The 62,594-nt window shown below is 48.9% G+C and overlaps 1 protein-coding gene across 1 annotated transcript; it reads right to left on the bottom strand.

Annotated features, from left to right (window-relative positions):
- Window positions 1-4,448: 4,448 nt before the first annotated feature.
- On the bottom strand, window positions 4,449-61,756 carry HTR4 (5-hydroxytryptamine receptor 4). Its single transcript, XM_058815147.1, has 6 exons — window positions 61,749-61,756; window positions 37,020-37,145; window positions 35,322-35,522; window positions 26,822-26,975; window positions 25,229-26,013; window positions 4,449-4,536 (listed from the first exon to the last, which is right to left on the bottom strand). The coding sequence occupies exons 1-6, from the start codon at window positions 61,754-61,756 to the stop codon at window positions 4,449-4,451; spliced, it is 1,362 nt and encodes a 453-aa protein (XP_058671130.1).
- Between the last annotated feature and the right edge of the window lie 838 nt (window positions 61,757-62,594).

Below are 62,594 nucleotides of genomic sequence, written 5' to 3'. Positions count from 1 at the left end.
CTGGAAGGGGATGCAGAGATCCCAGCTGGGGGAGGCTCAGGTGCCTGGAAATGTCATCCAAATAGTACAGAAGGTAAACAGGGAAAGGCCAGGGTGTGTTTGGGCACAGCACAGAGGCACAGCCTCCTGCTCACTGTGCTGGGGCTGCTTTTCCCTCTCCTTGAGGAGAGCAGAACCAGTGCTTGGGTTTCAGAAAGGGAAGGATTTTGGAAGTGTTTTTGTTTGAAGAGAAGCTGTAAGGGGTTGATGGAGGCAGGAACGATGCCCCTGCTCTCTCTCCAGGCTGCTCAGGGTGTGAGGATCCCCTTGCCCAGGATTTCCACTTTTAGTTCCCAGTTAAGCAATTCCAACTTAACCTCTTGTCAGGGTGGGACAGGGACACCTTGGCCCTGTGTGCCCTGCATGTGACAACAGGGCAGCCAAAGCCAGGGCCTGGAGAGCTCCCTTCAGCTCCTCAGCACTCCCTGGGGGTTGGCAGGAGATAAACTGGGGGTTTATTCAGGAAGGTTTGTACAAAAACTGAAGAACTAAAAGCTTTGGTATATTTTTATTGAGTCTGTGTTATTAATCCCCTGCAGATTTCTTGCCTTTTGGCCTGGGAGTGCTCAGAGGTGGCTCAGGAGCTCAAATGTGGAGGAAAAGGGGATCCTGGACTGGGGAAGGGTTCCCAGCTGCAGGTACAGAATGGAAATGCTCTCCCTGCCTTCAGCACTCTGAGCTGGGTGGGAATGACTCAGTGCCTGTGTGGGCTGCCTGCTCCCAAAGCAGCTCCTGGCTGGAGCTGCTCCTGCTTCTCCTCTGTGCTGGGAACGAGCTGGACACGATCTGGGCCCCATTGGTTCTGGGCACGTTATTAAGTCAGGCTGACACAAAGAGCCTTAAATACCTTCAGATTCTCCCTCCTCTTGCTGAGCAGGGCCAGCTGGGAGTGAACTCCACCCTAAAGCCACGATCTTGGGTGAGATGAGCTTTAGGCTGGAGATATCTGCAGTAATCCCTAAACTGAGAGTATTTGGAAATGTAAAAGCAGCATTTATGCAGCTAATGCAGCATTGCTGATTGTTCCCAGAGCTCTGGAGCCCAGCAGGGGACAGGAGGAGCAGATGAGGTACAATCAAAGCCATTTTCAGTAAGAGGCAAGGTGAGTGTTGTTTACCTGTCAGCTCTGCAGGTTTTCAGTGACACATTCCCAATGTCCATCCTCCATGAAGTGTCCTTTGGTGGAAGAGACACTCCTGGAGGAGCAGAGTTTGCCAAAAAAGTGTCTCTGGAGCAGGGAATCCCCTGCTCCATATCCAGGGGACCCTTGGCTTCCATTTCTCACATGAATCCCTTTGGATGGCTCTGATCCCATCAGCAGCTCCACGGGGACCTGGGAATCCTCCAGGTAAGGGACCAGGACAAGGTGGGGGCTCCTGGACTGCAAATAAATCATTATTGGGAATGAACAAATTCCTGTGAGCAGGGGGACAGTCAGGAGCAGGGCAGGGACTGTCCCCTGTGCTGGCCCAGTTCTGGGTCCTTGGGCAGGAGGGACCTGCAGGGGCTGGAGTGTGTCCAGGGAAGGAGATAGAGCTGGGAAGGGTTTGGAGCCACAGGAGAGGCTGAGGGAGCTGGAAAGGGGCTCAGCCTGGAGAAAAGGAGGCTGAGGAGGGCCCTTCTTGCTCTGCACAGCTCCCTGGGCAGTTCCATTGCCTGAGCCCCCTTTCCATGGGGAAATTCCTGCTGTGCCCACCCTGAGCCTGCCCTGAGCCCCCTTTCCATGGGGAAATTCCTGCTGTGCCCACCCTGAGCCTGCCCTGAGCCCCCTTTCCATGGGGAAATTCCTGCTGTGCCCACCCTGAGCCTGCCCCTGCAGATTCCCCTCCCTGCTCCAGCCCCTGGAGCCTCCTGAGGGGCAGCAGGGAGGTGGCTCCTGCTCCCAGCCTGGAGTGCCAGCAGCACCAGAAATGAGCCCAAGCTGGAGTTCACTGCCACATCCAGAGAGGAGTTTTTATTTGTAGGAACAGCCACTGCAGCACAGACACTGAGCACAGGCAAGGACTGGCACCACCAGCCACGATGGGCAAAGCTGAACGGGGAGGCCACAGGAGCAGCCAGGGGATGCAGAGTGGGGCTTTCCATGAGACCCTCCCTGTCCAGGGAGTTCTCCACTGCTGGTGGCACTGCTGGGTCACAGAAGCTGTGCTGGCATTGTTGGCTGAGTGAGCAGCAGCTGCCAGGTGAGCCCAGGGAGGGATCGGAGGTGTCCTGGTGTCCATCCTGGACAGGGACATTTGGTGTTTGGAATTTCATCCAGTTGGAAGGGGGGAGCCTTTCCCCAGTGAGAGCTTTTGACCATTTTGGCTGGTGAGCCACTGCTCCCATTGATAGAGCCTTGGGAATGTTGCCCCTGGGGAAACTGGGAGTTTATTTTAAATTAAAAAAGAGATATTTCCCTAATGCACATAAAACAAAGGAGGAAACAATGCCTGAAGGACAAAGCAGAACCAAAGAACCCCTCCCTGTGCTGCTGGTTCCATCTCACTCCAGGAAATTTCACACCAAGATTTGATGCCCCTCAATGGGGACAGAGAAAATCTTTTTTTCAGGATTTCTTTGAGAAATTTGATACTTGAGGGGAAACCAAGCCAAGCTGTTCTGCAGCCTCATGTGCCCAAAGCCCAACAAACCCCTGTGGGCACTTCCACAGATCACAGCACTGAAGCAGCCCTGGATGGTTTTTTCCAAATTTTCAATAATAGCTTTTTTCTATCCACAGTTCTGGTGTCAAGAGTAAAATTAAATTAAGTTTTTTGGAAATAAAACCCTGTAAAAACAGGTCATTGCCAACCAGGTCCCAGAGATGAACCAGGAGCACCTTCCACCACAAACACCAATAATTTGTGTCTTTCCAGCAGTCAGCAATTTTCTACCTCAGCATTCCAGCTGGGGCTGTTTCTGCCCAGTGTCCTTCTGAATCCTACAGGAAAAGGGTGTGAAGCTTTATCAGTGACTTTGCTGTGGAAGAAATATTTAAAGAAGTCAGACACCATGGCCAGGAAGCCACTTGTTCTTCTCATGCACAACATTTCTCCTACTGAGCAACATTTTTGTTTGTTCTGAGCGGGATTTGTCTGTTTGCAGTAAATACCTGTCACATAGCAACAGAAATATTACTAAATAATAATACATAACATGTTAAGCTCCTTGGTCTAGAAGCTTTTAATGAAAAAACCACATGTTCCTGATAAAAAATAATAAATAATGTCAGCTTTTCTTTGTACATTAAAAATATCTGTACATGGTTCCACGATATGACAAAGTACAATTGTATTTTCTAGGCTCAGGGTGGCATCTTGGGGTAGATCTTCACCTAAAAAGGGTCGAGGCTCGCGCTCTTGATCCTGCATGAAAATCCTTTTCCCAAATTTGTGGAGTTCAGAGCCTTGCCCGCCCTTTCCATGCAAAGGGGGAAGCAGCCCACGAGGAACGTGGCAACACCAACATGCAGGAAGCAGCTGAGGACTGAGATCTTGGCAAATGTGAGACTGGAAAATCTGGAACACTCCTTGCCTCGACTGGAAGAGACCAGCAACAGATAGAAAAATAAAGGTGGCAAAGGTAAGTAGAAGTCTCTCCTCCAAGTGTAGCTAGAAAAGGATTTAGGTGGTTTGTTTCCAAGATGGCACTTAGTGATCCATTGGCTCTGGCTCCTGGCCAAGCTTCTGCTGCCTCAGAACGCCCAAAGTTTGCTCAGGGAGGGATGGGGACAGCTCTGGGCTCCAGGACACGTCCCATGCCCAGGGAATGGCAGAGCAGGGCCGTGGCTCTGAGCTGGGCTGGTCCCACTCGGCTCCTGGGCTCCTCCCTGGCCAGGAAACTCCACCAGGGCAGGGCAGAGCTCTGCAGGCTCGGGGAGCAGCAGCCGGGGCTGGAACCAAAGGGCAGCAAACATTTCCTCTTGTTCTCCTGGAGAAAACGTGGGGCTGCTCGTCCCCTGGCAGTGCCCAGGCCCAGGCAGAGCCAGCAGGGATGGGGCAGCTCGGTGCCACCCCACAGCTGTGGCCTGCAGGGTGGGGTGGGCTGAGCAGGGGGCAGCTGGAGAGGAAAGGAGCAGCAGGAAAGGAGCAGCAGGAAAGGAGCAGCAGGAAAGGAGCAGCAGGAAAGGAGCAGCAGGAGTCTCTGCACGGGCTGGTTTGGAGCTGTTTTGGCCCTGGCTTTGCCAGGAATGCCTCACTCCTGGAGCAGGGCTCTGGCACAGCTCCAGCTGCTCCTGCAGGGACAGGGACAGGGACAGCAGTCCTGACCCTCCCCGTGCTCCCACCCAGCTCCCACAGCTGGACATTCCTGGGAATTCACTGCAGGAAGCACCAGGACAATGCAGATGGATGGATTTTCAAGTGCTGCTGTCTGTGAATCCTTGGGATATCCTAAAATGCCTCTGTTCCTCCTCTTCTGGGCCAGGACTAGAAACAGGACTCTTGGGATTCGGGGTCAGGGTGGATGGGAAGCTTCTCTTGTTCCTGGTGGTGCCCGTTGTGTAACACCTTGTACCTGGCAGGGGAACACAAACCGTGGTCAGTGCCAGCTCAGAGGCCAAACTGATGGAAAATGAGATCAAGCAAACCCCAAAGTGTATTTAGGAGAGTGATTGTTCCAAATATCCAGATGCCACATTAAAAAGTGTGAATCCCTGCTTTGGGAATGAAATCTCCAGTGTGGAGCAGTCAAAGCAATCCCTGAAAACCAAGAAGCTGGTGGGTTTGGGGTGTCTGAGCTGAGCTGCACTGCCTGAGTGTGGGCTGAGGATGCTCCTGCAGGAATTCCCAGCTGGATGCTGGCTCCCAGCATGGCCAGGGCACTGAGTGTGCAGGTGTTTCCCTCAAACACCCCTTGGAACTCCAGCACTTCAAACAAGGACCAGGAATTAAAAATGTGCTCCCAACGAGTCACAGACTGGATGTCAGAGACAAGCAGAGACATTTTGACCTCACACTGAACAGACTCCAACGAGACAGCCACAGAGAGAGAACAGAGCTGGAACTGAGGGACCAGGTCAGACTGGGACACTGTGGGACACAATCCACCTGGGACACCTCGGGAATGCCAAAGGCTCTGCCACAGCTGGGACACGAGAGAGCCCTGACACCTGGGGCTCAGCACCATGGACAGGGACCGGGATAGCCAAGGATCCAGACAGACAGAAACTGGGAAGTCCAAGGATCCAGCTGGACAGGGACTGGGATATCCAGGGATCCCAATGGACAGGGACTGGGATATCCAAGGATCAAGATGGACAGGAATATCCAAGGATCCAGACAGACAGAGACTGGGATATCCAAGGATCCCAATGGACAGGGAGTGGGAAATTCAAGGTTCCAGATGGACAGGGACTGGGACACCCAAGGATCCCAATGGACAAGGGCTGGCACACCCAGGGATCCTGATGGACAAGGGCTGGGACACCCAGGGATCCTGATGGACAAGGACTGGCACACGTAAGGATCCTGATGGACAGGGACTGGCACACCCAGGGATCCTGATGGACAAGGGCTGGCACACCCAAGGATCCCAATGGACAAGGGCTGGCACACCCAAGGATCCTGATGGACAAGGACTGGCACACCCAGGGATCCTGATGGACAAGGGCTGGCACACCCAGGGATCCTGATGGACAAGGACTGGCACACCCAGGGATCCAAACCTTCCTCCGTGTTCTGCGGCCGTCCCAGAGTGGAGCAAGAGCAGCAAGAGCAGGTGGTGCTGATTGTTAGAGGTTCATTAAGCTAAAGAGGAGTCATTGAGGTGTCCCAGGATGTCGTGTGGCACAAAGTGTCTGTCTGAAGCCTCTGGCAGTGAGTTCAACACTTCCAGCTGTTTACCCTGTGGGGAAAGAGGACTGCTAGCACAGGAGGGAAGAGCATCCCTGGCATCCATGGCTTGCTCAGGTACCAGCACATCATTCCTAAAATATCCCAAACATCTCCAGGAGTCTGTTAAGGGAGTCCTCTGCTGCCAGGCCTTTGTGTTCTGTGGGGTTTTCCATACCCTGCAGCCTTTCCCTTCAAATGCAAGTTCAGGGCCCCCTGCCAGTTGTAAGGCACTGATTTAGTGCTGGATAAAAGCTGGGATTTTTACAGCCTTGCTTTGTTCTCACACAAAGTTTTTGTTCTCTCTCTTTCCGTGTGCCTTCACTGATCTCTCTCTGAAAATACACCTCATTTCTCAGCTCTTGGCACCTGTGGGGAGCAAGATTTAGAGAAATTCTCATCTGCACCTGAAATTCAGCTGCTTCCCCTGCAGGAACACACCTGGTGTGCCTCAGCCATGGATTTATCCTACAATGCAAGGAGAAAACAGCACTGGAACCCTCCCTGTGAGGGCTGAAGGCTTCAAGAGAAAGCAGCCAGGTAGGTGTGAGAAATAAATACATCTGAGGGAGCTGGAATATGTGTGCAGGGAAAAAAGAACATTAAAAGGGTTAAATGCTTAAAGTAAATTATCTACAGCAAATTAATTGTGCTGTTTTCCTGCCCTGATGGGCTCCTTGGTGGGATTTGTGCACCCCCCAATAAATAAATTATAAAACAATAAATCCCAACAATGGGAAGGCCCTGCCCCTCCAGGGACCTGCTGCTGTTCTGAGCTGTTCACTTTGTTTGCTTTTCTCATTCTCCAAAAACTTCTCCATTTTCAGATATTTTCCCCATTTCTGATCTGGAGCAAGTCTTCACTCCTCGTGAGATAAAACAAAGAAGAAAAAAGCAGAAAAGAGCAGACTCCAATTGATGTTCAATGCCCTTTGCTGCTTTTATCAGGGGTCAGATCTCCCCACTGTGATATTGGCAATTTTGGGAGTGAGCATTCACTGCCTGTGTCTTTATTTTCTCTTTTTCCATTTGCTGAAGCCCAGCTCCAAATGAAACACTTCCAAACTCTTTTCCTCCTTCATCTACAAGCAGAAACTCCCCCAGGAGCAGCCACCATCCCACCTGGAACAGATCTCCAAGGAAAAGGCAAGTAGGGGATGATGGCTCCCACTGTATCACAAACCTTTTGTTATTTGCAGGAGCACCCGGGAAAGATTTGCTGGGACCAGAGGAAAACAAGATGAAATTATGTAAAATGGATAAACTTGGAGGATTTGCATTTGGCTTGAGCAGAATCCTACTCTCAATAATTTATTTTTATACCATTTTTCTTCTCAACCACCTAAAATAGTGGCAGGTAGAAGAGGTTTTGAGGTAAAAGTTGGCTGAAGCCACATTTTAAATGGAACTGAGCTCCCAAACTGAATGAAGGACTGAAACTTTTCCAAGATTTGACAATTGTGTTGCTCCCCAATTTATATCTTTCCCTGCATTTTCCTTTCTCTCCCAAAGTGATTTTCCTCTGGAATATTTGCAGCACCAATGCTGGAACTTCACCCTCCCAGCTCGTGTCCATTCCTCTGAGCTCTGCGGCTTCCAGAGGGACTTGCAAGAGCAAGAACAAATAATTGCTCTGCAGTGGGATTGTGGTGAACAATCACTTGGCAGAGGTTATTTCAGTGAACACATCCCTGAAATCAGTCTTGCACCATCTGCTCAGTCCCAGAATTATAAATTCTGAATTAGAAAACAACAGAATTCATGAACCACTCTAAAAGTGAGGGGAAGAGAGCAGCTTCAGATGGATTTTGTGCTTTATCCCAGCCTGTGCTGGCTCTGCTCTGCTCCATTCCTGTGTCAGGAATGGGTGGAAAAGATTTTTTATTTTTTAATTTCTGTGTTTTATGGCAGCCCCAAAGCCCCAGGAACCAAGGGCTGGAAGGGCAGGATGGGTCTGGGAGGCACCAGGAATTCCCCAGGCTGGAAGCACCAGGAGAGATCCACAGGAGGAGATGCAGAGGGCCAGGAGCAAAATCGGAGCCTGTTCTCCAGGACATCAGGAATGTCCCCTCCTGCTGCCTGCCTGAGAGGGACTTCCGATATTTTTGGAAAACTGGGAGATGCTGAGAAACAGAGAACTGAGAAAAGGGTGACACAAAATCCAAGAATCTCTGGAATTCCCTATTTTAATCTGTGATATTTTTCCACTTTGAAAGAGCAAAACCCTCAAATCTGAACTCCACCAAATGTCACAATGAACTGGGAACAACATGCATTGCTCCATTTCCCTGTTCTGCTGAAAAAATGAATCCACAGAGGCCAAATTATATGGAATTTCACAAAACATTTGCTTTTAATGCAGCTGCGTGTGAAACTTCCACAAATGAGAGCAGAATTATCCCTCTCTCAGCATTCCCAGGTTCCCAAACTCCAGAAAATTAAAAGCTTCCCAGTAGCTCTGTAACCTCTGGGCTGAATTTGTGCTGCTCCCATCCCTGCAGTGAAGTTCTGCACTTGGCCATCAGCATAAAATCATTAGAGCAGGGTAAGAATAAATTGAATTATCCCATTACAGCCCAATGTGAAAACCCAGATCTTGGGAAAACATTGGAATTGCTGAATTATTTACATGGCTCTGACAGCAATGTTGATTTTAGAGTCCTTTGTAGTCAAATCTAAACACAAATCTCTGTCTGTCTCATGACAAGTGTTTATTTTCCCACTCTTGAGCAGTTAAGCTGAATCTCTTAATTATCTTTAAATCAAATAATGTTGTTCTGACCTTGGGAGCTGAACTCAGCCCTCATCATTCTTTGCTAAATATCAGGCAGAGGTTTTATAAAACATCTGTCTCCAGCCCACACCACCCAGCTTTCAGTGCACTTTATAAGATTTCTGAAGAAATCCAGAGTTAAAATTAGCACTTCTCAAGTAAGTCAATACTTATTTCTCTTGAATAAGAGGAATGCTAAAAAAAAAAAAAAAAAGATAAAGAGGAAATTTTTTTTTTGTCTCTGACAAATCCCAGGAAACAAAGAGAGCATCTCCCAATATGTTTGTGTCTCTCCTTTTTTTCCCCATTGTTCCATCTTCTCTCTTTTTTCTGGCAAACCAAGATTAAACCCCTTCCAGTCCCTTTGTTTTTGTGTTTGCAGGAGCTGTGGATCCTTTTCAAGGAGGATGTTTAGAAGTGCAGGCAAATAATAACCTGAAATAGGATCTTGAAATGAAATGTCCAAACCCTTCAGTATCTGGTTTCCTTTTGGTTTTCTCCTGCTGAATTTCACCCAAATTTTGTTTCCCTGGGACTGCAGGTGCTCATTTCCATCTTCTTTTTTTATGCTCTTTATTCCAGGCTCTACTAATGAATTTCTCTGTGGTGCTTTCCAATCCCCCTCACCACAATTGCTGAATTTGATCATTTTCCCTTTTCCCACTCTCCTGCTTTCAGCTGCTCTACCTGGATAATGTTTATAATTTTCCCTATTTTCCACTGCAGGTTGTTTTGCTCAACTTCAGCTGAAAATCCTGAATTTGGCTATTATGAGGAGGAATTGGGGCTGGAAACCAAGGGACCCACACAGGAACCACGAGCTGGGGATGGCCCAGAGCTGCTGAGCTCTTCTGCTTTAGATTTGTGCCATTTTAATGTTGCAGGAGTTGATGTTTCCACAACAGAAGCAGCAATTTGGGCACCAAAGGACAGAAATGAAGCAAATTTCAGAATCAACGAGGAGCTCCTTGTTTGCAGTGAGTGAAATGCATTTGCTAATTATAAAGCAGGGTAAACAAATAAACAAATGAGAGAGGCCACGCAGGGGATGCGGGGAAGAGGAGCCCTTTCCCCTTTTCCTCCCATTAACTCCCTATTTCCATTTCTCTCTCGTTAATGTTAAGCTTGGCACTCCATTACAGGCACTAATTAGCTCCAGATTTTGGCCTCCAGTTCGTTTTTGCACCATAATTAATGCAACAGCCATAAGAGCCCCAGTCTGATGATGAGGAGAGCACTTGGAAGTGCTCAGACACAGCAGAAGCACAGAGCAGCCCATTAGAGCAGCTCCCAGCCACCCCCAGATGGGAGCTGCTGGGTTTAAGTGTTTCAATTAATGAAACACAAGCAGGATCAATTAATAATATTCAAATGGAAGAGAAAGACTTATTTTTTTTAATGGAGGTTTCACCACTGGCATAATTACATCTTTTATCTGCTGGGGAAAAAAAACCTACATTTGTTAAAGCTGTGGAGTGAACCAGTGGCAAAAGCTGGAGCTGTTCAGTGGAGTTTGTCAGGTTTTAAATGTGCCACAGTGGGAGAATCCCAGAATTTCAGGCTGGGAAAGCCCTCCCAGCCCATCCAGTCCAGCTGTGCCCTGTGCCCACCTTGTCCCCGGCCCAGAGCTCTGAGTGCCACCTCCAGGGATGGGGATCCAAGCCTCCCTTTCAGTATTTACCAACCCTCTCCCTCTGGGAATTGATGGCTTTTCCCATTGAAATACCCAGTGGAAAATGGAATTACAGCTCGTTGAAATCTGGCAAATAATTCCCCCTCCTTCCCTGCTTTGTGCGTGAACAGCAGAGCTTTTTTTTTTAGGCGTCAAAAGCAGATTTTGTGCCCAGCATCATGAGTTTGATAACAAAAGGCTGGCATGTGCACATTGTTCCTGTCACTGCTTTGGGCTGCTCAGGAGCAAATGGCACCAACTCCCCCAGAGCAGCTGGGTCTCCCTCCCACCCTGCAGGCTGAGGGGAGAGCTCTGCTCCCCAGAATGGCTCACCCAGCCCTCCCTGCCTCTGCTCCTGCCAAATCCACAGTTTTGTGTCCTGGGGACTTCTGTGCAGCCCCAAGGTGGTGCTGGGAAGCTGTGCTTGCCTTAAGGTATTTATTTAAGGGCTGAAAATTAGATTTTCTTGTAATGGAGTAATGACATAAAAATTAAATAACAAAATACCAGTTAAATAATAGTAAATTAAAACCTGTTAAATTTAATAAGAAATAAACAATTTAAAATTAATTAAAAATAACCTTGTGATGCCTTTAACATCTCAACTAGGACCTGTTGTAGGTTAAGCTCAGTAAATCTTATGCATCAATCTTACCAAAATTTTATTTGGCTGCCTTTCCTCAGGTCCCCATCCTGCTGAGAGAGCAAACACCAGGTTCCACTGTGCTGTGTTCAGTGGGAGTTTCTTCTCCTCTCTCCTTCTGTATCCAGATTTTCCAATTAATAATTCTATGATGTGATTAAAGGAGCACATTCCTGCCTTTGGACTTTCTCCCTTACAACCCACTGGGTGCGAATTTGTACAGCTCCATCCCTGAGATTGTGAACAATATTAATTAATTGTGAGCTGTGCTCCCCACTCCTCATCCTCTGCGAGCCTTTTATCAGGATTAAATGTCACACCACAGATGGGGACATTGGCAGTGGGTGCTGAATTTAATAAAATCTCCAGATCCTCCCTGCGCAGCCTTGGTTTGGAGCGCAGGCTGGGATTTGAGGCTCCTGATGAATCTCTGGCTCCTTCCCTGGGCAGTTTCTCCTGTTTCAGGCTGTGCAGGTTCCCAGCCAAGGAGCACAGCTTGCCTGGGCTCTGTTCCTTCCCCTGTTCCTCAGGAAGGATGATGCTCCCCTGGCTCATCCCCTTCCCTGCCAAGAGCTGTCTCCCAGCAGGGTCAGATCCTCTGCAGGAGGGGACAGGAGCTGCTGCCTCCTCTTGCTGTGATTCAGAGGCTGCTGAGCCCCCACTTTCTGTCACCCTGTCCCCAGACCTGCTGTGCTGCTGATCTTATCCCACCTCAGCCTCTCCAGGAGCTGCTCCTGGGGTTTTATTCCAATTAATCCCGTGAGGATCTGTGCAGGTGGTGCCAGGCCCTGCTCCCTCTGGGATTTCAGGGACCCTCTGAACCTTTCTGGAACAAAGACCTGAGGAAAACCTTTTATTATTTTCCTGTGAGCCTCCAATCTCCTGAAGGAGTCCAAAAGAAAAATCTCAAGCTTAACATTTGAATGTGCCCTGTCCAGGGCAAGGACGGGCAGAAATCTGAATATAAGGCACAGCTTGTTTTGTGGGGAGGATGAGGGGAACCCAAAAAACAAGGGATCATAAACAAGCAGATATTTATTTATTCTCTGATGGGTTTGTATTTATTCTCAGAGTAAAACCAGCTCTCAGCAGCTCCTCTGGAGATCATTCTTTAGAGAAATTCCCTGCAGATGACACGAAGAGTTCCACTGATCAATTAATTGATTTTGAGCACAGCAGGAGGCAACCAAGACCATCAAAACACCTGTGTGTGTGTAAACCCTTTATTTTCATATCCCTGCTGCTTACACAGGGTTATTTCTGATATTTTGTGCTTTCTTCTGGTCCTTCTGCAGATCTGAGTGTCTTTCAGAGCCACCTGTGAGACCCCACCTGTCCAATTCTTTATACATTGCCATCAAATTTGCTGTGCAGAGCAAACAAATAAGTTCAAACTTCTGAAGGTTGTGCCATCCCTTGGTTGCCCCTGGGCCTGTCTATTTTCTGCTCCAGAGGAGATGACACAGTCTATAAATCTCTGCCCTAGTCCCTGCTTTGGTAAATAAAATCTGCTCAGATTTATGTCTGCTCCTTCCTGAGGAAAAGCAAAGCAGTGATACATGTGGCAAATGGAACAGAAAATTGCTTTTCACCCATCAAGTTTCCAGTGTAACTGCCTAAAGTTTGGGCTCTTCTACAGCAGTAACTGATCTCACAAAATAAACCCAATTTTGCAGCACAATTCTTTGTGTTATATGGAGGCAACCAAAGATGTGCTTTGCCCAATAATTTAGCAAATGGCTTCAAACCATTTTAGGTTTAGGTTGGATTTTGGGGGGAAATTCCTGGCACAGGTTTGATATTGGGGGTGGGAGCAGCCTGGGACAGTGGAAGGTGTTTTGGGGTTGGAACTGGATGAGGTTTAAGGTCCCTTTCAGTCCAAACCATTCTGGGATTCTCTGATTCCAAGGAATGAAGATCAGGCTGCTGCCTCAGAGAGGAAGTGAAGGAAATTTGTGTTTATTTTGGCAGAGCTTTATCTGTGCTTCCAAGCCTCCAGAAATCCAGACTTTCACTGCTCCAGCTGCCCAGGGATCCCTGAGTTTGGCCAGGAGAATGGGGCTGCTCCAGGACTAAACCCAACCCCTTGGAATCAACCTGGCTTCTGAAAAACAATTTATGAACCCAGCATCCCACCCCTTTGCTGAGCCAGTGCTGAATTGCTCCCTTTCATCCTCTCCAGCTGTAATTCATGTTGCTTAATTAATCTTAATTAAGTGTTGTGGGCATCTCTGGAGCTCAGTTCTCTATTTAATTACACTAACACACCATATAATGGTCTCTGTTTGATGGGATGTTTTGCACAAGAGTTTAATCCAGAAGCTGAAAGAATTAATTAGTTCTTAGAATGCCTCCGGAGGGTTGGGCAAGTAAACTGTGAGTTTGTCACAAATGCCTGGACTCTTCAGTGACCAGAATCCATCCCTGATGCTGCACACCTTGGGCCAGAGACACATTTCCCCTTGCTGGGGCTCTCAGATCCCTGTGGGATCTTCTGGAGCAGGATCAGACTCATGGGAGACAGAGAGATCTGGGTCAAGAGTTTACAGTTGGTTCCTGTTCCAAAAGCTTTGCCCCCCGTGCCCTGGCTGCTCTCTGCACACCCACAGCCTGAGCCAGCCCCCAGAGGGGATCAGCTGCCCTGGGATGGGAATTCCAGCAGGGAATGGTCCCCCTGTTTGCCAGGGCTTGGTGGGAATTCCCTTCCCCAGCACCTCCTGGGACCTTGGCACATCCATGCTGATTTCTTTGCCCAGCAAGGCCCGGAGCTGCTGAACCTCCTCCTCTTCTCTGCTAAAAAGAACCTGGGATGGCAAAACACAGAACCCTGCAGGGAAACTCTTGGAGCAAGGACAAAGGCAGCAAAGGCAGGGGCTGTCCTGTGACCCCGGGGCTCCTGATGCTCCTGTTCTGCTTGACAGCTCCACTTGTGAGGATTTTGTCACAGGATCTTCTCTCTAGCTGTGATTCCTTCAAGGCAGCACAGGAGTTCCACAACCCAAGGAGTTCCACAACAACCTTCCAAGGGTGGGCTGCTTAGGATGAGCACATTGAGCACCCAAACTCACTGCAGAAGTACAGTTCTTCCCGAAGACAGACAAGCAGAGCCTGACTGGCGTGCTCCCAACATTTCCATGGACTTTCTGCTTCTTCTTGGCCCAAGCAGGGAGGTGTGGATGCATCAGCCATCTCTGCAGGATTTGTGGGTCAGGAGAGCGTGGTGATGATTGGAGACTCACATTCTTCCATCCATCCTTCAGGAACCGGCTCCATCCCAACAGAGGGAGATTCCAGGTGGGCCAGGCCCTCCCGAGCACGGCAGCTGGCAGTCCAGTGCTTATGGCAGAACCATTCCAAGAGCTATGACAATGACACTGTTGATAGCTCTGGAAATGGCGCTGCCATCGGCACCACGCGAGGCTCCGTCCCCCTGCTCCTCCTCGTGCTCCTCAGGGGGAAGGAACGAGGATGGAGGAGCAGCTTCAGCTCAAATCCCTGAAATCTTGAGGGAAAGGTCCCAGTGAGGGTGTTTGGAGAAGCCTTCAGAGGTGCTGGCTGCAGTCTGGGGCTGGAATTGTGCTTGGGATACAGAGCACACACACACACACACACACGTGCCTGTTTCCCCTTTCACCCTGGGTTTAACTGGAATAAAAGGGAAAGCCTCCCTCTCTTTCCTCATTCCCCCATGGCAGTTTTCTGTCCTTCCCTTTGGATCCCAGCCAGAGGTGCTGCCCAGCCCTGGAGTTCCTTGTGCTGGGAAAAGCACATGGAGCTGGCAGGGCACCCGCTGCACCTGCCCAGCAAAGCGCCACAAACCCAGCTCAGCTCATCCTGGAGACCCTGCCACTGAAGCACTGATCATCCTTGCTGCCCTTCCAGCCTGTTCCAGGCTGTTTCCATTGGTCCTGTTCCTCAAAACTGAAGGATTCATGCTTTGGAAAGTTGGGCAGCCCCTGGTTTCTGCTGCTGAGACCTCTCTCCAAGACATCTCTTGTACCACTACAGGCAGAACTCCCAGCAGGGATCATCCTCACCACACCAAGGGGTTGTTGATGTAGGAAAAGAGACAAAAAGGAGCTTTTCCTTCTCCTTCCAGGCACATCCTGCAGCCTCCAAGGACCATTGTGGGGAAAGGTTTGAGTTACAAGTGGAAAACACTTTTTCTGATGTCTGAGGTGTTCTAATCAGCTGTGCTCCTACACCAGGCACTGACAACTCCTCTCTCAGTGCTTCTAAGGCTCAAAAAAACCCAGCATGATCTCCAATAACTTTTGTGCAGCCTCACTGAGGATCTCATCAATAACAGCTGTGACAAAATCAACTGGGGACACAAACAACGACAAAGAGAGGAGCAGAAGAACAAGAAGCAGTTTTCTCACCCCAGTTCTGTCTCCAGACCAGGGAAAATTGGCCCAGATCATGGAAGTGGCATCCCAGGGCACCTTTTCCCAGTGCATTTTGATTTTTTTGTCCTTGCTCCTTGTTGTTTCCTGAATTGGAATAATTTTGCTGCTGTCCTGACCGTGAGGGAGGCATTTGTCACTTTGACCAGGGAAGTGTAAAATCCTACCAGACCAGATGGGAAAGGTTTTGTAACTACTTTGCATAGATATGATGGAAAAATCAAGATTTTCCTCTCTGTGCCCAGCAGAACCAGGGGAGAGGTGTTATGTCCAAGGGTCACAGGGTTTGGCAGCAGCTCAGCTTGGATTGTTCCAGGCAGAAGCAACAACTCCCCTGGAGAGCAGAGAGAGCAGCACACCCAGCAGAGCACACCTGCAGCCTCTCTCCAGTGCAGCTTTTGGGAAAATTGCAGCCAAGATGGATCACAACAAAGGGATGGACACAGGGATGCTTCCAGAGGGGTGAGAGCAGACAAACACTCACAGAGGACATTTCACAGACACCTGGCACAAAGGACTGAGGGAATAACAGCTGAGTGCAGCTGCAGAGGAGACCTTTGAGTGCTCAGTGGAGCCTTAGATCCCAAAATGTGAGGAGTCCTGAAGTGCCCCCGGCCAGGCTGGACAGGGATTGGAAAAACCTGGGAGGGTGGAAGGTGCCCATGTCAGGGGGTGGAACAGGTGAGCTCTAAGGTCTCTCCAACCCAACCCATTCCATGATTCTCTGTTTCCTGCAGGCCTGGGAGGGATGGTGGCAGCTCTCTCTCAGTGCTGGGTGTTCTGCAGAGCAGCTCCAGGGAGCAGATTGCAGCCTGAGCTCAGCTCTGCCTCCCCCTGTGCCCAGCCCTGCCAGGGGAAACTTCCAGATGGAGGGAACAGAAACTGCCCTGAGCTCTGCTGCTGTGAAGGAACTGCTGAAATCTGTGTGCCTAATGAGGAATAAACAGAAGCACTGAAGGGAAAAGGAGAGGGAAGCCCCTGCCTGCCCCAGATCTGTTGGGATAATTCAGGTTGAGAGGGAGCTGTGCAGTGTGCCCAGGATTTGGGGCTGGGTGAAGGGATGGGTGCCTGGGGATGCTGCAGCTGCTGGGGGGTGGCACTGAAGGGAGAGGGGCATTCCCTGTGTCCTGTCAGTCCCTGTGACTTGTCACAGACAGGGAGGCTGTCCCTGTGACCACCGGGATTTTCTCAGTTCTGGGGTGAGCCCTGCTCCTTTCCCCTGCCCTCGTTCCAAAACCATTTTGAGGAGGAAGCCACTCCCACACTTATTCCACTCTGCTGGAGCTGCACGTGTGGAAGTGCCTGGCCCTGGAGCATTCCCAGGGTGGCAGGAACACAGACTGCGTCCCTGGAACCTCTGAGGGAAGGGGAAGCCTTAGAGCTGTCAGGTTTAACCAACCTAAAACAGGTCTTGGACACTGCCAGGGACCCAAGGCCTCCCCATCCTCCCAGGGAAAAATTTCTCGTAATATCCTGATTTTCTCTGTGTGCTGCCCATTAAGGAGACCCTGCAGTGCTGGTCCTTGGAGTGAGAACAACCATCCCAAAGGGGAAAATCCCTGTTATCCACATTTCCCTGTCCAATGCCCTGCCAGGCTTCCCCATTCCCCTGGGGCTGCTGCCTCCACCCCACAAGTGTCAAGCCATAAATCAGGGAGGGTTTACAGTGGGTAGCAATAAACAGTGAACAGACAGAGCTGCAGTAATAAAAGAAGGGACTTACAGAGCATGGTCATGGCTAGACAGGAGCTGGTCTGCTGCAGAAGAGCAGGAGGAGCTTGGAGACAGAGGAACAGCCACTTTTAGTGCAGGAAGGAGCAAAGACAGACACAGTGAGGGAGTTAAAGGGGAAAGAGGAAAAAACACAGCACTGGTTAATTGGGAAACAGCCCCACACCAAACACTGAGCAGTCAATGGCATCAGTCAGAGCTACACCCCCAAACCTCCCGCTGAATGGAGCCTGAGTTTCACTTAGAACCACCTGAGCCATCAGCTGGAGTCCTTTTCTCCATAAACCATCCTGGGAATCATTCTGCTTTTCAAGAAAATCTCCCAACAGGGTTTTAGGCAGGAGTTCTCTGCTGAGCCTGTTTTCCAAAACCTCTCCAGCATTGCTCTGGAAGGGATTTGGGAGCTGGGTCCTGCCTTCCTCCCAACCATTCCATGAGTACTAAGCACCCCTCTGCTCCGAGGATCCTCCCTGGAGGACGCCACAGCTGGCTTCAAACCAAAGTCCAGGGAGTTGTAACTTGGCCACTTCATTTGTCCCCATGATTTTAGCAGCCATGCTCACTGCTAAAAAATCTGATTTATGAGGCAGTGCAGAGCTGCTGGAGATCCCTGGCTGGTGCTCCTGGAGTATTTTGACAGCTCCAATTTGTTGGAAATGCTGGGTTGGGTTTTTAGGTTCAGATGGGAGAGCAATAGCTGAGCTCCCTGACTCAGTCTGCAGCGCAGGAGATCAGCAGTCACCACTTCACCTTTACCAAAGCTGGATCTAGGCCTGCCTGCAAGGATGAGCTTCAAAATCCCCCTCTGCGGGCTGCTGGTCTCCCACCAATCCCCTGGAGTGCAACAGGGAATTCCAGGGGTTCCTAAAACAGCCGTAACCCCTCCCTCATCCTGCACTTTTCTCCTGAGCCAACAAGACCTCTAAACACTGCACATAGAAAAGAAAATTCCCCTATAAAACAGCAGTCCTGGGCTGGAAGAAATCAAATTTCAGGCAGCTACAATTCCTCAGAGTTAAACAGCTTTCCTTATGCCATGAGAGGATAATGTAGAACTGTCCCTGAGTGTGGCTGAGACTGCAACAGGAGCCTGGGAGCTCTGTGTGTGCTGTGCCTGCAAACAGGAGAGCCCAGGAGGGAGGAGAGGAGGGCAGGGGCTCCAGGACAGCCCAGCTGGGTGCCCGACTATGAATTATGGGACAAGAAGAGCTCCAAGGTGAGCAGACACAATTTTACAGCCAAATCTCCCCAGGCAAACACATGTGAAGCCAAGCATAGGGGGATAGAGGGTTTTAAGGAAATTAATTTAGCTTGCAGCTTATTTTAAAGGATTTTATGGGCTTGTTTTAAAATTTATCAAGGACAAAGATCCTTTCAAAAACAGAGGAATTGGTTTGTCACTGAAGTGCATCACTCATTTCCCTGAACTGCTGTTTTATGGGGTTCTCTCACAGAATAGAAGCATGGAATATCCTGAGTTTCCACAGGATCATCCAGCCCAGCCCCTGGCCCTGCACAGCCCCAAAATCCCACCCTGGGCATCCTTGGGAGCAGTGTCCCATTCCCTGGGGAGCCTGGGCAGTGCCAGCACCCTCTGGGGGAAGAACCTTTCCCAAAATCCAGCCTGACCCTGCCCTGGGTGCTGTCCCTGTCCCAGAGCAGAGATCAGAGCCTGCTTCTCCTCATTCCTACAGCGGCTGTGCCCAAGGAGGGATTTGCAGGGATGCCCAGGAGCTGCATCCCTACCTGGGAGGTGGGTGGGACACTCCTGCAGGATAAAACATCCCCCCTCAGCTCTCTGCAGCTCTCCTGGCAGCACTTGTGGCACTGTCACTCCTAATTGCTTCCCTGCCTGCTGAGCAGTTGCTTTGTGCAGTTCTTGTCTCAAAAGCTGGCTCCAAGTGTTATGAAGTGCTTTCAGTGCTAATAAACACCAGCTCTGGTGCTGTAAAAGCCTGTCACAAAAGCAGCGCAGGGCATGAATCTCCCTGAATGCATTAATGTGCCTTTAATACATCAGTGGAAAGTGGGACTGCTCCTGCGCTCTGACAGATCAATCTGTGATAAAGTTACTCATAGATATCATTAATGTGAGACATGACCACTTTCTTGAGTTTTTTTCTGGAGTTTGCCTGTTTGGCTCTGCTTTGTTTCATGCAGCTTTGCAAAGGGATAAATCCATATTTTTTCCTTCAATTCTTAAATAAATCTCCACAATTTATTGCCGTGCATTGCACGTAAACTGTTGTTTATGTGTTTTTCCAGAAGTGGCTTCGCTTCAGTGGTGGAAAAAGCACTGCCAGGACTCGGAGCTTGGAAAACACGGAGGTTAAAGGAATTGTTGGACTTCATTTTGAGAGAGAAAAGGATTTCAGAGCAGGAGAAGGCTCCTGTGTGGGTGTCACATCTTTGGGCTGTGACATCATATCAGGGACAAGTATTAAAAATATGGAAGGGGGTACCCGGGGAGGGTTGGATCCCCATCCCTGGAGGTGCCCAAGGAATTCCTGGAGGTGGCACTCGGTGCTCTGGGCTGGGGACAGGCTGGGGATGGGGCACAGCTTGGACTCGATCCTGGAGGGCTTTCCCAGCCTCAGGGATTCCACGATAACACAAACACTCCAGAGATAAAGCAAAAAGCTCCTTAGTGCCACACGCTCCGCCGTTCCTGAAGCGCTTTGATGGCTCAGAGGAATGACACAAATTAACAGGCTCATTAACAACCCTTCTGCCAGATCCTCAGCAACAGCTCTGAAGGGCTGTCAGTGACAGTGGCAGACACAATCCACACTCGGGACGTGATTGACTTTGACACCACTGCCAGGGAAGGCTGAATGAAGCGAGATGGGGATTCTGGCTCCCCGGAGGGGAAACAGCAGCAGAGGGAGGGAGGAATTCCGGATGAACCATGCAATGCTCCTGCTCCCAGCCCAGAGCAAGGAAAGGGCACACAGCCAAGCCTGTCCCAAGGATTACTGTGCAAAACTCATTTCAGACCTGGCCTGCAATGTGGCACTGCCTCCAATCCAATTTAAGGGCAGCCCAGCAGAAGGCCTGGGCAGGAGTCCCTGGGGAGTTCCCCAAGTGCCTCCTAAATCTGGTTACCTGCATTTCCAGATGCTCTTTTCTGGTGCCTGCAATGGTCTGCCACAGCCCCAGAACAGATTATTGCAGAAGTGAGGGCTGGAAATCATCAGCTCCTGCAGGAGCAGCCTCAATCAGCTGGATTTAACAAGCATGGAATATTTGCAGGGCAGGATGTCATTCCCACATTCCCATAGCAAAAGTGCAGCTTCACTGGTGGCGAACCCAAAGCAGGGCTGGCTCTGGATCAATGCCAGGCCAGGTCACCCACTCAAGATGCACTGAGCAGCAGATGGTGGCAAGGATCACCTCTGCAACGCCAAATAAATCAAACCAAACCCTCAAATGCCAATTTCCTGGTTTGAAATGGAAAGCTGAAGGTGCAAAGATGCTCAGAGCTGCCCAAGAGCTGGGCTCACAGGTCGGTGAGCCTCACAGACAATGGGAAGGATCCCAAAAATGGCAAATTGTTAAAAACCAATCACATTACATCAGATGTGCTCAAAGTCCTTGACATCTTCCTGGAAATACCAAATTTCTGGCCAAAACATCTTGGGAATAACGAGGTTTTCTTTCCCACGGTAATTCCAAAAGCCTTAAAAGCAATTTTAACAGCAACAGGGAGCTTTTCCACACTGTGACTTTACAATGGGGTGGTGCATACAATGCTTAAATAAATTCTCCTCTAGCAATCAGAAAGGAAGAGAATTATTGAAAAGAAGAACAAAGAAGTTAACCTAAAATTAAAATGCACTTACACAATTAGCTCTGAGTTGTAGATACTGCTGCCCCGAGGAAGAACAGAATGACAATAATTGCTGAGGTTTCCATAGAATTTCTAACCCTAAGGCATGTGGAGCTCTTTGCACATGCTGATTTGCATTGTCTGAAAACACTTTGCTGATAAACCAAATTAATCTCTGGAGAGGAGAGAACCAGCCCAACACATTCAAAGGTCAGTTGAAACAGAAGGAGAGTAGGTGGGGAGCAAAGTTCTATCCGTAATAGAGTTTATTCAGGCACCAAAATTAGTTCTAAATCCTGTTTTGGACCTCTGGAATGAAGCAAAGGACTGGGAGTTGGATTCAATAGGTGCTGCGTTATGAGGGATGGCTGTGTTTATCTAAATGCAGTTGGAATGTGGGGAATGTGGGGCTGGGGGCTCTGCCCTGTGCCAGAGGAGCTGTCAGGTGTCCCAGCTGCAGGAATGTGGGGCTGGGGACTCTGCCCTGTGCCAGGAGGAGCTGCCAGGTGTTCCAGCTGCAGGAATGTGGGGCTGGGGGCTCTGTCCTGTGCCAGAGGAGCTGCCAGATGTTCCAGCTGCAGGAATGTGGGGCTGAGGGCTCTGCCCTGGCCATGGGTCCCTAATTCCAGCTGCAAGGCAGACCCTGCCCCACCACAACACCCTCACTGCCCAAAGCACAAATCATGCGATTAAAGCAGACAAAGATGAGCTACATCTCAGTCCTTCCAAAGCTCCAGGTGCTCTGCAGAGCCTCAGCTTCCTCACCAGACACAAACTGATGCAGAACTTCTGATCCTAAATCTTGTATAGGGCCAAAGAACAAAAAGAGGTTTAGCTGCACTGTAATCTCTTTTTCCAACATCCAGGCACATTGAAGGAGATTATCTTTTGAAAATTGAAGGAAACTGTGCTATTGTAAACCTCTAATCCCCTCTCTCCTTTGTAGGAAACAAGATAAATATCTTGATTTCACTCAGCACAATTACAAGAAGCTTTTCTCTTATCAGAAGGTCTCTGTTCCCTTCAGGGAGGCGCTTTTGGAGCTGGGACAAGGCTCCAGCAGTTCCCGCTCTTTGGGGAGCAGGGCTTGGGGCAAGGAGGCTCCTCTGACACAGGGTGGTGACTTGGGCTTTGTGGAACACCCACAGTCCTGCACCTGAGAGTTCCTCTGCCCCTGGACCCTGCAGCAGATCCCAAATCTCCCCTGACTCAGCCCAAAAGCATCTGAGGGACCTCAGATGGTCACAGCTCCCTGTGCCCTGACAGCCCCAGCCACAGGGAATGGCCCTGTGCAGGCTGGCACTGATGCCAAGCTGGAAAACCACGCCAGGGAAGTTGGAACATAAGTTTGGTTGTAAATATTGGCAGAGCTTCATTAAAAAAATTAAGAAAGCTCCTTCAAGAAATGACAAAACTCTTTTTTTAGTTGTAACTGAGTCTAATCATCCCCCATATTTTTAGAGAATTCCTTTCCAGGTTGGCAGCTAATGAAATTTAGGTGAAAATCAAATTACCTCCTGTCTATTTAACAACATTAACATTTCCAGGCAGCAATCAGATCCCCTCAGCTTGGGCTTGGTCTGGAGCCACTTCTGCTGGCACAGGGAGCTGATCCCTGAACTGAAACCTCTGGAGTGGAAAACACATCTTGAGCAACCTCTGGCTGCCCTGCCCTGGGCAAAACAAATGAAATATCACTGAACTCACCATTTTTAAATGCTCATCATTTGCTGTGTCTCTCAAGCTTTAGCTCAGGAATTAAAAAAAAAAAAAAAATTAGTGGGAATGTGCTTTATCAGCACCTTGTCAAGGGGGCAAATTCTTCCCTGATGGTGCCATGAATAAAGGAACTGCTGGAGAAGGGGCAGCACAGACCCCAGAGTTCTGCAGGTGCCACCAGCACAAAAACTCCACACTTGCCTCCAAAATACCTCCAAAAATGCCCAGGGCAAATCCAGTGTGAAACAGAGAGTCTGGGGAACATGGGGAGGGCAGAGCAAGCCCAAAACATTCACCTGGGGTCCATGAACTTGTCCTGAAGGACACAGAACCTCTCAGAGCTCTGACTCATCTTGCAGGATCATCAAAATTCCCAGAAATTTCAACCCAATTCAAGAACAGGAGTAGATATTTTACCTGTCAGCCCAGATCCTGAGAGACCTGCTGGGTGCACCAGGAACAGCTCTGAGGGACAACCTCTGCATTTCCTGAGCTGAGCCACAGCTGCAGCCCATGAAATCCCACCCTCAATGAAATCCCACCCTCACAGGTGGGGTGGGATCACTGCTCCACCCCCAGCACACCTGTGCTGTGGGGGAACCCTGGTGAGAGCCACATACCACAAACCATTCAAAAAACCATCACAAACCATTAAAAAGAACCACCACAAACCATTCAAAAAACCATCACAAACCATTCAAAAAACATCACAAACCATTAAAAAGAACCACCATGAACCATTCAAAAACATCACAAACCATTCAAAAAGCCACCACAAACCATTCAAAAACCATCACAAACCATTAAAAAAAAACCACCACGAACCATTCAAACAAAACATCACAAACAATTCAAAAACCACCACAAACCATTCAAAAAGCCACCACAAACCATTCAAAGAGCCACCACAAACCATTCAAAGAACCACCATAAACCACTCAAAAACCACAATAAACCATTCAAACATACACACAAACCATTTTATGGTTCCAGGGTTCTGTGATCACTCATCCTTTTGCTCCACAGCAGCCCTGACCACTTTCCTACCACCAGGGATTTATTTTTATTCCTCTGGACCCATGGAGCTGTTAAACCTCTAAAAACTGGAGCCTGAGCTGCTGCACCCCTGTTCCAGCAGCAGCAGGGAGCGCTGGGACTCACTGCAGTTCCAACCCCCTCAGGTGCTCATTTCTGCTTTTCCCTTTCACTTTGCCTCTCTTGGCTCATTCAGGAGGAAAATCAGGAAGTGTTTTCCCTTGGAGAAATCCTATTGACTTTTGGAGAAGACCTCTCAGTGGTGGAAAAGGAGTGGTAAATAAACCTCTCACCAGAGCTTTCCCTGAAGAGAGCAATGCAGGGCTCTGAGCACTTCTGAGAGGAAATGGGAGCACAGCAGAGTGACCTCCCTGACCCAGATGTGCCAGAGTTTGTCTGCTCTGATCACTGCTCAAATACATTTCACCCAAAGTCATCTTCTTTGCTGTGGCAAAATTTCACAACTTGTTTTATCCAGGAATTCCAGCAATGCTGACCTGGCTCCCCATCCACTTGTGCTGTACAAGAGTTCAATGATTCACGGAGGCAGGAGTTTGTTGGTTTGTGTTGAATAAATAGCTACTGGTGAAGAAGAAATGCAAACACTTTGTTTCAAGGGGAGCACAGCATTTTTCAGATAATTTTGGCTTTTTTTCAGTCTGGTGTTGCACAGAGCCCTGAATACCCAGAAATCCCCATTTATTTACAGCTCATTGTTGTGCTAACTTGTGTCATAGCTGAGTTCAGCACAAGGTCTGTCCCTCTTGCCACTGCTCTCCCTGCCAGGGGACAAAAAGCAGCTGTAAAACCCCACTGCCATAACATCCCCATTTGCAGAAACTTTTGGTCCCTTTCCTAAAGAAGATGCAGCAGGCAGCATCCACAGGGTCAGGTTGTTCCCTTTGGACCAAATGATGCCAAAATTCACACACAACTTCTGCATTCTCCCATCTCTTTCTGGGCACACCTCTGGAGGAACTGCCCACACCTGCTCCCTATAAACCCTGTCTGAGCACCTCAGGATTGCTTTTGCCCCATCCCTTTCTAAGCACTGATACCACCAAGACACTGCAAAATGAAAGCAATCCTGTACAAACTCCTCTTGCTGATGGCTGCAGGGTCTGGGCAGCCCTGGGCTGATGCTTTCAATTTGAGCTTTCCTATTTTCCAGACTCGGTACTGTGTTAGTTATAACTCTGCACTCCACATAAAGTGTCAGCAAGTTCTGCTCCCAGCTCAGTCCCACAGAACAATCCTTTCCCAGCCCCACAACCAAGGACACCGCTGCAGCTTCAGCCCCAGAAGTGCAAACAACAGGGAATGGAGGGGAGCAACCTGGGAGGGTGGGACTGCATCACCTGGAGCTGGGATTGGACACCCCAGCATGGAAATGGACCCAAACTTATCAAAGTGTGAGAACTCGTGGCCAGGATCCATCTGGGGTGGAGCCACGGCCGGGCTCTGGCACTGCCCAAGGTGTAACCTTTGAATATTAATGAATCCCAACTTTATTCCTGTCCCACTGTAGCCTAGGTGGCCTTCCAGGCAGCCTCTGAAGGCAGACTCACCTCAGCACGTGCGTGGAGCCATTGATGGTGGTGGTGGAGCAGGGCACGGTCTGGCCCAGGATGGAAGGCCTTCGGTAGCGCTCGTCGCCGCAGCAGAGGATGATGAGGAAGGCACGTCTGAAAGCCTTGTTGAGGAAGGCGTAAAGGAAAGGGTTCAAGCCCGAGTTGATGTAGCCCAGCCATAGGAAAGCCGTCCACAGCTTGCCGGGCACCGTGTAGTTAATGAAGGGATCCACGATGTTGGTGACAAAGAAGGGGGCCCAGCAGAGGCAGAAGCAGCCCATGATGATGCACAGGGTCTTGGCAGCTTTGGTCTCTGTTTTCATGCGGTGGCTGCTGTGCTGGTCAGGGGGGTGCTGCCGTGGCTCCTGAGGGCCCTGATGTGGCTCCTGGGGGTGTTGCTGTGGCTCGTGAAGGCCCCGCCATGGTTCCTGAGGGCCCAGCCGTGGCTCCTGAGGGCCCTGATGTGGCTCCTGGGGGTGTTGGCCCTGCCGTGGTTCCTGAAGGCCCTGATGTGTCTCCTGGAGGTGTTGCTGTGTCTCCTGAAGGCTCTGCCGTGGCTCCTGGGGGCCCTGGCGGGGCTCGGCCGGGTTCCCCGCGCGCTGCAGCAGGCGGATCTGCCGCGCGTGCGCCCGCGCCGTCACGTAGATGCGGTGGTAGGCCAGCACCATCAGCAGGAAGGGGATGTAGAAGGCCACCACGGAGCAGGTGATGGCGTAGGGCTTGTTGACCATGAAGATGCAGTAGGTGGAGTTGGAGGCCTTGTTGAACTGCCTTTGCTGGATCTGGGGGGCGGAGGGGAGAGTGAGGCAAGGAAGGAGGGGAGAAGTGGGAATCAGAGAACGGGTTGGGTTGGGAGGTGTCAACTACACACTCATAATCTCAGTGCTATCAATCAATTTAGGAAGCTTTCTCTACACCTCAGGTCAAATGTAGTGCTCTCTTGGGAGTCAGAGTCTGTCAGCACAGAAAATCTAAAATTCTCAATGTCCAGGACCCCAACAGGGAAAACCTTAAAAATCATCTTGTGTCATCCCCTGTCATGGGCAGGGACATCTTCCACTAGACCAGGTTGCTCCAGGCCCCATCCAGCCATCCTTGGACACTTGGACACATCCACAACTTCTGCCAGGGCCTCATCACCTCCCGGGGAAGGATCTTTTCCCAATATCCCATCTAACCCTGCCCTCTGCAGGGTGCAGCCACTCCCTTGTCCTGGCACTGCAAGCTCTTGCTTTTTCTACCAAGAGAATAATCCTGCATCTTATTTAAGTGAGAGCTGCATAGGGGACCAAGGACTCCTGAGGTGTTGGCAGGGGCCAGCTGGGCTTGGCCTCTTTTCCAAGCACTCCTCACTGAACTGAGAGTGAATGTGGCTAAAATCCTCTCCCAGGCCACCCCTGTCCCTGTGCCATTCCTTGCAGGACAGAGCCACCTCAACCCCGCTAAAGACCCCTCCAGAAATTCAGCAGGCCCTCTGCACTGGCAACAAGAAGTTTCTCCTTCTTTTCCCCTTTCCCTGAAAATTGTTTTTTAGGAAACACCCAGCACCCACCCAGCACATTGGATCAGTGTCCCTGCTTGGCCACTCACCAGATCAATGATGCCAATGCTGTTCCAGCCCTGCATGATGGGGAGGAAGGAGATGAAGGTGGGGATCACCCAGCAGCCCCCCAGCATCAGCGCGATGCGCAGCGGGGTCATCTTGTTCCTGTACACCAGGGGCTGGCAGCAGATGGCATAGTACCTGCGGGGCAAAAACAGGTCAGAAAGCAGGCTCTTCATGCACAAAAGCCAATTCTTTATTCCCTATTCTTTTTTTTTCATTCTTTTTTCTGTAGTTTTCACAGACTTTGTGTTCAACCCCAATTAGCTGGGAGTTTTTCTGCCACTCAGTTCATTGGTTAGAATGTGTTTGTGTGTACATGTTAAGACTTTTTCTGTTCACAGGTGTTTATATATTTTCTTTGTGGATTCTCATGGGACAGATCTTTTGTTATTAAAGGTGCAAACTGGTTTTCCTCAAAAGATGAACTTGTTGTGTTAACTGGCTTTCATTTTCAAGATTCTTTCACGTGGAACTTAGCTAGCTGCTTAGCTGGACTTAGAAAAGTAACAGGCCTAAGCCCTGATTTGATAAAGCTTTTCTCCTATAAGATTCCTACCTGTATGCAACCCAAAACCAGGACAGAAACAGTCAGAAGGGACTTCCAAGCCTTCTAAAAATTAAATTGTAAAGCTCTTTCTCCAGCTGCCTTTCAAACCAGAGGGCAAACAGGGGTCTGTATCCTGCTTCCATGGAGCCCCTCACACAGGAACTTGGGACATTTCCCCAGGGTTCACAGTGGCTGGCAAGGTAAAGGCAGAGTTTTCTGCTATCCAAGGAGAATGAGGCCCAGGTAAATGTTGTGGGCTGTCTGGGGTGGCAGGGCAAGGGAGAAATTCCATATTCAATAATATGGAATTTCATATTCCATATCCTCTGCACTGAGGATGTCCCCACCCTCCAAGTAGCATCCCTTCCCTCCGGGCAGCCTCAGCTGGATTTCCTGCACTGGACATTTATTTTGACAAACTGCAAAAGCTGTTAGCACAAATTAACAAATTCTCCCAAAGCTGTGAAACTGGCAGTAAAATGAGGTGTGCTCTTCTATTTCCCAGGAATCCACCTCTTTTCCAGCTGGGCTTTAACCTTCCCAAGGACAGGGCAAAACATTTGCACCATCAAGGGGATGTGCCCTGAATTCCCCTCCCTCCTCCTGATCCCTTCCAAATATCCAAAGTACAACAGGTCTCTGCCCCTAAAACAGTTATGACCTAAAAATGTCTTCTCAAAGAGATAAAAAATCAAATTTTCTGTTTGTGTGATCCCTGTGCCACTCCCTGCAGTGGATCTCTCCATCAAGAAGGAGTAGCAAACCTAAAACTGGAAACCTCTGGCTCTGAAATTATTGTTTATTCCTAAGAAGACCAGATCAGCAAATATCCAATTACAGACTTTTACTGTTCCTGACCTGACCATCAGTCTCAGGTTCCCAATAAAATATTTTTTGCTCTTTAGATTTTTGGATTTCAGCACACTCTGTAAAAAATTTTATGAGGGCAGCAGAACCATGAATTAGAGGAATTAAATTAGCAAGCACACATGTGTGTATTAAAGAGCTGCTCTTTGAGATGTGCATTTATTTCACCATGATTTGAGTGGGAACCAAGAGCTTTGTCCTAAACAGGCACAAGAATATAAGAATTTCCATTTTTCCTAAGTTTTTTTTTTAAGTCATGTGGAGTCAACCAAATTGCTTTATTTTGATAAAATCAGATTATATATTCCACACAGAGGCTTGAAATAATATCAAAGTGTCAAAAGAAAACATTTCTTAAAAGTCTCTTTGAAACAAGATTCAAAATGTCACAGGGGAAAAATGCTGAAACAGGCATTCAACTCCTGCAATTTGATAATTCCTCTGTTTTCCTCTGGTTTCCTCTGTTCATGAAAAATCAGCCTGTTCCTCTGGAAAGCTGCACTTCCAAAAAATGGGATTTGCCAGGAGCTGCTCTTTTAGAGCTGTGGGTGAAATGTTGCTCTGGTGGAGCTCCAGCTCCCCTGGGACTGATCCTTGTCCAGGAAATTACCTTGGAATTCCAACAGGAATTTTGGGGAGGTTTTTGGGGCAGAGGGAGCTTCAGAGCTGCTCCTCTGACTCTCAACACAAAGGATCTATATTGAAAAATAAATTTAGACTATTTCATTGTTTCTTATCTCAAAGTCACCCACTGGAAGTGCTGGACATCAAAGGCATCAAAGGCAAGGCACGAGAGACTCCATTTCTTTGCAGAAAGGGCAAAAGAAGAAATCCAATAAATGAAAGGATGAAACCAGCCAAGCCAGCAGCCAGCCTTTGACAAGTTGGATAAGCAAACAGGAAGAGAAAACCACTGTACACTGATAATTAACTGCAGCAGGAAAACAATTCTTGCCAGCAGTTTGAGTGATCACATTTCTCTGCTCCTCTCCCTGCTGCAGCTGAAAGAATTGCACTGAATTGTTCCTGCTATTAAAGGCCATTAGAGTAAAAATTATGCCTGTAAAAATGACACCTTAAGCTCTCATATTTCTTCCCTGCCAGTGATTCAGCAGCAATTTTCCTCCACTTTCACGTCAGAAGATTTTATTTTATTTCACTTTGGCTGCTACCAGAACTTCCTCCGTGCTCAGGCAGCCCAGCTGGGCTCCTGCTGTCACTGTTTTGGGTGACAAAGTGGCCTGAGCAGGGTGTGGGTGACAATTGTGTGATGGGGAGGGAGGCAGAGGAGCACCCACGCCTCAGAGCCCAGCAGGGTTTGCATCCAGGCAATCAGATGTCACACAGCTGTGGGTGCCACCAGAAGGCCTGGATGTCACAGCTGCTGCAGGAGCTGCTGGTTTGATGGATGTGGTGGCCTGAGCATTTTAGCAGCTATTTATTCACTGGGAGAAAAGTAATTATATCTGTGAGATTGTCAATAGTCTCAGTCAGAGGCTGGGCTAAAGACAAGCTCTGTGCTCCTGCCCCTTTCCAAGCAGAGCTGTTTGCCTGGGCTCCCAGGGAATGTCTGTCACGTGCTGCTGTGGCAGCGTGATGGATGAACACAAAATGCAATACATACACACGATTAATACCATGTCCAGGCCCAATTAAATATTAATTCTCTCTATTATCAGTCAAGTTCCTCGCAAATGTTCACTTCCCTGTTCCCTCCAGCAGAGCAGCTGATGTGAAACCTCCTCTCCTCCGCAATGACATTCTCCACTGAAGGGGAAACACAGGAATCCCTTCCCAGAGCTGCAGCTCTTCCAGTAAAGCAAAGGTTATTAAAATACTTCTCCTTTTCCTTATCAGGCATTTGCCACAGGAATGAATCTGGTGCTGACATTTCACAGGTGGCTGAAAAGAAGAAATCCATCATTTCTCTGGCCTTATGGCTCTTTGGCCACTGAAAAAATCACAGAATCACAGGGAAGGTGAGGAATCCTTTGAACTACAGGAAAGGAGTTGGGAAGGGGATCTTAAAGACCATTTAATTCCACCCCTGCCATGCCAGGGACACCTTCCACTTATCCCAGGAGATCCAAGTCCATCCAGCCTGGCCTTGGACACTACCAGGGATCTCTGGGCACCCTCTGCCAGGGCCTGCCAACTCTCCCAGCCAGGAATTCCTTACCAAATCCCATCTATCCCTGCCCTCTCTCAATGGGAGCCATTCCCTTGTCCTGGCACTCTTTTTCCATCATTCCCCAGGCACTGGAAGGTCCCAGTTGGGAACCAGTCCCAGAGTTCCTGCAGCTCCTGGATCTGCCTGCATGGGCTGCGGGCCATGGCAGGGAATTATTGATTTATCCAAACACCTCCTTTATCCCCTGGCTGTGCCAAAGCTGCCCTGCAGTGCTCAGCTCCTGCAGATATCTATATCTGTGATTATATCCTGCCTCAGCCCCACTGAGGCTCTGGCCACAGCCCTGCTCCTTTCCGCCTCCTGGGCACTGCAGAAATGGAATTACTGAGCTGCAGGAGACCATTCCCTGCCCCTGGAGAGAAATGAAAGCATCTCCTGGTTTGCAGAGCAGTTTGGAGCCGGGAGCCTGCAGGCACCACCCTGCAAGGAGCTCTTCAGCTCTCACAGACAGACAAATCCACCCCCAGCCTTATTAGCAGCCTGCCTCTGGGGGTGGCCCACACTTCAAAGCATTTGGTGTCATGTGCATATGGAAAATGATGTACAGAGCATATGCTGGATCATCCTGGGGCCAGGATGAGCCACAGAACACTCACTGAGCACTCACACTGAGTAATATTTCACCCCCCTTAAATCATCCACGAGAAAAGAAGCCAAAAGATAGGAAACTGGAAAAAAGAAGCCAAAAGATAGGAAAACTGGAAAAAAGAAGGCAAAAGGATGGGAAAACTGGAAAAAAGAAGGCAAAAGGATGGGAAAACTGTGGGTGCTACTGGCTCTCTCCCAAAGTCAGGGTGCAAGTGTCAGTGGGAAGTCACTGCCCTTGTCCTTGTCCCTCAGGGAATCCAGACTGGGACAGAGTCTCCAGCTGAGCCCTGACCAAGTGATGAACCTAAGGACCCACGATTTCACTTTATTTGCGCCTTTGGGAAGTTAATCCCACACTGCTGTTGCTGATATTTCAGTGAAAACAGGTTCTGGCCTCTGCATAACCAGATTTTAACATTTTTTGGAAAGAACAGCTCTTTCTATTTTCCTTTTTCCCACTGAGCAAATAAGCTTTGGGCTCTCATTGTGCCAAAGAAAACAAAGTTCTGCATCATTGGTCCAGAAAAAGAAAATGCCCTAAAACGATTATATCTAACAAAATTAAATTCTTATTAGAAAAACAACGGCCTGCTGGTGTTGAGATAATTACACTGAGAAAAATGCTAAAGAGAACAGTTAATTGGAGCTGGATAAATTTAGCAGGGAACACAAACAAATGTATGTTGCCAAATGCAGAGGAAGGGGGCTCCTGATGGTCCCCGTGAGGCTGAGGTGTGTGAGGGTTATTGGCAGCAAGGGTGGTGCAATAAATGAAATATTTCTGGAGGGTTTGCAGAGATGAATAAAGGGCAGAGCGTCCCTCAGCCTGTGCTGTGGCCATCTGCTCTGGGATTTTCCTCAGAGCTCTCAGAGCTGCGTTCTGCAGCCCCTGCCTGGTGTCCTGCCTGGCAGGGACAGCTCCACAGCTGTGTCACCTCTCTGTGTCACCTGCCTTGGGGACAGGCCCAGCTGTCCCTGCCTGCGCTGCCTCTGTGCTCCCACCTGAGCTGTCAGATCCTGTGAGGCAGGCACAGGGATTCACAGCCTGGAATTTGGGGCATTTTAATCAGACTGTAGCCATTAATTACTGCCAGTCAGGCAAAGTTTGGTCACTCTCCCCACTAACAACCTCCCCGTGGCCCTGGGCAGGCAGGGATATTCTATAGGGCACTGCAGCTTCCTCCCAGCCTGGGCAAACCCCCTGTGCTCCCAGCCACAGCCTGGGCATCCCTTGGGCACCAGGCAGTCCCTGTCTGTGATCCATGGGAAGGGGACAAGCAGGGAATGCTGGGCTGGCAGGAGCAGGGCAGTGCCCACCATGTCCCCAGGGCCACTCTCTGTGCCCTGGCACTGGGCTGCTGTCACAGGATGGCACCACAGGGCTCGGGAGGCTTTACAGCATCACCTCTCCCACGGGGCTGAGCTAATTTCCTGCCCATTAATGGTAATTAATGTTTGCAAGCAGCACGAGGAGCAGCTGTCACTCTCCGGCTGCATCTGTCGTGCTTTAGCCCTGGCTTAGCAGGGATTTTGAGCTGTAGGATCAGTTTGGGATCAAAGGACACACTCAGGGCTGGTTTGTGGTGTGCAGGTGTCTGGAACACCCCAGCAAACAGAGCAGCCACAGGGACACAGCCCTGGGGAGGGGCAGGAGGCAGGCGGAGGGTGCTCCCACTGCACCCAGAGGTGCCAGATGTGCACCCAAACCCAAACCCACAGACATTTGGGACCTGTTTGTTTCTCTGCTGTTCTCTCCACCCCCCGAAGACTCTGAGAAGTAATTGCATTGCAAATTGGACTGCAAATATTGGAGGAGAAAATTGCCTCTCCTGACAGGTTTGCTGTGTTTGGAGACTCCATCAGAGCTTCTGGGTCTGTTTATCTGCAGTGCAATTATTTTTTATTGCACTGGCACAAAGAATGGACATGTATGCATAAAACATGCAATAAATAAATATTTCAAGGGTAAATCTCTCTAATATATTAGAATATCAAAGAGATGATGAAAAAGCTTAGGGCAGTGGCAGCAAACTTTGGATTCAGTGAGCCCTGAGATACCTTTGCTACCTTGGAAAATCCCTTTTCCCACTGAGACTGGCAGGGGCTGTCTGCTGTACTTCTCTCCCTGTGTCTGAGCAGTAAAATCAGTTTATTACTTGGTGATTTCTGCAGATTTTCTCCAATGCCTTTGAGAATTCAAGTCTCAGAGCTTGTTTCCTTCTTTTCCAGAGGCAGAAGTGGAAATAGATACAAGATTTTATCAGATAAAAGTCTTGCAAGCAACACTCTGTGAATATGCTGAAGGGAATGACTTTCAAGCTGAGTCTTTAGGATTAGATTAACCACCCAGTTTTCTTTAAAAAACCTTAAAACTCACACCTGCATGCCCTGAAATAAAACAGAAGGCAGGAAACAGATCACAGAAAAACTACCAACTAGAAGCAGCACACTCCCATAAATTCTGAATGAACACAAGAGCAAACAGCTGAAAACACTGAATTAAGTCCTGGGAAGGAAGCAGTGCTGGCCCTGCAGCCCAGGGAGGATCGATGCTGGGCTGACTCATCCTCCCCTCCACAAAAACCTCTCATTCATCCACCTGCTCTGCCCTTTTGGGGTCATCCACCCCCTTCTCCTCATCTATTCTGGCCCCTTCACACTGCTCTCAATCAGTCCTCGCTGTGGAAAAAACCAACCCCAAACCAACTAAAAAATGTCAGAGAAGTTCAGGTTAATGCCAAGGGCTCAGGTAGGGGTGTCCCTAAAGCATCAGCTCCAAGGCCAGGCTGTCCCAGGATCCTGGGAACAGATGGGGACAGGCAGCAGCAGCTCTGGACATGGGGGGTTCTCCAGGAGAAAGGGGGAACCTCCTTTCTGTGCCCCACACAGGAGGTTCCCCATCCCCTGCTGCAGATCCGGGGCTGAAATCTCATTTTCCCTTCTCTCCACAACCCTCTCTATTTAATTAAGAACCTGGAGAATCAAACTCCAGCATTTCAGAGAGCAAGGTCGTGTCCGGAGCACGGTGCCCAACATCTGCTTTCCTGGTAATTGGCCCAGAGTGGCAATTTGTCAATGGCTTGAAGATAACGAGCTTCCCATTTGTTTTCCAGCCATCTAAACTTGCAGATAAGGACAGGAGCTGTGGCTGCTGGATGCCAGCTTCTCTCTGGACACAAAGCTGCCTCTGCTGCTGCCCTGCCTCCCACCCCACAGCACTGCTGCCCATCAATACAGAGGTTAAAGAACTTTTTTTTGAAGTCTGGCTGCACTCAGACTCTCAAGGTACTGAAATGTCACATATTTAAATATCAACTGCCACAATAATAAGAATAATTATGGTTATTTTTGCCCTGTTAGCAATAGTAAGTAACAGGGTTTTCAAAGGTATTGAAATCTCCACACAGAACTCAAAAAAAAACCCCAAAACCAACCTCTAAAAATATTATCAGAATAGCCAAAATATTTTCTACTGAGTGTTTATCTTGTGAAAAACTCTTATGGAAGTTCTGCCATTTACCCAAAAATCTGCAGACAGCAGTCAAACAGAACTGCTCACCATAAATTATTGAGGCTTTATTTTCTGGTGGCAAGAAAAGTTTGAAAGAAAGGAAAGGTTTTAGGATCTCTCAAGAGATTTAGGCTGCAGAAGACCTGTGCCCAATCCCCACCTTGGCACCAAGAGCACTGAGTGTCACATCCAGGTGACACCTCCAGGGATGGGCTCTCCAAACCTCCCTGGGCAGCTCCAGCACCTGAGCCCCCTTTCCATGGGGAAATTCCTGCTGTGCCCACCCTGAGCCTGCCCTGAGCCCCCTTTCCATGGGGAAATCCCTGCTGTGCCCACCCTGAGCCTGCCCTGAGCCCCCTTTCCATGGGGAAATTCCTGCTGTGCCCACCCTGAGCCTGCCCTGGTGCAGTTTGAGGCTGGTTCCCCTCATCCTGGGAGCAGAGGAGCCTCTTTGCTGGAACAACCCCTGTGCACAATGTCCCTCTCTCTGCCCAAGCTCAGTTCCCACCTCTGGACACATTCCAGGTGTTTTTACTCCAAAGGAGGAACAGAACCACACTTGGTCAGTGCTGCCAGCAGAGCTGTGCCCAGAACAACCCAGCCCCTCCCATAAATCTCATCCCACTCCAAATTTCTCTGTCCTCAGCAGGATTCTCTCCGAAATCAGCCCCTGGGAGGGATTTATTGCTCTGCCATTCTGCAGGTCCATCTTTGCCCCCTGGCAGCTCAGGATAGCCCAGAACTCTCAGAGCCTTCCAGAATGCCCCTGTGCAGCTGTACCTGTCCAGGGAGATGCAGCAGAGGTGCAGGATGGATGCTGTGGTCAGCAGCACGTCCAGGGAGGTCCTCACCAGGCAGAACATCTCCCCATAGATCCAGTTGTCCTGGACCAGCTCCATGGCTCCAAAGGGCATCACCAGCACCGACACCAGCAGGTCAGCAAAGGCCAGGGACACGATGAAATAGTTGGTCTTGATTTTCCTGCAAGGCAGATCACAAAATTAGGGTAGGTTCAGTGCAGCAGCCTCCACACATGGACAGAGATTCCAGCTGGAATTTGGATCTGCTCCATCACACTAAACGCTTCTCTCTATCACACTTCTCACTTTATATGGTCACCCCTGGCTTGCTCCTGGTTTTTAAAGTTAAATATCCACCATTTTCCTGGCCTAAATCTTTCTGCTCTCGCAGAGGAGGCAAATGGATACTCACAGGCCTCTGCATGTGGCTCAGCCTCACAGCTTGCACTGGAGACTCTGGGGTGGAAGAAGGAGATTTTATTGTAACTTGTAAATGGAGAAAATCCTTCCAGAAAGCACTGAGAATAATCTAGACTGAAGCTGTAATTTTAACTTGAAGAGTACTTTTTAAATCACAACAATAAAATAGAATTAAATCCATTAAAAATCCCACGCAGCACATGAATAGAGGCTGTTAAATCTCTCTCCCTGCTCCTAAGGCGAGGCTGACAATTCCCAGGGTTAGCAGCGGCCTTGAGACAGGACCCCCTCAAATCATGGGCAAGGTTTGCTAAATTGTGCTGGTGCTGCACAACCACAACCACACCTTGGTCTGTGTGCTGCTGATGAGCTCAATGGGAAATCTGAGATGGAAAAGGGCCAGAGCCAACCTGGGATTTGCTGCTTGGTGTGCTTTTCACTGATTTGCCTGGTTTTCTACAGAGAATGCTAAAAAATGAGGATGGGAATTAAAATGGTGCCAGCACTGCCGGATGAGCCGAGGGCAGGTGTAGCCATGATATTTTCTGAAAAATCCCTTTGCCAGGATTTTTCTCCTGAGAAGCTGAGAGGCGTCAGAGGAAAAGAAAAACAATAATTTTCTGCTGCTGTGGAATGCAACAGGTGCATCTTTGATTGGTCTCATGTGGTTGCTTCTAATTAATGGCCAATCACAGTCAGCTGGCTCGGACTCTGAGAGTCACGAGCATTTGTTATCATTCTGATTCTAGTCTTTTTCTTTCAAGCTTTCTGATGAAATATTTTCTTCTATTCTTTTAGTACAGTTTTAATATAATATATTAATTATATTATATTTTTATTATAGTTACATATTATTATAATATATAATATTAATATAAAATAATAAATCAGCCTTCTGAAACATGGAGTCAAGATTCTCGTCCTGGGACTCCTGTGAACACCATCACAACCCACAGCAGATCCCCGTTGTTCACCAGCCAAACAGACTGATTTTGCAATTTTTGATTGCTCCTGCACAGCTTTTACAGGCAATTCAAACACTCCCAGTGCTACAGAGCCCTGGTCTGGTCCCTACAGCCCCAGCCTCTGAACCAGCCACATTTCAGGAGAGCTGTTACTGCTTGGGGCCTCTGTCAGTCAGCCCAGGCTGGTTTATGGAGCCGGGCTGGGTTTCTTATTTATCTCTGGATGAATGCAATAAAAGCCCAGATGAGCTGGTGCAGCGGCAGCCAGGAGGGGCTGTGTCCCGGGGGCTCACCGGAGCTGCCTGTCCCGGCACACGGCCACCATGACCAGCAGGTTGCCCAGGATGGCCATGAGGATGACGGCGGAGACGAAGGAGAGCAGCAGGATCTTCTCCGCGATGCCGAAGCCCTCACTGGAACTGGGGGAACAGAGAGAAAGGTGTGACAAACAAGGCTCGCCCTTTACATTTTTCAAATTTTAATAAGGGATAAAAGGGACAGGAGACAGCTTGACAAACTGCCCGGAGCACACCAGTTAGTTGAAACAACTTTCCTTATATATTTTTTCATTGCACTGATCAGATGCATATTTATGAAGATTATACATATTCAAATATTCCTTTGAGTTATTTCACATGTTCTGGGAATTCTTTAGTTTTGACTCCTGACCCGTTGTGCAATAGTGCAGATTTGAGTTCTGGGAGTCGTGTATTTCATTTCCTCACAATGTACATAACATTTCCTCACAGTTTATATGTCATTTCCTCACATCTCCATTCTCTTTACACACAAATAGTTATTTTCAATGCAGAATAATTTTGGGCTTGTTTTTTTTTTCTGTAGTTTTTCCCATTTTATTTTCATAAGGTTTTAGTATCGTAAAAATCACAGAATGGTTTGGGTTGGAAGGGACCTTTAAATGACTATTAAAACTCATCTCATTCCACACCTGCTGTCCCAGGGTGCTCCAAGCCCTGTCCAACCTGGCCTGGGACACTCCAGGGATGGGGCAGCCACAGCTGCTCTGGGAATCCCATCCCACCCTCACAGGGAAGGATTTTTTCCTACCTGTAACCTCAATTTCCCCTTTTCCATTCTGAACCCATCACTCTTTGTCACTACAGTTCCTGATGTGATGTGACAAGGACTAATGGGTTCAAACTTTCCTCCAGACAAGCATTTTACATTTTCAGTTTTGAAATCTACATAATGTTTTGCCTTTTTCTCTCTTCACTCTGTGCTACAAAACACAGAACAGTCTGGCTTTTTTTTACCTCCTTTTTTTTCTTTATTTATTCAGTAATTTTTCCAGAGTTAGGAAAAGGAAATAATTTTTTCCAAGTGCTAATTTTCCCCCACTCTGAGATCAATAATTTCTTTCACATAACAAAGAAGAAGAAAAGAAAAAGAAAGAATAACACAACCCCCCCCCAATGTCAGCCATATTTTAAATCTGCATTTCTACAAATAATTTGCTGTATCAAAGAAAGTTTTTAATTTTTCTTTTTCTTTTTTTTTCAGAAGGTAACACCCAGCATGCAATAAATTCCTCATTAATCTGATTTTATAACAAAATTTTGATATTTTTCTCCTAAAGCTGTTTCTAATGATATATCCTGAATAAACTGCATCCTAAACCTTCACCTGCTTGTGTGAATTTACATTTACAGGTGGGGAAGGCGTTTTTCCTGTTATCAAGTGTGGCTGGAGATAAACTGGCATTAAAAGCAACACTTGGCACTAATTCAGCAGGGAAATTCCTTCTCAGCCTACAGAGCAGTGTTGGACACCCAGGATTAATGCTGGGAGATTGCTCAGGTAATTGAAAAATGGAAAAACTGTTATTGGGTTTTACCTTGACCGGCCCTGGGGTCACCTTTTACGTACTCAACACCATCCCAGGCTTTTTACACTTTATCTCACTGAGCTCTCCTGGTTTGGAGAAAAGCTAAAAGAGATTAGAAACTCCTGGCACCCAGAAATGTTGAGTTTTACTCACCCAAACAAGCTCTGGAAATGCCAGAGGAGCGCTGCCCTGAGCCACATCTCCAGACATTGCCTGGGGGGTTTTCACCTTCGAGAGTTTTAAACCCATATTTCCCACCCTGTGCTGAGGGTGGTGGCATCCTGGTGGCAGCCCTGGGCAGAAATGGTCACCACCAGGCTCTGAGCAGAGCCCAGCAGGGCAGGAACTGCCCCTGGCACATCTGGGAGAGGAATTTTAGCTCTGAAATCAGTTTTGGGATTGCTTCCCTCGTGCCATGTCCCACTGCTCCCCTGGGGAACATCAAACAGCAGATGCTCCCTGGGGTGCAGCAGGGATTTAATCTGGGCTCTTTCTGCCTTTGGAATGATCCATCATCGGGAATACATGTTAATTATTCAGTCTGAGTAATTCCAAGCTGTTAATAATGGAAGAAGTGGATATTGCTGTAAATTGAAATCAATGGTTTGCATAACATCTTTTATCAAATCGGAGAGCTCTGGCTCCCAAGCCTGCTTCCCTCTTTAATAAAGCAGAGATTGATGGGTTTGCTATTATGAGGAAATGAGATTCAGGCAAAATGATTGCTGGTTAGCAGGAATATAGAAATCACTTAAGGAAAAAGGTGAAATACTGATGGGGAATGAATGCTTAAAACCCACATATGGACATATTTAAAAAGCTCTTCTGCATAATCATTAATGTGAAAGTAAAAAGAAGGGTAATTACTCTTTCAAGCTCAATTTTCACTTTCCTGTAAACACCCCAACTTTTCTAAATGAGCTCAAGTGCTTTTGCATATTTTCTGCAGCAGTTAAAGAGCACAGATCAGCCATGGGGGCAGAGCAGGAACCTTCCCTGGATCCCAGTGCACACAGAGGGGAAACCCCTGAGATTGAAAACTCTCAGCACTGGGAGCCTCACAAAGAGTTCTCTTGGTTTAACATTCCCTGGGAGTGGGGAATAAAGGCTTGGGTTGATCATTTCCAGCCAGGGCTTTTCCCTCTGGAACATTTCATAACCACAAATAAGCTGTCATTGGCCTCTCCTCTTTCCTGCTTCCCTGATTAATCCCAGGCATAAAAAATCATTAGGATTTAAGTACCTACAAATCGAGATAAGTTGTTTATGAGTAAAGCTGATAATGTGGCTCAGTACAGAAACATGACAATGGGGAAGTGATGATTTGATCTCTGCCTTTCCAGCTGTTCCCACATCCTTTTCTGAAATATTAATCAGAAGTCAGCATTAATCCAGAGGCATTTAGTTTCCTTTAATGCCTTTAAATGCTGCACTGCTTCACTTCAGCCCATGCAGATGGCAGGACAGCTCCCAGCAGATCCCAGTCAATTATGCCCTTCACTTCTGTTTTAGAAACAGGCTGAAATTAATTAAAGTATTGACAAGCCAGGAATAAACAGCACTCCACATATCAAAATAACTCGGTCATATGATTCACTTATTTGAGTGGTTTTTTGGAAAAAAAAAATCAAATAAATTGTGGCAGTGGGGTGGGAGGGAAGGGATGAGTTATTTTTGAAAGTGTATTGATGAGGGATGAGGTTTTCTCCTTTTGTGCTGGTTTGAAACAAAACTCCTGATCCCATCCCCAGCCCTGCCCCATGAATCTCCGGAGGCTGAAAGCTGCAGAGCTCCAGAGAATGAAGTGTTTTAAGCAGCTGATAACACTGATTAAAACCAATTGTCAGGATGAAGCAAAGAAGACAGGCAGTTTGAATGTTTCAGAAATTGCCGTGTGTGGGCTGAGCAGTCAATCCGTGCTGGGAGCCCTCCCCGGTTTGGGGACAGGGACCTGCTGGGGCTGCCACACACGGGGGGACCTGGGGAGACCCCGGCACCCCCAGCCCTGCTCCCACCTCAGCCCCAGGGACTGAATCTGGAGCATCCTGAGCTGGGAGGGACCCACAGGATCATCCAGCCCAGCCCCTGGCCCTGCACAGCCCCAAAATCCCACCCTGGGCACCCCTGGAGCAGTGTCCCATTCCCTGGGGAGCCTGGGCAGTGCCAGCGCCCTCTGGGAGAAGAATCTTTCCCAAAATCCAGCCTGACCCTGCCCTGGGTCCTGTCCCTGTGCCAGAGCAGAGACTGGAGCTGCAGACCCTGAAACACATCCCAGAAGCCAGCCTGGATCTGGCTGTACATCTCCTTTCAGTGCTTGTGGCTGATATCAGCTGCTCTGCCTGGAGGGGGGTTCAGGGGTCCTGCTGCTGCATTTTCATAGAACCACAGAAAGTTTGGCTTGGAAGGGATCGTAAAGAGCATCTAACTTCACTCCCCCAGCCATGGGCAGGGCCACCTTTCACTAGAACTGAGTAAAGAATTTCTTCATAACGCCTAATCTAAATCCTTTTTTGTTTCGTTTTGTTTAAAACAGTGCCCCCTTTTCCCATCTCCATCGTCTCTATATCTATCTCTCTCTATCTCTGTCTCTCTATCATCTCTATATATCTCTGTCAATCTATCTATCACTCTCTATATCTCTTTCTATCATCTTTATATCTCTGTCTATCATCTCTATATCTCTCTGTCTCTATCTCTCTATCATCTCTATCATCTCTATCTCTGTCCCACCCCCTCAGCCTCTCCAGCTGCACAATCCCAGTGCCCTCAGCTGCTCCCCCATGGCCTCTCCAGACCCTTCCCCATCTCTGTGTCCCCCTTGGGAGTCTCTCCCAAGCTTTAGGGATATTTTCCCCACTGTGGTGCCCAGCGTGCCCCCCAGGACTGGAGGTGAGGGAGCTGCCAGTGCCAGCCCAGCATCCCTGAGCTCTGCTCCCTGCTCCCTCCCAGCTGGCACAGCAGAATTTCTGCATTTTCCCAGTACAAAATGGACCTGGGGCTGAGCACTCATCCAGGACCAGGAGCTGATTTCTCATGGTCTGAGCCAGAGCCAGGAGTTTGAACCTGGGGAATGAGGGAGGAAATAAAGCCAGGCCTGGGGATTGTCCCTGGGGAATGAGGGAGGAAATCGAGCCAGGCCTGGGGAGCTCTGGGCTCTGCCTAGGCCTGGCTCTGCTCCTTGGCAGGCAGCACATCCCCAGTTACATAATTCACACCCACATGTGAGCAGATACCTCTGCAGGGCTGATGCATGTGAGTACAGCCCTCAAAACCCATTAGACTGTCACCTAGAATGTAAGCTAAAATTAACTTCTGAAATCAGCAGGAGATCAAGATCACAGTGTTTACATGGAGCAAAGGCAGCTGCTGCTAATCCCTTGTTTGGCACCCTCTGACAACTTCCAGAGAGCCCTTGTGCCAACCAATCCCACCCTGGCACATCCACCTGGGCTCTGCAGCACCCTGGATTAATCTTTTTTCCCTGTAATATATTTGCAAGTCTGCAGATTTTAATCCAGCTGTCCCCTTCATGTGCTGGACATTCCCCTGTGTTCTCACAACACTTTGGGATGTGCAGCCCAGGGAGGAGCTGGAGCTGCCCAGAGGAGGCTCCAGGATGCTCAGAGGGATGGAGCAGCTCTGCTGGGAGAGCTGGGGCTCTGTGCAGACCCAGAGGGTTTTAATGGAGGTGCCAACACCCCACAACAATGAAAAAACCCAAATCTCTGACTTAGCCAGGGATTTAGACACACTACACAGAACAGCAGAGATGTTTTAACAATCATTTCTCTTTGTAAATGATGAATAAAACCAAAGATCAAACACAAGTTTAATCAGAAATGCCCTGATCAGTCCCTAATTAGAATTGCTGCTCCAAAGTGAGCCCCAAGTGAGCCTCTGCCAAGCCAACAGCAGCTCCATGAGGAACAGAGGGGGATGAGAGAAGCAGAACGGCAATCCTGATTTTGGTGCATATTCCATAACCATAATGTGATTATCCCCTCTTTTCTAGGTGGCTTTGCCTCTCTCCTGTCCCACACAAGGTTTGTTGTTCAACAAACAACACAAAGCTGTGCTCAGGAGAGCTGATGGACTGAAGCTCCTCATTTCCAATATTCCAAATAATTCTCATTCATTTCCCTTCCATATTGTCCCAGTGCTGAAGGTAGAGCCCAGGGTGCATTTCTGCACAAGAATGTTTGTCATTTGGCTATGTACAGAATGATTTTACCTCACAGAGACATCCCCATTACACACATGCACCACTCAAGCTTTCCCTCGGGAGTTTAGGAACAGGGAGGGACTGGGTGCAGATCCATGATACAGAGTAGGTAAATAAAGGTTTGGGCTCACACCAAACATACTCTGAGTGCCCAGATTTCTCACAGAATTGAGAATTTGAGAATTATTGCCTCCTGCAATGCCCAGGTGCAGAACTGGTGTGCACAGAGCCCACAGCTCTTCAGGGGTTGTGCTGCTGCTCCTGGGCTCAGAGCATTTAATGTCCTATCTTACTACACCTTTTCCTGTAAAAATTCCCCCAAAAAAAGCCCTGCCCTATGCCCAGAGATTTGTCACCACTTGATCAAACCCCCCTCTGACACTTCTCAGTAATTCTCATTCTGACTTCTCTTTCTCAAACCTTTGTTCCCATCTTTGCCCCAAAGCCCAGGGCTTGCAAGATGTTCAAATCAGAAACCAGGGAGGTCCTGCTCTGCTTTTTCAAACAATATCTGCAGTCAGGAAAATATTGTCAGATGAGAGGCATTTAGTCAAAACCCTTGGAAGGGTCCTGGCACGAGGCTGGGCATTAAAATATCCAGGCTGTGCCCTTTTCCCACTGCCTGTTTACACCTTGGACAGCAAAGACAAACACAGCTATTGGCTGTCAAACTTCTGATATTTCCTGGAGAGCTTCCCAGTTTCAAACCTCCAGAGGAACAAAACAGTTCCTTGCAGTTACCTCTGCTAATGGAAGACTTGGCACAGACAGGATAAAACATTGATTTCTAAAATACATTTTATTTGAGAACCTCCCTGACCCCCTGTGTGACTCCAGGCTACACAAAAACAGTTCCCAGCTCATTTTGAACTTTACTATAAAAACCAACGTTTGTTAAAGATAATTCCAGTGCTGGCAGCCAGAAGCCTCCCAGCCCTGGTGTTCACCAGCTCATTTTTATGGCCTCACTTTGTGGAGGCTCCAGACAGGTGTCCTCTCTAAGCAAGGACCTGGAATGCCCTTGGCTCAAGACAGAACACTTCGATTCCTTGGTTTTTAGTTAAACCTCCTTCTCCATGCTCAGCTGAGTGCATGTTCTGAATGTGATGCAAGACATCAAAATGTGATGCAAAACATCAAAATGTGATGCAAGACATCAAAAAGTTCATTTTTGTGGGCCAGCTCTGAGTGCAGGGAATTTCCACGTGCACAGACTGCTCTGATAAAAGCAGATGAAGCCCCCCAGAGGCCTGAGCTGCCCGTGGGGCTGGGCACAAACACCAACGGGAGCTGCCCCTCTGCACCCCTGCTCTATTTCCAGAGCCTGGGTGTCTCCCTTGCACAGCTGCCATAAGAGCACACTGTTAATTTGCAGGAGCTGGAGCCAGGCTCAAAAACTCCATTAATTAAGTGTTGGCGGAGGTGTTTGGAAAGATGTTCCCATAAATATAGTGCTTTAAAGTGTTTCCCTAGAAACTGAGAAAAGAGTTGAACAATATGAAAAACACCCAGGCTGTGACTCCCCCGTGGAGCAGGGCCTGGGCTGGAGGGAGCATTTAGGAAAGAGAACTTCCCCCCAAAAGAGAACTTTTCCCCCAACTTTCCCAGTTTAGGAAAGAGAACTTTTCCCCACAAATGCCAAGCATTTCCAGTAGCCAAAATACCCTACTTTTCCAGTAGTTCTTTTTGGCTACTGGAAATGTTTGGCTGGTAGCACAAAATGCAAAAGTGAATTTTTATCATTCCTTGCTGCCTGTGCCCTCCTGCCTTGCCCTGGTGCTGTTGGCAGGTGGGGGATGCTCTGTGGCTGCAGGTTCAGGGATGCCCCAGGTGTTTGTGTGCATCCCTCCCAAAGTGTCCCTGCTGTGCCCACCCACCTCAGCACCTCCAGGCACACAGAGGATATACCTGGCAAGCCCCACAGCCTCTTTCAGCTGGCTGCTCACAGCATTTCATGGAATCACTGAGGTGGGAAAGCCCTCCCAGAGCACTGAGTCCCAGCTGTGTCCTGTCCCCACCTTGTCCCCAGCCCAGAGCCCCCAGTGCCACCTCCAGGGATGGGGATCCAACCCTCCCTGGGCAGTGCCAGTGCCTGAGCTCCCTTTCCATGGGGAAATTCCTGCTGTGCCCACCCTGAGCCTGCCCTGAGCCCCCTTTCCATGGGGAAATTCCTGCTGTGCCCACCCTGAGCCTGCCCTGAGCCCCCTTTCCATGGGGAAATTCCTGCTGTGCCCACCCTGAGCCTGCCCTGAGCCCCCTTTCCATGGGGAAATTCCTGCTGTGCCCACCCTGAGCCTGCCCTGAGCCCCCTTTCCATGGGGAAATTCCTGCTGTGCCCACCCTGAGCCTGCCCTGAGCCCCCTTTCCATGGGGAAATTCCTGCTGTGCCCACCCTGAGCCCAGCCTGAGGCCGTTCCCTCTGCTCCTGTCCCTGTCCCCTCCTGTCAGGAGCTGTGCAGAGCCACAAAGTTTCCCCTTGAGCCTCCTCTGCTCCAGGCTGAGCCCCTTCCCAGCTCCCTCAGGAATTCTCCAGCCCCTTCCCAGCTCCCTCAGCCCCTCCTGGTGCTCCAGACCCTTCCCCAGCGCAGGGAATCAGGTGGAGGAGACAGGATTTGGCAGAAAACCCTCCCCATCAGTACATTTAGCTCTGCAGAAATTCAAGAGCAAATCCCCCTCTGGCTGGGCACTGCTGATACCACAGAAGGATTAGAGCTGATCTTCCCCTGGAAAGGGAAGGAGGAAGAGAGCTCCAGGCTGAGTGTGGCCTGTTAAATGACATTTTATAGCTTGCTATTTCTCACCTAAACACAAGTGTGATCAAAGGACTCGAGATAAACAATGATTTAATGGCTCCAAGTGTAGGAGCTGGAGAGGTTTTGCAAAGACCTTGTGTACACAGGAATAAAGACTTCATTGCAACCTCAGCTGTTTGCTTTCCATGAATCCCCACTGCCAGGGCACTCAGAGCACTCAAACTCTTCCCTCAGCTCCTTCCACTTCCTACACTTTGGGCCTGTTTGGTGCCTGTTTGGTTGCAATCAGTGAGCCCAGTCTCAGGAGGGGCTGGCACTGAGGGCACCCCCAGCTCCTCCGGGACATCCTGGAGCTCCAGGGATGGGGCTTTGGGTCCCTCTCTCTCCCTCCATGGCTTTTGCTCCTGTTTCTTGGATGGGGAGAGGAGATTGAGGACCCTCCCTGCCTCCTCCTGCCCGTGCCCAGCACCAGGAGCCAAACCCATCCCAGCTCCATGGAAAGAAGGAGCCAGCACAGCAAACTCCAGGATTTGGGACTCCCCAAACACACAATTCTCTGCCAGGGGTGTGGATGGAGGCCGGCTGTCAGCATCCTGTGCTTCTGTACCAGGATTTTGGGTTAAAAATTGGGATTTTGCCTTTGCTTCCAAACAAACACAACCAACCCAAAGCGATGTGATTCCTCGTTCCCTCGCCTTGCTGCTCATTCCTCAAAGTCAAGATAAGATTAATGAGCTGCACACAGAGCCGCTGGAGGGCTCTGCACTTTTCAAGCCACAAAAACACCTTCAGCAGCAAAGTGAGAAAAGTAAAGCTGATAAAGCCAAGTTTGGGAGCAATTAACATCAATCTAAAATTCAGCGGGTTTGGGGGCTCAGCTTAAAAATAAAAGGCAATTACTGCTGTGGCAAACTGAAACAATACCTTGTTTTTGCAAAGGGAGTCTGCCTTCACCAGCAGCTGGTATTAAAGGGGCTTTGTAAAAGCTGTTTACCAGCATTAAAGGTAAAATTTTTTTTCATCTGTTTATCCAGACTGTAACAACCTGAGGAAACAAGAACTCTTTACTGAAGCATTCAGGACAATATCCCAAAATCTGCCTGGAACAAAATTGTGGGATCAATATTTCCATATTGCCCATGTGTGGGAAAAGCCAGCATCCATAAAGGAGACAGAAGAGTCTGCAATTTGATTAGAATAAAAGGAGATATTCCGCTGGGGAATCTCAAATTTCCTGGCTGCCTGTAGCCCTCTTCCTTTCCCCACAGGTTTGTGCTGAGCCTTTATCTATGACCCGAAAATTCAGGAGTCAAACTTGTCTGGGTCTGTAACAGCCTTGCCCTGGAGGCTGCTGGAGACATCGAGAGCCATTTCACAGCCATTAATTAATTAACACCCCTGGAATTGTTTGTGAAGCCATTAGCACACATCTTCCCCTATCATCATTAAGGAGATTTTCAAAGGGAAATTTCAGCCAGCCCAGGAAAATCAGGTGCCAGCTTGGAGCAAATCTCAGATTCTCAGTTAAATGCCATTTCCTAAATTGTTGCAGTGGGTAAAGAAGAAATAAAAGGGAAGAAAGGTGAGGGGGGACGAGGGGGAGGGAAAAAAAGGCAGGGAAAAAGGTGGAGGGAAAAGGAGGGGAAAAAAGGCAGAGAAAAAAGCAGGCTAAAGAAAAAACGTGGGGAGAAAAGGAAGGAAAAATCAGGTGGGAAAACCCATGTAGGGGGAAAATGGCAGAAAAAAAAGTTGGGAAAAAAGGAGTGGGGAAAAAAAGGTGGGTGGAGGTGAAAGGAGGAGAAGGAGCAGAGGGAAAAGGGCAGGACAAAAAGGCAGAAAAATGCAGGGCAAAACTGCCATGCAGAACTGGTGTAGATAAGGGTCACCCGTGCTCCAAAAATACAAGAGAATGAGATTTAGCTGCCATGACATATGGAGGGGCTGTCGGACCAACAGAGGCTCTGCTTCATTCCTGGCACCTGGGAATGCCCTGCAGGGGGATGATGGAGCCTCACCAAAGTCTGGGGAGGTTTCCATAGTCCCAAACATGGCACAATTGTGATTTACACTGGTCAGAGCCCAAGCCAGGCAGAGCTTGGCCTCTCTGGATTGCTGTGACCAAACTGAGGTTTTCATTTCAAACCCCTTGACAGGATCTCATTAACCTACTGCCTGTAATAAATGTACCCAATAACAATCTCTGAGCCACGTGAAGTTAAAAAATCCAATAAAATATAAATAGGGAATACTCGTGGGTCATTTATTTTTCTAGTCTGGAATTAGAGAAATTGAGGTCTGCCACCTCCCTCGAGCTGTGATGAATGCAAGCTCCAAACTGAACTGCCAAAAATTTCCAGGAACGTCTCTCCAACATCACACTGCAACCTTTTCAAAATTCATAACATTTTCTACTGAAAAGAAATCCTTGACTTGTCTGGGCCACGTTTGACACTTCTCAAACACCAGGGTGATGTCACGAGCTCAGAGGAGCTCCAGGAAACCCCAAACCAGGCCCTGCTGCATGAGCAGAGAGGTTTATCTGCAGGCAGGGAGGAAATGCTCCCCTGCAGCCCTGCAGGTGCATTTTGATGCATACCTCACATTCACATCCAGCTCTTCCATCACAGGCAGCAGGCTCAGGCAGCTGGGAGTTCAACGTCCATAGGAGAGACCTCATCCTGCAGGGGAGAAACACAGGGATTAGTTCCAGGATCTCCCATAAATGCAGATTTCCCCCATTGGAGACACCTGCTGCAGGATCCAGGTGCCCTCGGTGTTTTGGCCCCCTGGCACCCTCCAGCCCATGTTCAGCTGCTTTACACCAGCACTTCCAGCTCTTTTTCCATCAGGCACCTTTCCAGCTCTTCCCATCCTACCTGTGCCCGTCCCAAACCACCTGCACACCTGCAAGACTCCCCCAGCAAATTCCCAACTTCCAAAGGAACAAAAAGGAGGTTGAACAGAGCCAAGCTGAGGAAAGTTTGCAAAGCCCAGGTGGGAAAACACAAGCAAGAAGGCTTGGTAAATTAGTTTCTGTTTTTACACAGACCTAAAACATTGACTTACCACTAAATTAAACCAGGTTTCCTGTGACACTCTATTGTGCAGCCTTATGAATACTTAATAGCAGTGCTGTGATTACAAAGAACCAAATGCTTTGCAGCTTGAGTTAAAATAAATGTACTTACTACCAGCACCACTAAGTGATGTAAATATTAATGGGGTTTTTAACTCTATCAAAATTCCATCCTGACTCCAAAGAAATGAATGCACCATCTTAATAATGTGCTTGTGCATTTGCTGCTGCTAATCCAGTGGAAAAAATAGGCTCAGTTTTGGAGCACTCGAGGCTGCTGATTACCCCTTGTGCTGTCTCCAGGGAGCCAGGGATAAAGGCACCGCCACAGCCTGTCAGTGCCAGCCCAGATGCAGATAATGCCACTGTGGTTACTTGGCTTCAAAGGGAAATCAGAATAAAAGTGCCTCAGCCTTCCCAGACACCGATGGCAGCTTTGCAATGCAGATGAGCCCCCCGCTCTGCAGACCTGGCTGGTGCTTGAAACAGGAGTAATTCAGGATTACTGTGTGTATTAGACAGCACTTTGCAAGGGAAATGTGCTGGAGCCAAAAGGATATTTCTGTCAAAAAAAGGGAGAGTTTGGCTGGCCCCTGTTTGCAGCTTAAAGCTTCAGCTGGTGGTTCTTGGGGCAATCTGCTGATTCCAAAACTGCTGCTGTGTTTTGCAGAGAAAAGGATGAGAGGTCTGGAGGTGCACCTCTGTGTCCCCAAGGCCTGACCTCCAACCTGAATTTGGACAAAAAACCCCAAAATCCACTCTCCTGTGCTCCTGCTCTGGAGTTCTTCCCTAGGACAAAATACCTGGTATGGTATCACTCTTTATATATCAGCATAAAATTAATTCTGATTTCTCCTGCAAAACAGATTAAAAACTTTTCAGTGATTTTGTATGCAAAAATTCCAGTTAGAGGGCATCTTTCTTCCTTTGTTCTTCTGGAAAAATGTAATTTTAGTGTGCACTTATGTTACGCAATATCTGTACCATCTTGCTATCATGGAGTCTTCTACAACTTCTATAACTGAAACTTTCTATATATGAGTAAAAAAAAAAAATAAAAACAAACCAAACCAGCCCCCAAAAAACAATTTCTAAAATTAGGGGAAAAAATCTTCACAAATATACAAAAGTCCCCAAAAAAACAATGGCAATCCAGGACCCAGCCTGGAAAGGATGCACTGGTGGCACTGGGGAATTCAGCTCACCTGGCACACCACTGTCACAGACATATTTTATGAAAAATCCTTTTGCTAGGATTTTTTCTCCTGAGAAGCCTCAGAGGAAAAGAAAAATAATAATTATCTGCTGCTGTGGAATGCAACAGGTGCATCTTTTATTGGTATCATGTGGTTGTTTTTAATTAATGGCCAATCACAGTCCAGCTGTCTCACACTCTCTGAGAGTCAGGAGCTTTTATCATTCCATTCCTTTCCTTTCAAGCCTTCTGATGAAATCCTTTCTTCTATTCTTTTAGGATAGTTTTCTTTTAATATAATATATATCATAAAAAAATAAATCAGCCTTCTGAAACATGGAGTCAGATTCTCATCTCTTCCCTCATCCTGGGACCCCTGTGAGCACCCCCACACATCACTGTCCCCTTGGCCTGGCTCTGCCCCTTCTCCTCTTCCTCCTCTCCTTAGGGAGATGGGAAAACCCAGCAAATGGATAAAATGGATAAAAGGATAAATTCCATCCATGGATAAATGGATGGATCGATCCCTGGATTGAAGGCGTTAGCGAAGATTTCACCTGTCACAGCCACGGGGGTTGGCTGGTGGCCCACAGGTGACCACAGGACCCCACAGACTCACCTGCCCTGCCCAGGGGAGGGGGAAATGTCCCCCCAGATGGCAGCAATGGCCACAGCACGTCCCTGCCAGCAGCAGCTCGCTGACACGCTGCCATTCTCCATCCCACCAGCTCCTCCCCGCCACTGCTCGGTGCTGGCAGCAGAGTTGAGTCATGCAGAGCTGCCACCCCCATCTCCTGCAGGGCTGGGCTGGGGAGATGCTCCAGCCTGGGGTGCTGCTCACAGGGTCCCAGCAGCAGGGAGAGAGGAGAGTCTTCACTCCACGTCTCAGAAGGCTGATTTGTTATTTTATTAAATATATTATATTAAAAGAAAATGATGTATTAAAACTACACTAAAAGAAAAGAGAAAGGTAACATCAGAAGGCTAGCAAATACTAAATAAGTCTTCTGAGACTCCATGTCTCAGAAGGCTTATTTAGTATTTTATTATATATATTATATTAAGAGAAAATTATATGTTAAAACTGCACTAAAGAGAAGAGGAAGGAGACATCAGAAGGCTTGCAAAGGAAAGGAAAGGAATGGTAATAAAATCTCGTGACTGCTCACAGCCTCGACACAGGTGGGGCTGTCATTGGTCATCAAGTAAAAACAGTTTCACGTGCTGGGTAAACAATTCTCCAAATCACATTCCAAAGCAGCAAAACAGGGAGAAGCTGAAGCTTCTCAGGAGAAAAGATCCTGGCAAAAGGATTTTTCATAAAATATATCTGTGACACACCACAGTGCCAGGTGGGCTGAGCACTCTGCAAAAGCTATTTCCCTGCAGACAGACCCACACTGGCCCTCCTGCTCTGGCAGGGATGGGGTTGAGACCTAAACCAAACCAGCAATGGGCAGGGACAGGCTGCAGAGGCAGGAATTGCTCCAGGAAAAGCTGAACCCCACATGGAATGGGCAGGGACAGGCTGCAGAGGCAGGAATTGCTCCAGGAAAACATGAACCAAAGCAGTAATGCACAGGGACAGGCTGCAGAGGCAGGAATTGCTCCAGGAAAGCCTCACAGGGCAGCAGGGACACGGAGCACAACGAGCACATGAAGAGCAGCTGGCAGCTTTTCCAAGACTCATTAACCAAGGAACAAAGCAAGTGAGGATCTCACACACACTTTTCCCATTGAGTGCAGTTTGACTTCCAGCCAAACACTTTTTTCCTTAAGTACAACAAGGTTCCTTACCTGAGACTGAGAGATTCCTCCTTAGGCAAGGCTGACACCCTGTATTCACCACAGACCCTCAGTTCCTGAATTAATTCTGATTAAATCCATGCAGCCAACTCCATCAGACACAAATTGTGCACAGGAGGCTCAGACTGGACCCAGCTGCACCCAAACTCCATCAGGAGTTCAAGGGGCTCCTCTGAGTCTCACAACTCACTGGGGGGATGTCCCTGACCCTTTTCAGTCTCTGGTCACTGTGGAAATCATTTCTAAATCATTCTAGATCAATTTTAACTCTCTGTTCCTTTGTATTTCTCCTCCCTGTAGTAAGGAGCAGAGTGAGCCTTGCCATTGAACCTTTTTAATTCACACTTTTACCACATCCTACCAAAACCCCTCTGCCAATACCTTTGGACATAACTGAGTGAACAAAATTACCCATTTGTGACACTTTCTGCTGCACCACAGAGCAGGAAGGGGGAGGTAAAAATAAATGAAACTAAAACGAGACTAAAAATACTAAAATAACAAAAAAAACCCCAAAACTAAATAATAAATAATAAAAAACTAAAAACACTAAAATTAAATTAAATTCAGTTTCTGCATGTCTCATGCTCTCAGTGAAGAACTGGACTTATCACTGAGTGACTTTGTTCTTCTCTTTGTAAGTGTAAGATTAAAAATCCTCTTTATAATAACATGTTGCAGCTTTCTGACGGCTGATTTCAGTGCAGTTTTCTGGCAGACACACGTTTTTATGGGGTAACACGGAGCAGAAGATGTTTAGGAACTCTTTAGCCTTCCCCTGGAATTTGCTGTCCCCCACAGCTCGTGCAGGAGTTCTTGGGCGTGCATTTAAGTCCCATCCAGTGTGGGATTCCTGATTGAGGCCAGCAGAGCCACTCTGACATAAAGAAAGACTGCATTTACCATTAAACCCATGATTTCAAGAGGCTCCTCACTTTCTGTGGTGAACAGCTGCTAAATCGAAGCTGGGATTGAATAAAAAAGAGCTGTTGCTCGATTCCCCACACATTTCACTTTTGGGGTGGTGATTTTCCTCAAAGCCCCATCTTTATCAGAGAAAAAGAAGTTGTTAGCAGAGGTTAACTGGACCAGATCTCCCCAGCCCACACTAAACTGCTATTTCTGAAGTGAGAGTCACCTCAATCCAAAGACAATTTCTTGCTCATCACTGCAGAGAAGTCCAAAACCCTCCAAGTGCTGTAAGAGAATATCCGGCCCATGACAGCGCTTGAGGAACAGGAAATATCAAAGTGGTTCACCTTGTTCTCTCCCAGATAAAAATGGGTTTATTTCCCTCCATTTCTGCCCTGTCCCACAGCACCTCTTGCCTTCCCTGTCTCTGCTGTCTCCTCTGTCCCCAGGGAGGACAGAGCTGATAAGGAGTCCCTCAGCTGTCAGCAGAGACAGATTGCTGGGCAGGTTTAACCCAGCCTCATTCCAGCAGGGCAAAATGGGGCACTTTGCTTCAATACTGAAATTAACAGAGACGTGACACATCCCCAGAAATGAAATGGAGTCCAGCTTGAAATGCAGAGCGCAGAAGAAATGTCTCTATATTTCAAAAGCTCTTTAGGGAATGCTCTGGCTTGCCCACCCAAACCTGGCTGAGTTTAGGGGTTCCCCAGTCGCAGGTGGCACTGGGGTGACAGAGCCACACCTCGTGTGCAAACAGCATCTTAAATGGGTGCCAGCCTGGCCTGAGAGCCCCCAGCCGTGCCCTCTGAGCCTCCCCAGCCTCACATCACATTGCTCTGTCAATGGCAAAGCTTCAATTTCATCCCTGAGCACCAAAATAGCCCCGGCAGGCGGCAGAGTCCAAGGGCTGCTCCCCGGGAAAGGGCACGGCCGGGCACTTGTGCCCTCCTGGATCAAATATTGACAGCAGTAAACTCCTCAAGGGTGACTTTGTTCCCTCTGCAGCAGCTCCCTGCCCCTGCCAGGCTGTGTTTGTGTGAGGCAGAGGGAGCAGCTGTAAAACCTGTGCGTTATTGCCTGTGACAGGGGCGTTGTGAGCTCTGCCAGCTCGCTGCTCTCACCTTCACAATTACTGTCAGCTCTGCCATCCACACCCAGCCTTCAGCTGCGCTCAGACTCAGCCCTGAGACATCCCTGGGACAGCCTGGCTCTCTCAGAACACCAAAAAACACAGTGAGAGATGCCAATGAGCAGCTGAAGGCAGGAGGGAGGGTGAATCCTTTCTCACCACCCAACTCTGATCCGTGCTGTGCTCCCTCTCTGCTCACAGCTCACCAAACCTCCTCAGAACCAACATTTCCTCTCCTAAAATCCTTCCAGCCTTTCTCCTCCTCACACCAGCCCCAGGGTGAGGGAACTGCTGCCCCAGACAGGCACCAGCTCTGCTTTCTGTGTCAAATAACTCTGAATGCTGTCAGAGCTTGTGATTCGTAGTTCTTAATCTAAAATTCATCTACATCTGAACATCCCCAGTATGAAGGTCAGCACTGAGCCGTCTGCTCCGTTCTCAGGAGTCAGATTTTCCTTATTCTTGAGCTCACCTGGACTCAGGGTGGGTTCCTCCTGTGCTAAATTACTTTGGAGGTTTTGCAGCATGCTCAGACTGCAGGGATTTATGGATGGGATGGTCTGGGAGACTGCAAAGGGCACAGGCAGCATCCATGAAGGTCTTTAGTTTGAAATTCTGTGGTTTTAAACAAGAAAAAGGTTTGGTCACAGCCAGGTAAAGCAGCTTAAGAAAGGCCTGAAATCTCTGTGAAAAATATGATATAAAGGGTTTTCCTTTGGGGATTCATTTGGGGCAGGGCAAGAGCTTCTGCTGTTCAGGAAGGTTGGAAATGCTCTTAATTCAAGGTGCCTTGGGCATTTTTCAGCAAAATTCCTTTACTTTCAGCAGCTGAAGCTCCTTTCTGTCCAGGTCTCAGTGCTTGTGCCAAACCCTGATTATGAATTATGCCCAGCCCCAAACAACTGCAGGGACTCCAAACTGTGCCAGAAAACCCAAACTTGGTGAGTTTTCCATGAAAGAGCTGCAGAAGGGAATTGCCACCTCACCTCTGCAATTCCCTCCTTGTTCCAGGCTGGCAGCACAGGGATGCCTGGGACAGCACAGCACCACTGCAAATCATAACCAAACCCCAAAATTGCCTTTAAAATGGTGAATTGCTGTTTGCTCTCCCTCCCTGGAGCACAGGGACACACAGGGGTGGAGGAGGAGCTGCAGCCTACAGATGCAGTTTGAGGCTGCTTTTAAAAACTTCCATGTGGGTGTTTGCCAAAGGAGCTTTTTATTTTTTCTCTTATATTTTCTTCCCTGCTCGTGAAACAGCTGACTTTTATTCATATTTACACAGTCCCTCAGAAAGCAAATGAAAAACTCTTCCTGAGAAGTTGCAAAGTATTAAATTGGCCAAAAGTAAATGTTATTTTTGGGAAACAAGTTCCAGGTGTGGCTGCCAGACTCCTTCCACCCAAAGCTGCAGCATCGAAGGGAACAAAAGAGCCTGGATGTGACAAAAGGAATGTCACTGCTATTGAAATAAAAACAGATTTTTCTCTCAAGTAAAAGCTGTTTGAGAGGCATTTCTTTTACCTGGATGCTTTTCCCAGAGCTGGAAATGAAACCAGGGGGGCTCTCAGTCCCCAGAATGGTCTGGCAGCCTCCCAAGCCACTTCACACTCACTCACTATGAATAATTTGTCATTTTGAATTTTTTTTAATTTCTATTTTTCATTCTTGCTCTCCCCAATCCTTTAAGATCCTCCCATACACATTTATCACCACACACCTTTCTGCTCTGAGTTTGTTTTACCCTGAAATCCCCTGACTCCAGCAGTGCTGCACTTTTTAGTGGGTCCTAACTTGCCCTTTAAAGAAATTATTCCTTTGAGGAATAAACACCCACCTTAACTAGAGAGCTGATTCTCCCATTGCATTAATTCTATTAATTAATTCTATTTCCTTCATTCCAATTAAATATAATTTCTACCAGCACAAGAGACCCAGCCCACTGTGGCCAGACCCTCTCTGTAAATCCCTTAGTAATTAATGACATTAATTAACATAATTAATAATAATAATTATTGAGCTCGGATTTTGGAGTGCTGGTACCAATTTATTGATTTTTATCCCAAGAGGAGGTGCTGCCTGCCTTGAACAAACCCCACCATCCTCAGCTGCCTCTGGAAGCTCCTCCAGACACAATAGAACCTAAAATAACAGTGATAAAGGATAAATAATAAGTTTAAAAGGCTGCTGAGCACCAGGTTTAGAGCAGAGGCTGGGGAGGACCAGCCAAGGGCACAGTGGCTGTAAGGTTAAATGTGGATTTATCAGGGTTGGATGCTCTGTAACAAACCTGCCTGCACCCCTGACCTCCCTGAGACCTGTCCCAACATCCCAGAGGATGCACAAAAGCATTTTTGTGGGATTTGGCACAGCTGAGGGCTCCTCAAGGTCCCTGCACAGCCTGCTGTGGGTGAGATCCTCCCTGGAATGGAGGACGTGGATGGAGAATTCAGGAGTGTTTCCATCTGTGCCCAGTGGGATTGTAGACCTCGCCCCACATCCATCCTACCCCTGACCATGGAAATCCCAGATGTGATGGCATCAGTTGGACTGACCTCCCCAAACCTGTCTCATTTCTGCACTGACCTCCCCAAACCTGCCTCATTTCTGCACTGTCTGCTGCAGCTCTTCTGCTCCTCTTCTTCCTCTTCCTCTTTTTCCTCCTCCTCCTTTTCCTTCTTCTCCCTTTCCTCCTCCTCCTTCTTCTTCTCCTCCTTCTGCTCCTCTTCTTCCTCTTCCTCCTTCTCCTTTTCCTCCTGCTCCTCTTCTTCCTTTTCCTCCTTTTCCTGCTCCTTCTCCTTTTCCTCCACCTCCTCCTTCTCCTCTTCTTCTTCCTTCTTCTCCTTTTCCTCCTCCTCCTCTTCCTTCTCCTCCTCCTCCTCTTCCTTCTCCTCCTCCTCCATCTTCTCTTCCTCCTCCTCCTCCTCCTCCTCCTTGTCCTTTTCCTTCTTCTTCTTTTCTTCTTCCTCCTCCTCTTCTTTCTTCTCTTTCTTCTCCTTTTCCTCCTCCTTCTCCTTTTCTTTCTCCTTCTCCTCCTCCTCCTGCTCTGGAGGGGACCGAGGTCAGGCTGAATTCCTGGAGAGCCCCCTGAGCCCTTCCCTAGTCCAGGGCTGCCTTAAATCTTTTCATCTTTTCTCCCTGTGTTTGCCGAGAGCAGGGCAAGGTGCCCCGGGTGCCCCCGGACCTGTGCAGAGCAGCAGAGGGAGATGCCAGAGGGATCCCAGAGCTCCTCTCTGGGCAGGGCAGGGTCTGCTGTGTGCCCCCAGCACTGATTTATCCCTGCAGCATTCCCAGGGCTCTGCTCGGGGAGGAAGGCACAGGTTGGGCAGGGGTTCCCTTCATGTTCTCCATCCATCTCTGCTCCCCGGGCTCAGACAGGCCCTGGCTGCCTCCCCACTGCTGCAAACCTTCCTCATTCACAGCAGCACACTGAATTTTCATTTTTGCCCGGCAGGAAATGCCTGGCAATTCCTGCGTTTCCGCCAGGCCCTGCTCTGGAAGTGCAGAAGTGAAGTTTGAGCTGCTCAGCACAAATCAGTGTCAGGAGAGACACCCAGCACTGAGCACTGAGCTTTGGTGACACCAATTCCCTGGAAGCTGCTTCCTCCAGGGATTCAGGGCAGCAATCAGGTGTTCCCCACCCTGCTTTCCATCCCAGCTCAGGGTTTGGGATGGGGAGAGGGCAGGGAGGGGCTGGGGTGGGAGGACGAGCAGACCCAGCCTCAGGAGAGGAACTGACGATGCAGTTTGTGCCCCGCTCATTTCACAGTAAATAAAGAACCAAGGAAGATTGCTGGAAATGTGTCCATTCAGGCAGCAGCTGGATTTCCTGTTAATTGCTTGGGAGTGAGGGAGGAGGGGAAAGTGTGGAGACATCACAATGAGCAGCCTGGTGAGTACTGAGTGAGTACCCAGCCCTGACTCTGCACTTGTGCTGCTCATGACAGAAATAGAGATGTGCTCTCACAAACCCTGCTCGGTGACATAAAAAATAAACCCATCTCTCAGGGAGAGAGTGCAAAGTGATCTATGCTGGCATTTGTTCTGCAGGAAGGAGTGGCACCGGTGCCACCAGCAGGGCAGCCCCAGTTGCCCCAGTGGCTCCCACTGCCCTGGGACTGGAGCCAGCTGAGCACGGGGTGAGGAGGGGCCTGGCACCGAAAGGACCAGCCCAAATCACAGAATGGGATGGTTTGGGATGGGAGGAATGGGACGGAATGGGATGGTTTGGGATGGGAAGAATGGGATGGTTTGGGTTGGGAGAACCTCAAAACTCATCTATTCCACCCCTGCCATGGCAGGGACACCTCCCACTGTCCCGGGTGCTCCAAACCCATCCAGCCTGGCCTTGGGCACTGCCAGGGACCCAGGGGCAGCCACAGCTGCTCTGGGCACCCTGTGCCAGGGCCTGCCCACCCTCCCAGCCAGGAAATTCCTCCCTGCATCCCATCCGAACCCACTCTCTGCCAGCTGCAGCCATTCCCTGTGTCCTGGCACTCCAGGCTCCTGCACAAATCCCTCCCCACCATTCCTGGCTCCCTCCACATTAACCCTGTCCTGTTCCAAGCCTGGCCTTGTCCCTGCACCTCCCAGGGGTGGAAGCTGCTGGAAAGCCTGGAGATCCTGGGATGTTCATCCTGGTGCACTCAGGAAGGAGGAGGGAGAGCCCCTGCTCACGTCACACCTCCCAAAGCCAGCCAGGACAACCAGCCATTAAAAAAAGGGGCTGTGAACAGGGAAGCAGGAAAGCCTGAGCTGGCACAGCCTCCTGCCCTCTTATCTGCACCTTTGGTTTATTGTGTTTAATCAGCCTTTTGATCTGGAGGAAGAACATCCGAAGGGAAAACGGCACCAAAAGCTTTTGTCAGCACCAACTTTGCAGATCCAAGAAAAGCTCAGAGCAGCACCAAGGCAGCAGATCCAGCAAACAGCTCTTCTGTGTGATCCTGGATTTTTCACAGAAAATCACATTACTCTGCAATCAGGCTTCTCCAACAGGAAGTTCCCATTTGTCACTTAAAAAACCAACTCACCACCAGGGAAATCTGCCGTGCAGTTGTTTCAGCTCTGTGTTTCTTTCCAGGCTGTAAAGCAGATTCCGAGGCCATGGAAGGGACCCTGAGGAGCAGTTTCAGCAGACCCAGCTATACTTCACCCTGCCATCTGGAGATGGAGATTCCACATTCTCCTTGTGCAGCCCCCCAGGGGAAGCACATGGAGGGAATTTTTTAGGCTCTCTCCTAAATCTTCCTTGCTGCATTTTATTGCTGTGACTATTTTTTCCTGCCCTTGTTTATTCCTGCACCTGGGGGATGCAAACTTGTCCCCAAATCTCCAGCAGCCAAGAATTCCTGCTGCATGGAATTGTGGCAATGGGGAAGGACTGAGCACACCCCACTGTTTGTTATTAGCAATAGTGCCAGTGGTGGCAGCAGATTAATTCTGGATTAACGTTCCTCTCCTGCTCGTCCCTGTGTGTTTGCATCCCAAGGGCTCCCTGGCAGAGGAGCTGGGAGGTTTTCTGGCTCTGCAGTGCTTCCAATTCCTTCCTTCTCCACATCCCTCCTCTTCAATAAACATCTGACGCCACAAGTCCATGGCACGGCGACCTCCTGCAGGTTTCCATGGCTGATGGAAAATCCCAGGGGAATTCCTGCTGCAGGGGCCACCCCACAGCCACCTCTCACCTCTCTCCAGGCTGCTCTTCCTGCTCCTTTTACCTGGGTTTTGTTTAATGCTCATCACCTAAAAATGTTCCCATGAGCCAAGACTGGAGCTTTCAGTCTCTCCTTGGTTGCCTATTTTTGGATCCTTGATCTGGGCTCTCGTTGCTGATTATTTTTGTTTGTTTGTTTGTGTTTGTTTTTAAATAAACAAAAGCTGAAACGATGAATGTCTGGGCAGCCAGAGAGCAGTGAGGGATGAGGTGTTTGCTGAAGGGAGGGATGTGGAGAAGGAAGGAATTGCCTGGGAAGCTCTGCAGAGCTAAAAAACCTCTCAGCTCCTCTGCCAGAGAGCCCTTGGGATGCAAACACACAGGGATGAGCAGGAGAGAAACGTTAATCCAGAATCAGAATTAATCTGCTGCCACCACTGGCATTATTGCTAATAACAAACAGTGGGGTGTGCTCAACCCTTCCCCATTGCCACAATTCCATGTAGCAGGAACTCCTGGCTGCTGGAAACCCTTCCTCTGCTCCAAGCTTTTCTTCTCCGAGCTCACAATTTCCCAGCTTCCAGGTATTTGTGCTCACACTGCCCTGGCCTCACCCCAGACTGTTCCCCACAGGTGAACAACCCAGATTTCTCCTCCCTTTTGGCATTTACTTGGTAAATGGCTCTTCCACGGAGCAGGGAAACCCTGAGCTGAATGGGCAGAAGGAAATCCCTCCTTCCTCCAGCTCCCAATTCCCTGGCTGTGTTTTAATCATCCCCAGCAAGTTCTGCCTGCTGTGTTTTATTAAAAGCAAACACAAGTGCAGAAGGGCTGCTTGTTTTCCTCCCTGAGCTGCAATAGAAGGGATCTGATCAATAAAACAGCTCAGCCAAGCAGAGCCCATGGAAAAGGAGGCACTCATAAAAGGCATCTCTGCAATTAGCCTTTATCAGCTCCATGATTTTCTGCTGACCAGGGAGGCTCCTAAACTCAGAGCAGCAAGGAGATGCTTGCTCTGCCCTTCCCTGCTGCCCCTGGGCTCACAGCAGGCTGGGCTGCTCAGGCTGCTCCACTGAGAGGTTTTGGGGGCTGCAGAGCTCAGTCTCCTGTGCCTGTCCCTGAGGGTCCCTGTGCAGCACAGCCTGAGGGCAGAGCCAGGGACAGGCAGGGGATGGAGGCAAAGAGGAGAAGGGAACTTCATTTTCCACAGGAGGAGGAAGAGGGAATTCCATTCCCTTCATTTTCCACAGCAGAAGCTAAAGAGAACTTCCTTCTCTTCATTTTCCACAGCAAGAGGGAGAAGGGAACTTCATTCGCTTCATTTTCCACAGCAGAAAGGAATGGGAACTCCATTCCCTTCATTTTCCACAGAAAGAGGGAAAGGGAACTCCATTCCCTTCATTTTCCACAGCAGAAAGGGATGGGAACTCCATTCCCTTCATTTTCCACAGCAGAAGGAAAAGAGAACTCCGTTCCCTTCATTTTCCACAGAAGGAATGCATGGGAACTCCATTCTCTTCATTTTCCACAGCAGAAAGGGATGGGAACTCCATTCCCTTCATTTTCCACAGAAAGAGGGAGAGGGATCTCTGTTCCCTTCATTTTCCACAGAAGGAATGCATGGGAACTCCATTCTCTTCATTTTCCACAGCAGAAAGGGATGGGAGCTCCATTCTCTTCATTTTCCACAGCAGGAATGCATGGGAGCTCCATTCCCTTCCTTTTGCACAGCCCAGGCCCTCGGGTGCTGTTTGTCTCTGCCACAGGACCTGTTCTGCTCTCACACTCCCATTTCTGCCCCTGCCTGCCCAGTGCCTTCTCTCACCTGGAGTTTGGTGACAGCTCAGCAGATTTGGTTTATTGCAGGGCTCAATCTGACTCTGTCCTCTCCTGTTTTGGTTCTACCATTCAAACCCAGCAGAGCAGTTCCTGAACACAACATTCTGGTGGTTCTCACTGTTCTTGGAAGATGTTTTCCCTTCGTTCTTAACCCCCTGCTCATTACTATTTCACAGATTCCTTTAGCCTGCCTTATCAGACACCTACATGCTCTAATTCCTAATTTATATTCATTGCTGCAACTTTCCCTTATTTTTCTGGGGACAGTGTTGACTGGGTTTGGGTTTCTATTTTATGTCCCTTTTTCCCTTCTCTGCTGAATGATAAAAATTCTGCTTGGCAGCTTTTCCTGCCAGGGAAAACATGTTTTTGTAACAATCCCATGGAGGGCCCATGGAGAACAAACACGTTCCAGTGCCTTGGCTCATCTGAAATCAGCTGCAGTTCTGTCAGACAGAGCTCTGAGAGGGACTTCAGTGGGGCAGCCGTGGCTCCAGGGATGTCAAAGCAGCCATGAGGAGCCACATCACCCCAAACATCCTCCTCAAGCTCTTCTGCTCCATGTGGAACCAGCCTGGCTCTCACCTCGCCATCATTCCCCTGCCAGGGCCCAGCCCAGCACCCCCTGGTCGAGCTGAGGAGCCCCAGAAGGGCCAGGACCCCTCAGAACAACTTCTGGGTGATGAGCAGGGAACAGCTCCATTGCTGGGCCCAGAGCTTCAGCTGCATCCCTCGAGTCCTCTCAGGGAGACCTCTGAGAGAGGTTTAATTGTGAAATTCCTGATGGTAGAACAGCCCCGGTACACCCAAAATGGGGGATTCATGAGGCCACATTAACCCTTGTTCACCTGGTGTGGGCTTTCCATGGATAGACCCAAAATAGGGGATTCATGAGGCCAGATTAACCCTGCTGCCCCTGGGGAAGGTGGTCTGGGCCTTCCATGGGTACACCACAAAATGAAGGTTAATGAGGCCAGATTAACCCCTGTGCACCTGGGGAAGGTGGTGTGAGTGGCTGCTCAGCTGCCGGCAGGGCTAATGTGGAATTTCAGAGCTTTTGAGGACTCCCAAGCACAGAGGTGGGAGCCTCAGGGAGGTGTGGGCACAGGCAGACACTGCAGGCACAAAGAGAGGAGATGAGAGTTGGTTTGGGGGCTGAGAACCTTTGGGCACGAGGGCAGAATTGGGGATGGGATTCACTGAAGGCAGGGCTCTGAACTGCTGCCTCAGCTCAGGAAATACAAACCCAGAACAGGAGAATGATCTCCCTGCCCAGCTCGGTGCAGGAACAGCCCAAGGGAACACAGGGAACTCAGCTCAGGAAACACAGACCCAGAACAGGAGAATGATCTCCCTGCCCAGCTCGGTGCAGGAACAGCCCCAGCGCTGCTGCACCACCCAAACCCGGGCACTGCTCTGCAAACCCACCTG

This window comes from Ammospiza caudacuta, chromosome 16 (genome assembly GCF_027887145.1).
Source record: "Ammospiza caudacuta isolate bAmmCau1 chromosome 16, bAmmCau1.pri, whole genome shotgun sequence".
NCBI lineage: Eukaryota > Metazoa > Chordata > Aves > Passeriformes > Passerellidae > Ammospiza > Ammospiza caudacuta.
The sequence above is the reverse complement of the archived record's forward strand: the minus strand, read 5'-3'. Positions and strand labels throughout refer to the sequence as shown.

What these genes read in the sequence shown, in the direction of transcription:
- HTR4 (XM_058815147.1), bottom strand. An exon ending in TGCCGGGACAGGCAGCTCCG is followed by an intron (nt 35,523 to 37,019) that starts GTGAGCCCCCGG and finishes TCTGCCTTGCAG; the next exon opens with GAAAATCAAGACCAACTATT. An exon ending in GGCTCCACGCACGTGCTGAG is followed by an intron (nt 4,537 to 25,228) that starts GTGAGTCTGCCT and finishes TTCCCCTGCCAG; the next exon opens with GTACAAGGTGTTACACAACG.